Source organism: Diplotaxodon limnothrissa, linkage group LG11 (assembly GCF_057381915.1).
Source record: "Diplotaxodon limnothrissa isolate DT_005_m linkage group LG11, D_limnothrissa_male_GT1.1, whole genome shotgun sequence".
In the NCBI taxonomy this organism is placed as follows: domain Eukaryota; kingdom Metazoa; phylum Chordata; class Actinopteri; order Cichliformes; family Cichlidae; genus Diplotaxodon; species Diplotaxodon limnothrissa.
Window position 1 is genome coordinate 20,910,926 of NC_140606.1, and position 72,089 is coordinate 20,983,014.

General features: G+C 37.0%; 5 protein-coding genes across 6 annotated transcripts; all 5 read left to right on the forward strand.

Moving 5' to 3' along the window:
- The first annotated feature begins 3,362 nt into the window (after window positions 1-3,362).
- Window positions 3,363-11,388, forward strand: LOC146622668 (sialic acid-binding Ig-like lectin 16). The gene is made up of 9 exons (XM_085364894.1): window positions 3,363-3,411; window positions 3,772-4,176; window positions 4,406-4,726; window positions 4,874-5,131; window positions 6,402-6,659; window positions 7,071-7,352; window positions 9,951-10,235; window positions 10,406-10,511; window positions 11,289-11,388. The coding sequence occupies exons 1-9, from the start codon at window positions 3,363-3,365 to the stop codon at window positions 11,386-11,388; spliced, it is 2,064 nt and encodes a 687-aa protein (XP_085221020.1).
- A 5,585-nt stretch (window positions 11,389-16,973) lies between these two features.
- LOC146622669 (sialic acid-binding Ig-like lectin 10) lies at window positions 16,974-28,629 on the forward strand. 2 transcript variants are annotated; one of them, XM_085366338.1, is made up of 11 exons: window positions 16,974-17,364; window positions 17,590-17,910; window positions 18,027-18,293; window positions 18,871-19,097; window positions 25,388-25,430; window positions 25,973-26,230; window positions 26,394-26,651; window positions 26,744-27,028; window positions 27,237-27,342; window positions 27,442-27,511; window positions 28,330-28,629. In XM_085366338.1, exons 1-11 carry the CDS (start codon window positions 17,151-17,153, stop codon window positions 28,627-28,629), a joined length of 2,349 nt encoding a protein of 782 aa, XP_085222464.1. In that variant the 5' UTR covers window positions 16,974-17,150. The 2 variants fall into 2 exon arrangements, with proteins under 2 accessions (XP_085222464.1, XP_085222465.1); XM_085366339.1 differs by lacking the exons at window positions 18,871-19,097; window positions 25,388-25,430.
- A 3,430-nt stretch (window positions 28,630-32,059) lies between these two features.
- Window positions 32,060-38,629, forward strand: LOC146622670 (Schwann cell myelin protein-like). The gene is made up of 11 exons (XM_085364895.1): window positions 32,060-32,120; window positions 32,362-32,769; window positions 32,862-33,182; window positions 33,290-33,547; window positions 34,502-34,777; window positions 35,148-35,429; window positions 36,235-36,516; window positions 37,449-37,730; window positions 37,940-38,045; window positions 38,135-38,204; window positions 38,621-38,629. The coding sequence occupies exons 1-11, from the start codon at window positions 32,060-32,062 to the stop codon at window positions 38,627-38,629; spliced, it is 2,355 nt and encodes a 784-aa protein (XP_085221021.1).
- A 3,406-nt stretch (window positions 38,630-42,035) lies between these two features.
- Window positions 42,036-56,837, forward strand: LOC146622671 (sialic acid-binding Ig-like lectin 14). The gene is made up of 6 exons (XM_085364896.1): window positions 42,036-42,096; window positions 42,362-42,772; window positions 43,032-43,352; window positions 43,486-43,743; window positions 53,893-54,150; window positions 56,572-56,837. The coding sequence occupies exons 1-6, from the start codon at window positions 42,036-42,038 to the stop codon at window positions 56,835-56,837; spliced, it is 1,575 nt and encodes a 524-aa protein (XP_085221022.1).
- Window positions 56,838-63,759: 6,922 nt separating this feature from the next.
- LOC146622672 (sialic acid-binding Ig-like lectin 10) lies at window positions 63,760-71,744 on the forward strand. Its single transcript, XM_085366323.1, has 11 exons — window positions 63,760-63,822; window positions 64,242-64,339; window positions 64,617-65,024; window positions 65,284-65,604; window positions 65,738-65,995; window positions 68,416-68,673; window positions 69,257-69,541; window positions 69,635-69,916; window positions 70,047-70,152; window positions 70,244-70,313; window positions 71,362-71,744. Exons 2-11 carry the CDS (start codon window positions 64,288-64,290, stop codon window positions 71,728-71,730), a joined length of 2,409 nt encoding a protein of 802 aa, XP_085222449.1. The 5' UTR covers window positions 63,760-63,822; window positions 64,242-64,287; the 3' UTR covers window positions 71,731-71,744.
- The last annotated feature ends 345 nt before the right edge of the window (window positions 71,745-72,089 follow it).

A 72,089-nucleotide genomic window follows, 5' to 3' on the forward strand; every position in this document is an offset into this window, starting at 1 on the left:
CTAATGATTCAGTTTTCTTCATCTCAATCTGTCTGAAGGACCGAAAAAAGGTATTTTTAAAAAATTATTATTTGTATGACACAAACAACTTTATTGTAAATGTGCAAACAACTGAGGTTGCTGTTGATGCAAATAATGTTGCTGATCACGCGAAAATGATATTGCTGTATTATGACTCATTATGTATTATGAGTCACTTCCTCTATCTCTGTCTTTCTCTCTCTCTTTCTTTCTTGCAAAAAATTGTTACACAGTAAAAATTAACCAATGGTTAAATTAAGGATAGATTAAAATTATGCACCTCAAGTGAAGAGCTTTGCATGATACAGAGAGCACACCAGTGCCTTACACAATATTAAAGTAATATTGCAACACTTTCCAATAACAGTACAGATATTGCACAATATAAATAGAAACAAAAAACCCCCTAATACTTCCTATGCAGAAGTTTTTGCAGAGAATGGGAATAAAATGGAGAAATGCTAAGAGAGAAAGTTAATTTCTTTAAAATTATTTAAGTTCTTTAATGCACTTAACCTTTCTCAAGGAACTTTAAAAAAAATATCATTGTTAACTCTTTTAATATATGCAGATATGAGGCAGTAGGAAAGCCCTTGAATGGCATTCCAATTATGCTGTACATGTTTTGGGGGTGTTGGAATGATGTAATGATGCTTAATGACATGCACAGGTCATATTTTCTCTTTAATATTGTACAGTCTTTACAGTGTAAAGACAACAAAATTAAAAAAATGAATGGAATGTCTGGAATGTCAATTTCCCAAGATAATAATAAGATTTTCAGGGAATAAAAATTAGTCAGTGATGAGCATTTTGTGTTAAAATATACAGCATACACTGTGTGATATGAGATGAGAGATAACTTTATTGGGGAAAGAATAGTATTTGGTCACTTAAATTGACATCAAAACTGGCCTCCCTGTGACTCGCTGTGAGGTTGTTGATCCACATGAATTTCTCCAACCTAATCAGCAAAGATCAGATTATATGAAAGGTAAAGTGACATTATTGCGTCTGCCCGGTAATGACCCACAGGATGTCAAAATTCAGTATTCTTCCTGAATTCAAGAAATCTGGCTTTTCACCCCAAGCTACCCCCACACTTGTGGTCATAACATCAAAACTAACAGTGATAAGATGATGAAACCCACAGATTGTGTAGTTTAATAACTGTTTAAAATTTTCTGAAATTATACACTAGTATGAATCTAGAACAGCAATTAATACAATGTTGGATGCTGTCACAGCTTTTCATATCACTATTCAATGATCCAGCAAGAAAATAAAACTTTTATAGACATTTTCAAAGTAGAAATACTGAAATATATGATTTAATTATTTTTTTCTTTTGTCCTAGTTGCAGATTTTTATATAACTAAATTGCATATTTGTTTAGATTTTTACTGTCTTTTTCTGGTAAAATGAATTTAGTAATACAATGTTGGTCATTACTTAATGTGATCAAATGACATATATAAAATATAAGGGGGTAAAAAGTTGTTATAACGCTGTTTCTGTTTTCAGTAGATTTAAACTTTTCCTTCAAATTGGGCTACATGCTGACTAATAAGTGTACTAATTTTTTTTTTTCTGAATCAATCTATTTGGTGTCCTGGTGAAAAACGCCGGTGTGTTTATGAAACGGACCCAAACCGCAGACACAGGAGAAATGAACTGGTGTTTAAACAAAAAATGAACCTTTACTGCGGGTGATACAACAAACGGAAAACAAGGGAGAAAGAAAACTGAAACCTAAACTGGGAAAAACTATGACTATCTATGACACCTAAGACATGGGACAGGAAGACGGAACTGAACAGGAACATGCAAACATAGCGAGAAAAAGTCTAAACATGAACATGAACCTGGTAACAGGTAACAGGCGACTTAAAGAAACAGACGGGTAATGAGGGAAGTGGAAACACCTGGGGAAACACAGGTGACACAAATGAACATGTTGCCACAGGGGGAAGTAAAACAAAACACAGTGAACATGGAAACACTACAATCTTCAAAATAAAACAGAAAATATGGAGAGACGTAGACATGACACACGAGCTTGACAACGTGGACACAACACAGACATGAAACACATGACAGACTGGACAGGAAACATGACACATAACCAAGGAAACATGGATTAAAAAACAAAATCCAGAATAAAGCTCAGCTAAATCCTAACTAATAATAAGACAAGAACTTATTATCACCAACTTAACATGAGAAAATCAAAAATACAAAATAATCTGAAAACACTGGGTCACAGACCCCGCCCCTGACATTTGGTTGCTTAATGGAAGACAGCCCATCAATTATCCTACCACAGGATAGCACAACACACAGTAGATTGTATACACATGCTAAATATGGTGAATTAACTTAAGTGAATTTATTCTGTGAAAAAACTTTAAATGCTTTCTCACATTATCTTACTTACCGTCATTACCAACTTACGGGAGCAAGTACTGTATTTGTGTAGTATTTGTGAAGTGTGTATCAAGAAAAATGTTCATAAAAATGTTCCTTTAAGTTTTTGTTTGCTTTTCCCATAGTTTTTATATACTGTACATACTATATGTAAAAATGTATACTTCAGTGACATTGATTGACATCCTAAAAATAAAACATTTTGAAATATCACACAAGTAAAAAAAAAAAGTCCTTTCGCACACTCTAGTTACACTCTAGGGTTGAAATTATGAATGTCTGTGTTTTGCAATGATTGCCCTGTAAAAGTTTGGAAAGCCAGTCGGTCAAGTTCATTGGTGTGACGAGAAACTTCCTGAAATTGTGCTACAAAAAGAGGGAAAAAAACAGAAAAGAGAGAGGCGAGAAACAGAAACTTACATTTAAGTAGTCAGCGGACATCAGTGAGGAGAGAGAACAAGGCAAAACAGGTAAGAAAAAATTTAATGTGTTTTAAAATATCTTTTTAAATACAAAAAAGAAAATCTATTTTTTTTTTACATCAATAGCAGGTCTGGTAAAATAAAAATACCATTATGCATAGATTACATGGATGATGCTGCTCTGTTATATGGCAGGTGTTTTACATTTATTGTATAAGTGTCGCTGAAGCACTGTAAGAACATTTTTATTCATCAAGTAATGTTTCAGGATGGATGACACAAAGATTACTTTTTAAGGTAGTGGTGTAATCACAGGTGTGGGTAACATATAGACAAACAGGAGCAAATAACTGATCACGTTTAATCGATCTGAATTGTTGAATTTGATTTTTGTTTTGATTTTTGTTTTTATTCCTGCATGTTTACGGCATCATCTATATTAGTTATTCTAAGGAGAGAGAGACTGAATCTGTTGAGCATCGGGCATCAAGGATGTTTGTTCTCATCTGGGCAACTCTGCTTTTCAGCAGTGCTGAAACAGGTTTGTGTCTACTTTGTTATCAACCTGTAATTCAGCCAACATATATATTTCTTTCATAAATTTGCAAGTGAAACTGTTTTTCTAACATACAAATCATTATTTATTCTACCAAGACTTTATCATAAGTTAGTAGTGTTACTGTTATCTGTTGACCTTTATGCCATTTTATATAAATCTTTGTAACAAAACTTACTACAGGCTAAGAAATATGTAAAATTCTGATTGTTGCATATACTACACTCAAACAAGCAACATATGTAAAACAGGAAAGCTATTGAAGTATATTTATTAAAAATCATATTTATTGTTATAAACTAAATATTCTCTGTCACTATGTGTATCTCCCTGTTTGTGCCTCAGCCTGGGGACGACAACACTGTGTTGGAAGATACTGTGTGACTCTCAGTGAGCAAGAACTTACAGCAGAGGCTGGACTCTGTGTTGTGATCCCATGTTCTTTCACTACTGCTGATGAGTTTACACCCAAACATACAGTTTGGTACGAATGTGAAGCATCTCAACACAGCTGCAGCGATGCTGACATAATATTTCACAGCAACAAAAACACTGAGAAAAAAGCTCAGGCTGCGTTTGAAGGACGAGTCTCACGTTTGGAGCCTGATGTGACTCAAAAGAACTGCAGCATCATCATTAATGATCTGAAAGAGTCTGATTCAGGATCATATCAGCTCAGAGTTACTGGTGAACTGAATGGAAAACAAGATGGATTCACATTCATTCCTAGAGTAACTGTCTCTGTTAAAGGTATGAAAGCTATTCCAAGAAGAATAATGCTGATTTTAAATACTCAGTCTTGTGAAACCTCATATTTAGTATTTTTACAATCTTAAATGAAGTATTATTTAATTTCGGGAATTGGTTGATCCTCTGTGGAAATCTAATAGGAGCTGCAGTAGATCCAACTAGTGGCCAGCAAAATATTTCTTTCATCAAGGCTAAATTTGATTCCACTAATGCCCAATACTTCTATTAGGTCTTAATCAGAAGCCCACAGTAATGATTCCCACACTGACAGAGGGACAGCAGGCCACACTGACCTGCACTGCTCCTGGTCTCTGCTCTGGATCTGTTCCTCAAATCACCTGGACATGGAGAGGAGCAGGAGGGACTGAATCTTACATTACAGGAAATAGCACTGCGTTTAAGACTGAGGGTCTGACTCCTTTCACACAAAGACATGTGTCAACTTTGACCTTTAACCCTTCATCTGAAAACCACAACACCAATGTGACCTGTAAAGTACACTTCATTGGCAAAATAATGAAAGAAGAGACTTTGGGTTTGAGTGTGAACTGTAAGTACTTTTATAGTATTAAACTAGCTTTTTTTTTTTTTCCTGAAATCTGTTGAGTTGTGCAGTGTCAGCTGCATTCTTCTAGCAAGAAAGTCAGAAAGTTAGGGAAACTACATGATTGTGTAATTTATATGTTTTGTCTCATAGATATGAAAAAATTTCAAATTACTGGCATCACAACTGTTAAAGAGGGAGACAATCTGAATCTGACCTGCAGTGTTGAAAGTTTCCCTCCATCTCTGATTTTATGGTCTAAACTTGGTTCTGTCACAAACCTGCACAATGACACTGGATCAGCCAAACTTGCCATCCAGAATGTGACAACAGAAGATTCTGGACAGTACATCTGTACAGCAACACATCTGGACACAACTATGACTTCTTATGTCAATGTGACTGTGACTTGTAAGTAGGCATTATCGTTTTTTATTAATGTCTTGATGCATGCTCAATCATGCATTGGTCACTGAAGGAACAATGGGCTGGGAGGTCAGTTCCTTGATCAAAAATGCAAATTCTCATTAATTATCAAGGAACTGACCTCCCAGCCCATTGTTCCTTCAGTGGTGCTGGTTTCAGTCATTATGCAAATGTACTGTTTATAAAATTGGGGTAACCTGAAGTCAGCTGAGACTGAAGAAGTCACTTGGGTGAGTGATGAAACGTTTCTCCCACTGAAAACGCTACATCCAAATGAACAAAATCAACTTTGGGGAGTCTTTATTAATCTTGTATTTGACAGCCATTCTAAACTTCTTTTGACGTTCTACAGAAACCAATTTGCTGAATTTTGGCACTTTGCTCAGGGAATATATATAATGTCACACATGTAACACATCAACCTACCTTAGCAGCTTTTACTGCAGAACTGCATATTGTGTCTCATCACCATGATCTATGCAGTGTTAATTTCTCCCTCTTTAAAAGATTTAAATACACTCCACAGATAAAAGGAAACCTCAGATCATCGGGAATACAACAATCAGGGAGGGAGATGTTCTGAATTTGACCTGCAGTGTTGAAAGTTTCCCTCCATCTCTGGTCATGTGGTCTAAACCTACTTCTAACCCAAGCCGACACAATGAAACCTACACTGACGCGCACAATGACACTGGATCAGCTACACTTGTCATCCCAAATGTGACAGCAGAACAGTCTGGACAGTACATCTGTACAGCAACACATCTGGACACAACTATGACTTCTTATGTCAATGTGACTGTGACTTGTAAGTAGACATTACCAGTCTCATTAATCTCAAGATATATGAATATGATATAAAATGCCTTATTATGAGGCTGGATCACTACAGGCTACCATAACAGCTACATTCCATTTTAACATTAATTCTTAAAATGAATTAAACATCATGGAGTTGAAACATCATTCTTCCTTCTCTGGTGATTTGATGATTAGAGTGGTTCGCACTGGTGGGGGAAATAAAAGCAAAACATGCCAGCTAGTTAAATACCTGGACAACATTATATAAATATTAGAATCCCTGACTGTTCTGTGTGGACCAGGTTTCCATTTTTTCTTTTTTCTTTTTTTTTTTTTTTTGGGGGGGGGGGGGGGGGGGGGGGGGGTGTCTTTCTTTTTTTGGTTCATTGTTAATATTTTTTTTGAGTTGTTTTCTCTCACCTTATCCTGAATGAAATGCTGGTGTGCTCCACAGACACAAGAAGACCTTGGATCATTGGAAACACAACTGTGAAGGAGGGAGATGTTCTGAATCTGACCTGCAGTGTTGAAAGTGTCCCTCCATCCCTGGTTGTGTGGTCTAAACTTGGTTCCAACACAAACCTGCAGAGTGACACTGGATCAGCCAAACTTGCCGTCCTGAATGTGACAACAGAAGATTCTGGACAGTACATCTGTACAGCTAAATATATGAACACTACCCTTAAGGATAAATTCAACATAACAGTGATATGTAAGTACAAAACCTTATGTTTTTGGACAGAATATTTATAGTACTGTTCATTTTTTTTCTTCCTATCACGTAACTGAAATTGTGAATCACAAGGAGAACAACAAAGCAAACAATGCAGTCACTATGCAAATGTGCATCTTGTTTCTTTCAGTTTAATGAAGCACAACAATTGTTGCATGTGTATTTGAGAGCCATTCTAAATTTCCTTTGACATTCTACAGTAACTAATTGTATTTCAAGTGCAGCTAAAGTTTGGCACTTTGCTCAGTGAATATACATAATGTTACACATGTCAAACATTAACCTATTTTAGAAGCTTTCACTGCAAAACTGCAGTAGCAGTTTCTCATTACCATGATCTGTGGCAGTGTTAATGTCTCCCTCTTTAAAAGATTTAAATACACTCCACAGATAAAAGGAAACCTCAGATCATCGGGAATACAACAATCAGGGAGGGAGATGTTCTGAATTTGACCTGCAGTGTTGAAAGTTTCCCTCCATCTCTGGTCATGTGGTCTAAACCTACTTCTAACCCAAGCCGACACAATGGAACCTACACTGACGCGCACAATGACACTGGATCAGCTACACTTGTTATCGCAAATGTAACAACAAAACAGTCTGGACAGTACATCTGTACAGCAACACATCTGGACACAACTATGACTTCTTATGTCAATGTGACTGTGACTTGTAAGTAGACATTGCCAGTTTCATTAATCTCAAGATGTATGTATGTGATATAAAAAGATAATTGTTGAAAAAAAATAAAATAAAATGTCTTATTATGAGGCTGGATCACTACAGCTACAGTCCATTTTAATATTGATTCTTAAAAAAAAACAATACAAACATGGCAGCCAGTTAAATGCCTGCACAGCATCACAGAATTATTATTATTATTCTGTGTGATCAAAGAACATAAGAACTTTATTTTCTTCTGTTTTTGTTTGTTTGTTTGTCTGGTTGGTTCATCCTTAATAATTCTTTTAGTTGTTTTCTCTCTCCTTATCCTGAATAAAATGCTGGTGTGCTCCACAGATACAAGAAGACCTCAGATCATTGGAAACACAACTGTGAAGGAGGGAGATGTCCTGAATCTGACCTGCAGTGTTGAAAGTGTCCCTCCATCCCTGGTTGTGTGGTCTAAACTTGGTTCCAACACAAACCTGCACAATGACACTGGATCAGCTACATTTATCATCTCAAATGCAACAGCAGAACATTCTGGACAGTACATCTGTACAACTAACTATATGGACTATGCCCTGAAGGACAAAGTCAATGTAAAAGTGATTTGTAAGTACACAACTTTTTGCTATAAGACAGAACATTTATAATACAGCACAGTTATATTTCCCCCGATCTGGTAACTGAAATTGTGACTGCTAGCATAAAAAATACATAAAGAATAACATGCAGATGATGTGTACATGTGTTCTTTGTAGGTACAGAGTAACAAAAAACAAACAAATGAAAACACAATGCTATGAAATAACATGCAGAACACAAGGTATATTGTGGGGAAAACAACTTTGCAGAAAACCACAGCAAATGTTGCACATGTATTTGAGAGCCAGTTGAAACCGCAAGTGACATCTGCAAAAATCAAGATGTATCTTCAATGCTGCTGAAATCTGTTTCACTTTGCACTGTCCATGTAATATTATGCACGCAGTGTCAGATCAGTTTGTGAATAATATTATTAGTGCCAGTATCAAAAATCTTATTTCTTTTCTTTTCAAAATCTCATTACAAATTTTCACAGAAGGGTTATCTGCCAGTGTTCCTTTCATGGTGCTTATTTAAGTTACTGAAATGTGCTCTGCAGATAAAAGGAAACCTCAGATCATCGGGAATACAACAGTCAAGGAGGGAGATGTTCTGAATTTGACCTGCAGTGTTCAAAGTTTCCCTCCATCACTTATTATGTGGAAAAAACTTAATTCCACCACAATTCTTCAGAATAGAACTTACACTGTCCTAACCAGTGACACTGGATCAGCTACAGTTTTCATCCAGAATGTGACAACAGAACATTCTGGACAGTACATCTGTACAGCAACACATCTGGACACAACTATGACTTCTTACGTCAATGTGGCTGTAACTTGTAAGTAAACTTTACCAGTCTCCAGGTGTCTATAATGTATGTACACAATTGTTTTTACGTCATTGGTAGTCAGATATTTTGGTCTTTACATTTTACTAGCCATAATGACGTGAGGAAATATTTTTTTAAGGATGCAGTATAAATGGTTATCAAATTTCATTACATGAAGACAAAAACTGCTGGTTAAAGCAAAGGAAACATTAAAAACCAAAAAGTGTTGTGTTCTCACAGTGGTCCAACACATGTTGTGGTAACAGGCATTGATTCTGCAAGTCTCTTAAAATCTGCTTGAGGGATCAAATATAATTTTTCGTGTTATGATGATTTGGTGACTGTAGTGGGGAGCAGTACAGCAGTAATGGGTAAAACCCTGGAATACTGTTGTCACCCTCCATGTCTTAAATAAATAACTGAGTTGTGCTCCACAGATACAAGAAAACCTCAGATCACTGGGAACACAAGTATAAAGGAGGGAGACGATCTAAATCTGACCTGCAGTGTTGAAAGTTTCCCTCCATCTCTCATTATGTGGTCTAAATTGACTTCTGTCACAAACCTGCACAACGACACTGGATCAGCTACGCTTGTCATCCCTAATGGAACCGCAGAAGATTCTGGACAGTACATCTGTACAGCTAAATATATGAGTAACACTCTAAAAGAGGAAGTCCATGTAACAGTGATATGTATGTATACAACTTTTTGCTTTTACTATATGGTTAAATGTGTGATGCCATCTAAACATCTTTGCATATTGACTATTTAGGCAGATTCTCTTGTTGGTGATCACAAAAAAAAACATCTGTTATCCCACAGATAAAAGAAAACCTCAGATTATCGGGACTACAACTGTTAAGAAGGGAGATGTTCTGAATTTGACCTGCAGTGCTGAGAGTTTCCCTCCAGCTCTTATCATGTGGAAAAAACGTAGCTCCAACACAAACCTTCTGAGTGGAAATTACACTGACCTGCACAATGGCACTGGATCATCTACACTTGTCATTCATAATGTGACAGCTGAGTATTCTGGACAATATGTCTGCACAGCGAAATATCTGGACAAAGCCATCACTATACATGCCAGTGTGACTGTGACTTGTAAGTGGAACACAATGATCTTGAATCTGAAGTTTATGTACACCTTCCTTTGTTTTATGAGTCTAATCATGTGCTTACAGGGTTTTCAGAGACCCAGGATGGCTCTGGATGTGTGCTTCAGTCAGAGGTTTTGACCTGTGTGTGTATCAGTGAAGGGTTTCCTTTACCTACCATCAAATGGCCGCTCCTAAAGAACCACACTGAGTATTCTGTCATTACTATGGTCTCTAAACACACAGTCAACAGCACTGTCAGTGTAACTGTAAACAAACATAGCAACAGCACTGTGGAATGTGTGAGTAACAATGGAAATGGAGAGAATAGAGAAAACCTACTGATCCACCAAAACTTGCCTGAAAAACATGGTATGTGTTTTCCATCTAAACACCTTTCACTGCCACGTTCACTTTTTACGTACCACATTTTCTTAATGCAGCCTTGCTAATTAGGCTGTCATTTATAGTTTGTATTTGCTTTATCTAATTCAAAACAACCTGGACCATAATTTTTTATGTTGTTATTTTTTGGAGTGCAGAGCAATCGTCTAATTTAAGGCAGGGATACATGAAAGTCATCATTGGCATTTTGGCTGCAGTAGTTCTTTCAGCAATCGTTTGCTGTTTTACCAAAAATTGGTACAGGTAAAGCACTTGCTTTTATAATTATTATTAATATTAGTTAGCTGTTGTTTTTTTCTGTAGATAAATTTGAACATAAATGTACTTCTCTAAAAACACCCCTTTCTATAGAAAAAATCAGAAGACCTCAAAAAATTCAGATGAGACTTTGGAGATGGAGAAACATCAAGATGATAAACTGGTATTTATGTTCATTTGACTTTTTTTTGGTATGATTTTCTACACAAATGCTCAGAAAACTTAAGTGTCCATACTCTTACTATACATTCACATATAAAGTGGCCCATCCTGCTCCAAGTTTCTACAAAAGAAAAAGAAATTCGGTCTGAGTCAAAACACAATTAGTTGGATCCCTTTATCTTTCTACTGAGTCTAACGCAATTCAGAGAAGTAGGTTTTGTAGAATTGTCCTGAAACACAAACTGCACAATGACGTGTTAGAAAAGGAGTACGGTATCATGATGCAATTTTGAAGTAAGTCTGAGAAGCAATGACTCTGTTTAGGCATCAATGCCCTCTAAACACCAAACAGACAGAATACACAGACATTTAGTTGCACAAAAAGACACAAAAAGAAGTATGTTGGAATAAGAGTGACAAAAGTGACACAACACTATACACAATAAACACAATAATATGAATAAACAACATAGGTTATTAGTTTTGCCATAAACAGTTGATGAACAGGTCACTGATGTTTAAGCATGAATGTAACTTCTAAGTTGGTTAACTCAAAAATACTTGCAACATGCTGACAGTTAATTTTTCCCTGTTGAAAAGCAGCAGTGCCAGGAAAGCAGCAAAGAGGCAAGAGAGGACAAAGACGGAGTATGCTGAAATCAAAAAAGCAGTAAAAGCAGAACAGGTAGAAGATGCTTGAGAAGGAAAGGGAAATGTTGGAGGCCAAAGAAGAGAAGGAGATGGAGTTGGAGATGAAACATTGTCAACCAGAAAAAGAGGAAGGAGAAGATGAAGCTGTGTACTCCACTGTGAATGATCCCACTTATTCTACTGTCACTGTGTCTTTTTTCTTTAAATAACCCAAATAAAGTTCTCTGCAGGTAGTTAGACACTTCATTAAGTGTATATGTAAGATCCCAAGGACCACCTCAATGATCTGTGCCCTAAGATATAATGCGGTTTTCTTTTACATGTTTTATTTGACAAGAATAAATCTATACTTTAAATTTTCCATCTAGTCAGAAAAAATAACTTTGTAGGGCTAATATGATTCCTTTTTAGAAATGTTATTTAAGACTTAGCCCACAGTAAACATCGAGATTTTTTTTTAATATTACAAAATCTTGACATATATGTTGGTGACAATACAGTGTCCAGACAAAGACAATATACTTAAGATTGTGTCTTTATCCAAAAAAAAAAAAAGAAAAGAAAAAAAGAAAAATCAATTAAACATTCTAGAAAAGTGTGACCTATACTTTTTGTGGTTTGAGTTGATTTTTAATGGTCTCTGCTCATTTTCATTTATTATTCTTTGTTGTTTTGCTAACAAAATAAGACCTTTTTGCTTTCTTTGGCCATTCATTGTGCTCACCAGAAAGTGGCAGAGTAAACCCATTACCCATGTGAAATTATAAGTCAAGTAGATGTGTGGTCTGTTATCACTGGTGCTGCCTGGCTGCAGATTTTGTATTTTGCCTGGTCTTGTATGATGCATTAATAAAAGTGAGTATTTTATACATCTCTAATTCTGCCCAATGCTCTGAATGGTGTATCACAAGCAGGTTTCTATATCATAACATGAAATAGAGCTTTAATTTCAACCTTGAAAATTTCAGTATATTTTCATCATTGTTTAGACACTGGGTTAAAATAAAATTCCCACTCATGGTATCTACAATTGTGAAATATTAACACAACAAAAAAATTATCACACTGTAAAGCAAATCTTAGCATGATCTGATCAGATACAGTGTTTCAGATTTGTAATTAAGTTATAGAAATTGAATCATAATCAATAGCAGTACACTCACACACCAAAAATTAGGGCATTAGAGTACCTTACATTTTTGGCGATACTGGCGCTCTACTTACTTGGTCACACAACATGACAATGAGCAGTTGTTAAAATTGAAAAAATGTGATGCAAAAAGGAAGCAGAGAAACAATCACATTCAAAGCAAAAGTTGTGGCTTACAGCAAAAACCAAGATGTAATGAATGGTCACCATTTCACCTTCTTCACAGTTTCAACACCTCTCAGCAAGTAGAAAGTGTTCACCTATAATTTGGTGTCTTCCATACAAGCTATGGCTGAAGTTGTCAACCTCTGTGTTAAGGAATTTTTATTGTTTTATTTGATTATGCTTCAAATGTTATGTTATACATATTTCACCAGACACAGTTTTCTGTTGAAACAGCAAGCTGACCCTGTGACACTGACAAGAGATCAGTACAGAAATACACATCTGCAGAAGTTGACTCGCAGTATATTATTCTTAGAAATTGACTTGCAACACACATACTTTGTGACACACACACACACACACACACACACACACACACACACACACACACACAGACAGACAGCATCAGGACCTGCGTAACAGGAAATGTGATTATATTTGCATATTGACGATGTAACCTATAAAAATAAACGAATACTGCAGTTCGGTGTGATTTGCACTGAGCTTTTCACCCGTGCCGCACGTTGTCAATCTTAAGTGTCTCAGTGTTGTTTATTCACCTGACTGTTTGTTAACTGTAAATCTCTGACACTCTGTTAGCAACCAAAGTAACCACAGTGAAGTTATCAGAGCAGCAATATCTGTGAACAGTTTCACTTAGTGATGGAAATATCAACCATATCAGACAACATGACCCAGAGTCATGAAACTACAGTAAAGCAGGGGGAAAAGCCCCAAGAAGGAAAAGTGATGTTGTGTTACAGTTTTAAGGCAGAGGAGGGTGGGAATGGTAAAATGCAATAAAAAGCTCACTTCGGACTTCCCACTGCAAGCACTTACATGAAACCTTGTATTGGATGAATTTGCTCCCTTGCAAGAATAAACACTCCAGTTCTTGACTGTTGTTCATTTTTCTTAATTTGTATTCTGACATAGCACAATGTTGATAATTTGTTGAGCTGACCCTTTGAAATAAGATAATAGTGTAACTTATATGTTATTATGAAACTTTGCACTTTCCTTTCCTTTATTCATACTTTTCATTAGACAACACAGCAGTAGCTGAACATACAAAGATACACTGTCAATTTGAATTGGAATCTTATGGCAAATGGAGTGCTTCTCTTGACCACTGCTAATGTATTTATGTGTGTGAATGTCATCTTTATGTATTCCATCAATATTTTGTGTTTTAAAGGTTCTATAGTGGCTCCTTTGAAGACCCAGGCTTTCTTTTTCCTGCTCAAGAAACCCAAGGCCAAAGAGGGAACACAAGCATCTGTTGTAGCTGAAACAGAGTTTTATACCAGTTTGGAAAACTGAAACTGAGTTTAATCAAATTCAAATTAAATCAGATTTCTTTTTGGATTTTGAATCATTTGATTTTCGATGACAAGAAAAACACGTTTTTGGCTGTCAGATGTGCTTCAGAGATGAGTACCAGTTCACCCCGAGCACATCTGACAGACATGAAAGGGTCTTGAAAAGCCGTGAAGAATGTTATATTGTACCTGTAACATTTTTCAGCGTGTCCGGTTTGGCAGTGGTTTCATGCAGTTAGATTATGCAGGAGGATGAAGGAATTGACACTACTGACGTGCCCACCAAGCTCTCCTAACTTAAATCCAACAGAAAACCGTTGGGACATTACGTTTTGGTCCATCCAATGCCACCAAATTACACCTCACACCGTCCAGGAAATCAGAGATGCCCTGCTCCAGATTTGGGAGGACACCCCACAGCGTGATCTCATTAGGAGCATGCCCTGACATGGTCAGGCAAGCATACAAACATGTGAAGTCCATACAAACTACTAAGTACCATTTGAAGTTGCTCTAATGAAATTTTGTCAGATTAGCCTGTTGCATAATTTTTTCACTTTGATTTTTAGGTGTCTGTGAATTCAACCCTCTGTAAGTTAAAAAATTTCATTTCCATCAACTGATGTGGCATCCTTTCATTCCTAACACATTACCCTAGGATTACTACAGAAGCTCATACAGGACACTAGCCTGTAAAAATAATTTTCTTTCTATGGTCTCTGCAGATTGAGGGAGCCTTGTTGCATTCTGTTAAGACAGTTCTCACTTTCTAGAAGGTGTCATTCTCCCCCCCCCCCCTATCAAAGACATCAGATCATTTGTTAATCTGACAGACTGCCTAGTCTTAAAGAATCTGTCTCAACTTACTGAACTGGCCATAACCAGGAATCAGTAAATCCAGGTCTGAAGTTATTTGAACCATGCTTATAACACAGATGTGCTGAAGAATGTTTCCGTGCCCGAATGTTTTGGGTGTTAATGTCGCCTTCAGACATGAACATCTCTGTCTGATCTGTGGTAAATTAGTCAACCTTGTATAAATTTGGTTTTTGATAGTTCCATTCAGTTATTATTGTGTCTGGTTTACTTCCTAGTTAGCGTCCTGCCATTCCTCCCACACTGCCTTAGAAACCCATGATTCCTTCTGGAGTGTAAGTGGTGTAGTAGCACATCAACAGCAGTCAGGTTTTGGGATTCTCTTTGGAAAAAAAAAAAACTTATGGGAAACTCACCTGCCTGCTTGCTGTTTTTTGATTCATACGGTTTATGAGACATTTGAGTTTGCTAGACCTGAAAAATAAAAGACACTAAAAAAGAGGAAGAAAAAGAGAAAGACTGATGCAGAATATGGAGGTTCATAGAAGACTTGAAAATTTAAGTATTTGTTCACTGAAGTAAGAGTTAAAGCACCACACACCACACAATGTTGCAACTCAAATAGACTGCAAACGAGAGGTTTCCATAGAGACAGAAGGCACAACAGCGCCTTAGTAAGAATAGTAAAGATACCACAGAATATTAATAGATAAAGAAAAAAATCTAAATATGCAGAAGTCAAAGGAGCTTGCAAAGAAAATTTTGTGTGTGTGGGCTTCCGGTACGATGACCTGGATGACTGAGAACCTTCACAGACATAAATATGCAGAAGTGTTGCAGAGAGGCTGTATGTGGCTGAAAAATGGAAATGCTGTGAGAGTTTATTTTAAATCCTTTAAGCTGTTTAATGTCTTCAATGTGCCTCAAGAATCCTTTCTAATGTGACTTTTTAATTTTAATACATGCAGCCATTAACAAAGCTTGTTTATTGCTGTATGTGTTGTACTATGTTGAAGTGACGTAAAACTGAGCAAAATGTCTCATGAAAAACTGAATTAAGTACTTCTGCTGGTGTGTCAAATTCTTAAGTTAAGATACAGGTTTTTACCAAAAATAAATAATAATAATGAACATATATAAGATATTTAGTGCAACAGAACATGCTATATTTATGAAAGCCAGTTTGTAAAAATCAATAGTGTCTGCGAAGAATTTAGTTGCAAAATGAGGAAGAAATAGAGATGAGGAAGTGAAACCTGAGATTAAAAAGTCAGCAGAGATCATTGTGCAGAGAAGACTGATAAACAGCAAATACACTGAGGTAAAAAATGTGTAAAATATATTCAAAATATATTTAAAACTCTTAATGAACACTGTTTCCAATTGTCTTTCACTGTTGATAAAAGTAGGAGCTGACTCAGTGCTAGGAAATGAAAAAAAAAGGCTGGATGATTAAAGATCATTATGCATTCATTATGCACTGTGAAATAAGTGAGCATGTGACATCCTTTAGAGACATTTCTGGACATTTACTTCATATGCTGCATGTTTGTCTGTGCAGGGAGAAACTGAATGTGCCAAGGATCAAATCAAGATGTTGGTTCTGATCTGGTCAGCTGTACTTTTCTCTGTGACGGGCAGTGATGCTGACACAGGTTTGTATCCTCTTTACAATTTTATAATTCTGCATATAATAAATAATCTTCCAACATTTGAATGTAACACTGTTTTTTTGGACATACGTCCAGGTTATAAATATTTCTTCTTATCTGTTGACTCGTGGTGTCATTTAAAAAAAAGTTGTGCACACACAGCAAATGCTAATGCATATACTATTATATATTGTACATATGTTTATTAGTCTCAGATTTAGCCATTCTTATATTTTGCTTGTTTTACGTCATTGTATTTTTGCACAACTCTGCTGCTTGTGAAGGTCGCACACAAGAATTTCACTCGCATGTACTGTACCAGTGTACCTGCACATGTGATGTGACAATAAAAGTGATGTGATGTGATGTAATGTAAAAAACAAACAAACTTGCAAAGAGATTGCAAACAAAACATAAAGAAACAGCAAAGGCCAATGCAGTCTCAAGAAACAAATTCATCTTTGCTTGCCTAAAGCTAAAGTCTGTTTATTTTATCTCCTCCTTTACATTTGCAGGTGATTCAGAAATGAGAAATCCACAGTGTGACAGAGAATACTGCATCACTCTTAATGTGAGAAAGCTGACAGCAGAGGCTGGACTCTATGTTGTGATCCCGTGTTCTTTCAAGACTGCTGAAGGCTTTGAAACCCAACATATAGTGTGGTATAAATGTGAAGCATCAGAAGCAGGATGTGATCGCCCTGTCATGATATTTCACACCAACAAAAGCACTGATGTTCAACCTGAGTTTGAAGGACGAGTGTCACTTATCGAGCATGTCATTCAGAACAACTGCAGCATCATCATCAATAATCTCAAAGAGTCTGATTCTGGATCATATCACCTCAGAGTTATTGGTGAAGTGAATAGGAAGACAGATGCATTTACATTTATTCCTAAAGTTAATGTCTCTGTTAAAGGTATGAAAAGCTAGATCAAAAACAATCATGTAGGAAATTGAAATGTAGTTCAACATGCTTGTGTTTTATTGTATCTGTGAAACATTTTGCACATTTGCTGACCCTTGTATGCAGCTTATAAGAAGTGCAACAATTCCCGATAAACATCTACTTAAATTTCTGGAGTTTTTTTCCTCTTTTAATTCAAGTTCATTTGATTCCACTAATGTACTGTGTTCCCACCAGGTCTTAAACAAAAACCCACAGTAATGATTCCCACACTGACAGAGGGACAGCAGGCCACTCTGACCTGCACTGCTCCTGGTCTCTGCTCTGGATCTGTTCCTGAAATCACCTGGACATGGAGAGGAGCAGGAGGGACTGAATCTTACATTGCAAGGAACAGTACTGATTACAAGACAGAGAATCTGACAGCTTTCACACAGAGTCATGTCTCAACTTTGACCTTTAATGCTTTGGCTAAACACCACAACACCAGTATCACTTGCAAGATCAGCTTTACAGATAAAACAACTACAGAAGGGAGTTCAACTTTGACTGTGAACTGTGAGTATTTCTAAATCTAAATATTTCTATCTAAAATATTCAGAATGCTATTGAATGTTATAGTGCTTTTGAAGAAAAGTCAGGAAGTTATATGGAATGTGTCCTTTGTCACATAGACGTGAAGAAAATTAAAATCACTAAGGATACAAGTGTGAAGGAGGGTGAAGCTCTGAATCTGACCTGCAGTGTAGAAAGTTTTCCCCCATCTCTGATCATCTGGTCTAAACATAGTTCCAACACGAGCCTGCACAATGACACTGGATCAGCAACTCTCTCCATGCTGAATATGACAACGAAAGATTCTGGCCAGTACATCTGTACAGCTAAATATATGAACAATATAGTCAACAATACAGACACCAAAGTCAATGTAACAGTCATATGTAAGTACAAACCTTGTTTTTAATGTATTCATTATTATTATTATTGTTATTATTATTATTATAAATGTTATTATTAATATTAATGACAACTGAAAGATGAGTTTAGCATTAGAGCCCCAAGAAGGGTCCTTTTTTTTGTTGGGTCTGTGTTTCCACAGGCCCTGCTAGTTTAGAGACTTATTCATCATGAAGAACACAAGACAAAACAGAACATCTTCAACCGGTCTTTAACTTGCTAACAAGGGAAGCCTTGGTCTCATCACCTGTCTCTAGCCCAAATCCTTCAAAGAGCAGCTCTCCTCGCAGCTATTTATTGACATGACAGTTACAATACACATCACAGCACAAGCACCTCCCACCGTAACCCCCCCCAATGGTTCTAAGACAAGGCACTATGTGTGTGTGTGTGTGTGTGTGTTTGTGTGCGTGTGTGTGTGACTTCCTGATCACAACATCCTTGGTCATAAGGAGAGTAATCTCCCCCACACCCAATATATGGTTCAATTCCTGTATTGGTTCACCATGCACAACACAGTAAATTACTTTAGTAAATAAATTACTAAAATGTGTTTTACAGATAAAAGGAAGCCTCAGATCATTGGAAATACAACCGTTAAACTGGGAGATGTTCTGAATCTGACCTGCAGTGTCGAAAGCTTCCCTCCAGCTCTTATAGTCTGGAGAAGTACCAACACAAACCTTCTGACTAAAACTGATCTGCACAATGACACTGGATCAGCTACACTTGTCATTCAGAATGTGACAGCAGAACATTCTGGACAGTACATCTGTGCAACCAAACATCTGCACACAACTGTGACTTCATATGTCAACGTGACTGTGACATGTAAGTAGACGGCACTGATCTTAAATCTGAATGTCATCCTTACGCTAAAATCAATGCTTCACTTGTTTAATGATCCTAAACATGCGCTTACAGGGTTTTCAAAAATAGTGAATGGCTCTGGATGTGTGCTTCAGTCAGAGGTTTTGACCTGTGTGTGTATCAGTGAAGGGTTTCCTTTACCTACTGTCAAATGGCCATTTCTGAAGAACAGCACTGATTACTCTGTCTTTACCACTGTGTCAAACCACACAGTAAACAGCACAGTCAGTTTAACTGTGAAAAACAATGGCAGCACTACTTTAGAATGTGTCAGCAACAATGGAATGGGGGAAGCAGAAGAAAGTCTCACAATCCAAAAAAACTTGCCAGACAATAATAGTAAGTATTTCCAACCAAACATTTTTGAACACCAATTTAACCTCTTAGGACCACACTTGTTAATGCAATCTTTGTAAAAAGACAATCTTCAAACACACATTTGCAGTATGCATTTTAAGCAACATGGAACCAACTTTATTCCTTTTTAAATTCACTTCAATTCACAGTTTTTAGGCTGGAATACCTGAACGTCATCATTGTCTTGTTCACTGGGACAGTTCTTGCAACAATCATTTGCTTTTTAGCTAAAAATTGCTACAGGTAAGGCTACAGGTGTCTAATTATTATTAGGTTTTCTCTGTAGAGGAATTTGAACATGAATTTGTCTCTCTATCTTTTTCTTCAGAAAAAAACAGAACATTCAAAAATTGAGAACTTCAGATGAGATTTTGGAGATGGAGACACATCAAAATAAACTGGTATTAATTCATCAGACATTTTTTGATTTACTTGTCAAAATAGGAGTTTCTGCACAAATTTTGATGTCTTTGAAGCATCCATAGTTTACTTGTTTACATTTTACTGAAAGTTCCCACATAAAGGTTCTGCAAGAAAGTGGTTCAGATTAAGATTAGCCTTAATAACAAGATTATTTTGATTTTGTATACAGTGGTGTGAAAAAGTGGTTGCCCCAGTTTCCTATTTTATTTGTATGTTTGTCAGAGTTAAACATTTCAGATCATAAAATAACTTTAGATATTAGACAAAGAAAAAAAGTCAACACAAAAGGCAGTTTAGTTAGGCCGCTCCTAAGTCTTCAGTTTGTTTTTCCTAAGCCATTCAGAGGTGGACTTGCTGGTGTGTTTTGGATCACTGGCAAAATAGTTTTTTCCCCCTTTATGCTCATTTACTCAACACTGGTTTTCACCTTGGAACTCTCTCATGGATGCCATTTTTGCCCAGTCTCTTGTTTATGGTTGCATCACTGAACTTAACTGAGGCAAGTGAGGCCTGCAGTTCTTTGGATATTGTTCTGGGGTCTTTAATGACCTCTTGGATGAGTTTTCACAATTTAGTTTTTAGGGCAATTTGTCATGGTCCTGGGTCGTGCGACCCGGTGTTTTGTGTTTAGTCTATTTTGATGTTTATTGATTGTTTAGGTTCATTAAGGTAGTCCAGCCATTTGTATATATCACCCTTGCATTACGTCTCCCTTGCCCTTCGTGTGTTTATGTCTGTGCGTCTTGTACTGTCAAGTTCATGCTGTCAGTATTGTCACCTCCCCCTGTACTACGTCTCCCCGGTTCATGTCTCATGTTTCCTGTTTTACTTTGAAGGCCTGCATTCACTGTCAGTGTATTCAGTTTCACTCCTCCTGTCCTGTCGTTAAGTTCATGTGTGTCAGCTGCGTTTCCATGTGTGGCCACTTCCCCTGATCATCCCTCATGTGTATTTAGTCTCTGTGTTTCTTACAGTCTGTGTCGCGTCGTCTGTGTTCCCACCCTCCGTGTTTCCATGCCCGGTCTGTTGTATTCTAAGTCATAGCCTTACCTTAGTTCATTCCCAGTTTAGGTTTCTGTTTAGTTATTGCTTTTGTGCTGCCCTTATTCTTGTTTGTTTCTCTTGTGTTACCAGCCACAATAAAAGGCTCGCCTTCTGTTAAAGCTCACTTCCGTCTGCTCACTTGTGTACGCACCTGGGTCCATTACACGCATTCTCCACTCGGTCCGTCACAGCGGACCGTGACACAATTTTGGTCAGCCGGCCACTCCAGATCACCACTATTCCATGTTTTTGCCATTTGTGGATAATGCCTCTCACTGAGGTTTGCATGGATTCCCACAGATTTAGAAATGTCTTTATAACCTTTTCCAGACTGACACATCTCAATTACATTGTTTCTTAACTGTTGCTGAATTTCCCTGTATTGCAATATGAGGCCTACTCAACTTTGCCATGCAGGTCCTATTTACAGTAAGTAATTTCTTGATTGAAAATGGGTGTGGCAGTAATCAGGCCAGAAATTGAACTCAAAAGATGAGATACACCACCATAACTTTTTCATAAATGGCCATGTAGCTTTGGATTTTTTCCCTCTTAATAATGTATACTGTCATTTAGAAAATACATTTTGTGTTCAGTTGTGTTATCTTTGTCTAATATTTAAATTTGTTTGATTATCTGAAACATTTAATTGTAACAAACACTTTTTCACACCACTGTGTGCACTTTAAAGTGGATATGAAACACCACATGTATAGCTGAAACCTATGACCTTGTGGACCCCGAGTTGGATGATGAAATACGCAGCTTTGTCACTCACACGAGTAATGATGGGTCTCTGCTTGGATCGCAAAGGTTCAGACGTTTTTCCTCTTTGAAGAAACTCCTCAAGGCCCTTAGTTTGCTCATTCATATTGCAAAGGTCTTCAAGAGCAAAGATGAAGGTCCCTCTTGCAGTTCATGGCATCATTGCAAACAGTCTCGCACAGCAGAGGAACTGACAAAGGCTGAGATTGTCGTCATCAAAAGTGTGCAGAAGGAAATGTTTGAGGAGGAACTTGCCTGTATTGCTAATGGTAAAGACATACCAAAACACAGCTCTTTACAAAAACTCAGTCCCTACTGTGATGATGAAGGACTCTTGAGGATAGGTGGAAGGCTCAAACACGCCAACATCGACTACAAGGAGAAACATCCTCTCATTATTCCAGGTGGTAGCCATGTTGCCAAGTTGATAGTAGAACACCATCACCAGCGAGTAATGCATCAGGGACGGGTGTTCACAGAAGGTGCAGTCCGTACTGCTGGATATTGGATTACAGGAGCAAGGAGGCTAATCAAACAGATTATCCACAACTGTATCACCTGCAACAGACTAGCTTGTAACAAGAAGGCAGGTCCTTTAAGCCAGGCACTGTCACCAAGCATGGCGGCAGGCACCGAGCGTGTGCCTATGTCAGCAGGGTTAGAGCTCGTAGGGACATAGTGCCATTGTTTTGGTTCTGAAATCCTCCTGATTCGCTGCACCCTGTTGCCAACATATACATAGAACCTCTTCGTCTGGTTGCTTATATAGCCTAAAACCACACGACTGTCTGTGTAGAATTCAACTGCCTCAAGATTTAGGTCCATTTAGGTTGTGATGACTTCAGCAAGCTCTGCAGCTAAAACAGCAGCTCCCAATTCCAGTCTTGGAATTGTATGAGCAGATTGTGGGGCCAATTTTGCTTTCCCTAGAACGAAGCCCACCTGATGGTTCTGATTTTCGCCAGTGGTCTTTAGGAAAGCAACTGCTGCAATGGCTTTAGTGGAGGCATCTGAAAAGATGTGTAACTCTTTTCTGATTGCTGTTGACATCGTAGCAGAAGCGTAGGTCCTTGGAATATGTACATTCTTGAGATCGACAAGAGATTCTTTCCATGTATCCCACTCGGCCTCCCTTTCTCTAGGCAGTGGAGTGTCCCAGTCTAGGGCCTCACTTGAAAGTTCTCTCAGCAGCATCTTTCCCTGGATTGTAACCGGTGAAGCAAATCCTAAGGGATCAAAAAGACCATTGATTGTAGCTAAGACACCTCTCTTTGTAAAGGGCTTCACTGTCTCTGCTACTCGAAAGGTAAAGGCGTCTTTCTTTAGGTCCCATATCAGACCAAGGCTTCGCTGTGTAGGTGTCACATCAGTCTCCAGATTTAGCTCTTTAAGCCCCTTTGCACGGTCATCTGGAGAAAATGCATCAAGAACCTCAGAGCTGTTTGATGCTATTTTATGCAGGCGAAGGTTAGATGTGGCAAGCATTTCCTGTGCTCTCTTCATTAGATCAATAGCTTCACTGGCTGTGGGCCTTGACATAAGCGCATCATCAACGTAGAACTCCCTCTCAATGAAGCGTCGTGCATCTGATCCGAATTCCTCTTCACCATGAGCTGCTGCACATCGAAGGCCGTATATAGCTACGGATGGTGAGGGGCTGTTGCCAAACACGTGAACCTTCATTTGATACTCACAGATGTCATTGGCAGGATTGTTGTCTTCATGCCAGAGGAAGCGCAAATAGTTTCGATGGTCCTCTCTTACAATGAAACTGTGAAACATCTGTTCAATGTCAGCGGTTACTGCAACAGTTTCACGTCTGAACCTCAACAATACTCCCAATAAGCTATTATTGAGGTCAGGTCCAGAGAGGAGAACATCATTGAGAGAGACGCCATGGCACTTTGCACTTGAGTCAAACACAACCCTGATCTGATCCGGCTTCTGAGGATGGTACACCCCAAACGTAGGTAAGTACCAGCACTCCTTGTCCACCTCAAGTGGAGGAGCCAGTTCAGCATGGTCACGATCAAATATGTTCTGCATGAAAGCAAAGAAATGCCTCTTCATTTCAGGCCTTTTTTCAAGGGTGCGCTGAAGAGAGGATAAGCGTTTGACGGCCTGGTCGCGATTGTTGGGCAGCCTCTGATTTTGCTGCCTCAACCTCTTGCAGCAGGTCACTAAGCTCTCTCAGCTTAACAGGATCTTTGCTACTGACCTTTGGGAAGTTTGTAAGCCTGTCGAACAGTGTTTTTTCAATTATCTCTGGAGAGCCAAAACATTCCTCCAAACGCTCCCAGGCTTTGTCCAGTCCAACTTCAGGACGACAGACATGCACCGTCTTTATTCTTTTCACGTGCCGTGCTGAGTCGTGCCCTAGCCATTTAATAAGGAGGTCCAACTCTTCACTGGGGCTGAGTTTTAGTCCACTGATTGCATTCAGAAAGGAGGATTTCCACGCCCAGTAATTTTCAGGGCAGTCATCAAACTTTGTGAGACCAGCATTAATAAGATCTCTCCGTGCCAAGTACCTTGCTATATCACCCACCTGAGCACTGCCATCTGGTAGGAGTTGAGGTGTGACTCGATCAGGCGACCTTTCCCTTGTGCTCTCTGGTGGGTGCGGTGTTGAGTGGGGATAAATACCAGACTTTGGTTCCTGAGATAGCCCTGATGTTGGAATGGCTTTGTTTCTCATTTTGAACAAGTGAGATTCAACATATGGAGTACCAAAGCTTTGCCTGGGTTGAATCGTGGGCTTCAACTCATGAACAGTTGACTCTCTATGCTCTTCCTCTGGTTTAGCACTCTCGGTTGGCTGTAGATGCTGCTCCACATACTGCCGTGTCCTTTCAGCAGTCTCTTCAAAGGCTCGTTTCCTTTCAGTTTTGACAGACTCCTCTGCTGCAACCTCAAGGATGCTGGCTTCAGCCATAGCTGCTGCTACCTCCTTTTCATACTGTAAAGTGTTCAATTTGGCTTCTATGCGAGCCTTTTCAATCATCATTTCTGACTCTATTTTGGCATAATCGGCTCGTGCGCGAGCTGCCTCCAGTTTAGCACGAGCTGCAGCAGCGGCTCGACTGGCTGATGATCCACTCGATGCTATAGAGGCCACTGACCTGGTCTCTAGAGCCGACAGCTGCGTTATTTCTTTTGTGGCTTGTGTGTCCTCCATCCCACAATGCTGCTGTGTGGCAAGCGTAAGCAGTAGTAGAGATGAGACGTGCTGGCAGACGAAGTTGCTGTCTTTGATTATCTCTGCTCGCTGAGAAGCTGCTTTTTTACTGTTCTGTCCTTATTGTGCGTCCCTTTGCCCAACTTGACAGACAGCTAACGGTTTCAATGAACATTGGAGGCGGAAGTAAGTTTAAGGCTTTTTACTTCGTCAGTAGTTCAATGATTGACATCCTTTTCTTCCCGTAAAAAAGCAATAACTCTCCAAGGCAGAAACGTTTTAAAGAGCAACAACATATTCTGCAGGCTAACAAGCGACCAGCTTCCTGTTTCCTCTACCCACAGGAACACAGAAAAACCCCACCAAAATAAAAGCAGGTGAGAATTCCCATTATGACCAGCAGAGGGTGCTGAAGAGAAAGAACCTATGCATGCCATAACAATGAACAATACCCTGAAGAAGGATATCAATATCACAGTGATATGTAAGTACAAAACTTTGTGCTTTTAAGCAGAAGATTTTTAGCAGTGGTCATATTCGTTTCATCTGGTACCTGAAATGGTGCATTTAGATTAGTGTAATTCTTTTGAATAACTCTTACAGCCACACCTCATTAAATATGTGATATCATCTCAATATCTGTGTATATTGGCTTTGAAATGTTTAGACAGTGATACCACTGACGACTTGTACTTTTCAAAAATGTCATTTAAAATAATTTTGATAAGTTGAAGACGATGATGTAGAGTAAAAATTTGCTTAGAAAGAGGAACACTGTAGACTGCACTATACAGGGGAAGTAAGAGGAAATGTATTAAGAGCCTGTTGAAAACTATTATGATGTTGTACAGTGACCAAATTGTAATTTGCATTTTAATGACATTTGTGGCATTTTACACTTTGCATTAATTAAACTCGCGTTGTTATCATTCTTATCCTTCATTTTTCTGGTTGAATGATTACATGTCAGTGTAACTTGCCCTCTCCATAAATATAACACTGAAATCACTGAAATGTATTTTACAGATAACAGGGCTGCTCAGATCATTGGGAATACAACTGTTAAGGAGGGAGATGTTCTGAATCTGACCTGCAGTGTTGACAGTTTCCCTCCATCTCTGATTGTGTGGTCTAAACTTGGTTCTGACACAAACCTGCACAATGGCACTGGATCAGCTACAATTTTCATTCAAAATGTGAAACCGGATCATTCTGGACAGTACATCTGTACAGTTACATATATGAACAATACCCTAAAGGAAAACGTCACCATAACAGTAATATGTAAGTACCACACATTGTCACATTACTGGATAACATCACCAGTGATTTCATCAGCAGCCTTATCATCTTCCAGGTTAATTTTGCAGTTGAAGTCATGAAGAATGATTATGTGCCAGTGTTGTTTCCAAACTCCTTAAATAAACCACCTAAATATTCTCCACAGATAACAGGGCTGCTCAGATCATTGGGAATACAACTGTTAAGGAGGGAGATGTTCTGAATCTGACCTGCAGTGCTGAAAGTTTTCCTCCATCTGTGATTGTGTGGTCTAAACTTAGTTCTAACACAAAGCTGCACAATGACACTGGATCAGCTACACTTGTCATCCATAATGTAACATCAGAACATTCAGGGCAGTACATCTGTACAGTAAAACATCTGGACACAGCTGTGCCTTCATATGTTGATGTAACTGTGACTTGTAAGTAGATGGCATGTATTTTTAACCTGAAGTTCATTAACATTATAGCTTGCAGCGTGTCCTGTTTTATGATTCTGACTACATGTTTACAGGGCATACAAAGATACAGAATGGCTCAGGATGTGTGCTTCAGTCTGAGGGTTTGACCTGTGTGTGCATCAGTGAAGGCTTTCCTTTACCTAACATCACATGGCCTCTGTTGAATCACCACACTGAGTACTCTGTCATTACTAGTGTATCAAACCACACAGTCAACAGCACTGTCAGTCTCACTGTAAAAAACCATGGCAACAGCACTGTTGAATGTGTCAGCAACAATGGAAATGGAGAAGTAAGAGAGAACCTGCTGATCAATAACAACTTGTCCAAAAAAGATGGTAAGTTTTGTTTGGTTGTTGCTGTTGTTTTAAATTAAAACCCTTTCTGTAACACTTTTAACCACTTGACATTTTTACTACCATTTTTGGACCCATGTAATCTATGACCTATGTAATTAAGACAATCATTAGACTAGCCATTAGGTGTGCTGTATATAATTCAATATGTGAGTTAACAGGTTTTTCATGTTGTTTCCTTCGAGTGCAGAGCCGTCATCGGGTCTTAGGTGGCAATTTCTGGAAATTATCATTGCATTTTTGATTGGTGCAGTTCTTTCATCAGGTGTTTGCTTTTTGGCAAAAAAGTGCTACAGGTACAGAATTTATTTTTGTAGTTATTATTAATGTTTCCGTGTAGATGCAAATTAAGATTCATTTCAACATTGTTTCTGTAAATATGCCCTTTTCTACAGGAAAGAAATGACGAGTTCTGGACATTTGAATGACACTTTTGTGATGCTGACACGTCCAGATGACCCACTGGTATTTATGTTGATTCATCTTTTTTGATATAACTTAAAATAATAAAATGGGTTTCTGCACAAATATCTTGCATACATTTGGAAGAAGTCTTACTGCTGCTGGTAATCCACACTGGATTCCACTGGATAAAACTCATCATTTCAAGGCATAAAAATAAAAATCTTTCACATCTCTGTGTTACATAAAGGCAGATGTATATGCATAGTATGTAGATAGGAATCTCTCTCTCTCTCTCTCTCACACACACACACACACACACACACACTGAACCATCTCTTATATTAAAACAAACCACCCCACCAAACTAACCACTCACTGCACAGCGCTATCAGGTGAAACAATAATAAGTCAGCTCAGTCCATCAGGACTACACTAAACAACAACACACAAGACAGTGTCAAGCAAGACAGTGTCAGGAAAGTTGATTGTTTTCCAGAAATGAAAAGCCAATCCTTTAATGAACACTACATATTATACAACTTTAGATAGGTGCATCATTGAAAACATGGGCTGACAACAAGGCATAGCTGTAATGGTAGGCAGAGGCTTCCGAATAAAGTGACGCTGCCTTTATTCTGCTAGGCGACGTTTAACACTGCCTAGCAATTTACAGGTGCACCCCTTACACCAGCACAACGCAGGAAGGGACAGATGGAGAGAGAAACCAAACAAATAGGATAGCTTGACTTAGAATATGGCGCAGAACTCACACCCTTTGAAGCATGAAAGAATACACACTAGATAAATGGATAGTTTGCACAATGTTGGGCTGCCTGTAGCTGATAAATGACTGAAACAATTTACTTTGTACCTATCAGATATATGATGGTCAAGCATTACAAAACAACCAGACCCTGAACTCAAACAGTGGGACAAAAGAAGTGGAATATGCCACCATTGATTTTTCCCTGTTAAAAACAAAGCCAGCAAGGACGCAAGAAAGCACAAAGACGGAGTACGCTGAAATCAAGAGGATAATAAAAAAAGAACAAGTAGATGATGATGGAGACGACGGTAAAATGTTGGAGGGGGAGATGAAACACTGTGAACCAGAAAAGAAGGAAGGGGAAGATGAGGCAGTGTACTCCACTGTGAATGACATAATAGATGATAATTGAGGAATTCTTTTGTATAGTTGCTAAGGATAAATATTGATCTCTTCAGATGTAATTGGTGGATGGATGGATTTCCATTTTGTGTTTGAATTAATTTTTGAATTAAAATTTCCATTTTGTGTTTGAATTAAAATTTTCTCTATGTTGTAAACTTCACAAATATTAACAAATCAAATCTTACAGGGATGAAAATGTTACCTCTGAATATAATGCTCTGCAATAGTTTAATGATTACACATATTAGAAAAATGTCATGGTTAAGCAATTTTTAGATGTCTATACTTCTTTACTATAAAATCTTGCCCAATGACATTTAGCTGTAGTAGTAAATATAGTGGCTTAACTTTTTTTTTACTGTATTCTTGATGTATTTTGCAGATTTTTAACGGTTTAAGTTTCCATTTGGCAGATGGCCAACACTGACATTGTCTGGCCACATATATTTGAAAGTGTACAGCCAAAGTGTGACAAATGATCTTTGGAGTTTCCTTTTAGTGCTTTCACAAAATGCCATTTTAAACCATGTTTTTTGTACTTTGTATTCTTGCTGAAAAATGTACGTCTTTTTGCTTAGTAAATTTATTTTTTCCCTGTCTTGCATGAGATCATTTATTTTCTTTTTGAGTTTTTATCCGACACGTTCATCAAGTCAGAATGTTTATTTTGACCAAATCATTTGTTTTATACCAAACAATCTATTTCAAGCTAATGATATAACTAGCTTCAGTGGTTCTAATGCTAATGTCAAAAGTCCCCGAACACTCCTTAAGTACACAATAACAATGCACGTGTAAGGGTTCCTAAAAACAATATACAAAAGTCTTTATAGCTTAAAATTACAAGCAGTCTGCATGCTCACTTTCAACAAGCACACTACAGTTTACATATTATTTGGGGCTGTTTTTAAGTTGCTTGCTCAAACAACAGTTTTCTCATTCCAGCAGTCAAAATCAGGTTATGACAGTAATGATGAAATTCCCTTTTTTCAGTATGGTAACGTATTTCCCTACAAAACGAAGCGTGCAACATTTTCTTCAGGAAAGGCATATCAGTTCTAAGACATGGCCAACAAGTGCTTAAAGTGCAAAGAATATAAACAATTTTTGATTTTATGGCTACAAAATATCAACACTCTTTATATATTCATATACTATTTATTTTCATTTACTTGCCTCTAACAAGGTTTTGCATTCATCCTGAGCAGTATGCGCCATCTAGTGGCATCTTTGAGTAACATAAGTCAAGTACAACCAAACCCAGCATCTGTACTTAAAGACACAACAAAATTTTAAAAAACTCATCCTGCTTTTAACTCAAAATTATCTGTGATTTTTACATGATCATAACCTTAAATATTTTTTATAGTTTATGTTTTTAATTTATCCACACATATTATTAACCCTTAACACACTCTGTACACATGATTTTAACCCTTAGCGTTATATTCCTGGTGTGTCATGGTTGTTTTATACTTTACAGATAAGCGGACCACCTCTGCATCCTCACTAAGGGTGGCTCTTTTATGTTTGTTTCAGTTTTCAGCCCCTGAAGTTGCTGCTTAATCTTTGCTTATAGCTCCTTCTGCAGAGGTCCTCATTCCCATCTCCTCCAGATGTATTTTAGGAACTAGGAATTCCTCTAAGGCAACACACTGAGATAAATTTCCAAATTACAGGCAGAAGGATGGAGAAGAAAGAAATGGAAGCATAAAATGTGAGAGAAATGAGAAAAGCCCACACTCTCAATAACAGCCATCTCCAGATTTAAATGTCATGAAAATGTTATTCATGCTTTTGTTTTCTCTGCTACTGTAGATTACTTCAGCTCTTTTCAGCAGCACATTTTCTCATTGGTATTAGAAAATAGACCAACATACTGCAATCCTGGCTATTGACTTGGAATTGTCACTCATTCTTTTTAAAGCATGTGGTATCTCGGCTCCAAGTTAAAAGCACCACACGTGTTGACCCTATAGCAATCTTACATTCTCCCCTCACTTTTCTATTTTCTTATACAAGAACTCAAGAAAAAAGTTCAACTCAAAAAAAGAAAAGAAGGAAACTCTGGCCTTTCTGTTCCAGAAGGAGAGTTCATTTAAACCCTGAGTCAGTCACTGGGGTACTTTAGATCATCTGAAATTGTCCAACAATTCACATGCATTTCATCTGAGATTTTAGAAGCTGCCTTCTGGAAAAAGTACCAGAGCATCCGGGCCCTCACTACAGGACTACGGAAAAGTTTCTTCCCCCCAAGCTGTCAGACTGGAATGACACACACACACACACACACACACACACACACACACACACACACACACACACACACACACACACACACACACACACACACACACACACAATGTTACACCTCAAGCTTAACAAGAGGTTTCCATAGATACAGCGAGCACATCAGTGCCTTATATGGTGTTAAAATACACAGTACAGCTGTCACACAATACAAATACGTTACACAAAAAAAAAATGCTGAAGTATTTGCAGAGATGTTGTATGCAGCTGAAATGGGGAAATGCTGAGTGGCATTCTTTATTTTATTTTGGGCATTTTACTCCATTTAATCTACCATTTTAATACATGCAGTTTTTAGTTTTTGACAAAGCCCATTAATGGCAATATAGTTGTTCTATTTGTGGGTTACTCTGTTGAAGTCACAGAAAAAAAATAAAAAAAACAAAAAAAACACAATAATCACAATGATATGATTTTACTGGTATTTAAATTCCTCAAAGAACATTTTTCCTACTAAACACTAATTATTCAATCAATGAAATGAAACATATGTATATCATACATATGTGATATGTATGATACGTATGTGTGATGTAATAATAACTTTATCAAAGCCAGTCTGTAAAGTTCAGTGTTATGCTGATAAACATCTGGGAATCCTGTTGCAAAACGAAGGAAGAAATAGAAAAACGTGAGGAACAGAAACTTTGAATTAAAACGTCAGCACAGATCAGTTCGGACAGAAGAGAGAACAAGAACAAGACAAAAATAGGTAAAGATGGTTTTCAAGTTTATACTTTAAACTGCAGATGAACCATATTTTGTTATATTATTTAACCAATTTTTATCTTATTTATTTTATACTAAACTATTATTGATCTCACTGCTGTAATAACTATGAGTTAACTGTGTATAATACATTGATACAGATAACATAAAACTGTCCTGTTAAGTGCTTAACTATATAAAGATTAAGTCTTTGGAGCAGCCGTAGTCCTCGGTAAAGGATGTACACATCATAATTACAACATAAATAAGCATGTGACATAAGATGTGACTTTCATGAGATGTGTGACTGTAGCTGGAGTCTTTCATTTAATGTAATTTCCGAATGTTTATTTTTAGCATTAATACAAATTTGTCCAGTGGAGGAAGAGATTCAACGTGTCGAGCATCGGATATCAAGCATGTCTGTCCTCATCTTGGCAGCTCTGCTTTCCTCTGTGACATGTAGCAGTGCTGACATAAGTTTGTATCTTCTTCTAAGTAACCTCCTAATTCAGCTGATATTCAATAATCTTTTAACATTTGCATATAAAACTGTTTCATAACATGTATCCAGATTATAAATGATCTATTATCAACCAGAATTTATGATAATTTAGTATTATTACTGTCTCAAGTAGTAATGTATCAAGGATCAGACACGATCTTTTACTGTTTGAAACTAAAAACTGTCTATTTTTTTATATTTCCCTTGCATTAATAGGTGCCTCAGCCTGGGGACGACAACACTGTGTCAGTGGATACTGTGTCACTCTCAATGAGGGAGAAGTAACAGTAGAGGCTGGGCTCTGTGTTGTGATCCCGTGTTCTTATAGGACTGGTGATGGCTTTACACCTAAACATATAGCTTGGTATAAATGTGAAGTATCTGAACCAAGATGTGGTAATCCAATCATGATATTTCACACCAACAACAGCATTAAAGTTCAATCTGGGTTTAAAGCCCGAGTGTCCTTTTTGGAGCCTGATCTGAGCCAGAACAACTGCAGCATCTTCATTAATAAGCTAAAACAGTCTGATTCTGGATCATATCACCTCAGAGTTATTGGTGAACTGAATGGAAAACCTGATGGATTTTCATTCTCTCCAAGAGTGACTGTTTATGTAAAAGGTATAAAAATGTAGACTAAAACAAAAACATGCTTGAAGTCTTAAACACCCTAAATGTATAACCAAAAATCAAAAATGAATTGTTTCCATTAGGTTTTAAGCTGAAGCCCACAGTAATGATTCCCACACTGACTGAGGGACAGCAGGCCACACTCACCTGCACTGCTCCTGATCTCTGCTCTGGATCTGTTCCTGAAATCACCTGGACATGGAGAGGAGCAGGAGGGACTGAATCTTACATTACAGGAAACAGCACTGATTACAAGACTGAGAATCTGACTGATGCAACACAGAGTCCTGTCTCAACTTTGACCTTTAACCCATCAGCTAAACATCACAACACGAACGTCACCTGTAAGATCAGTTTTACAGGTGAAACAATTACAGAAGAGACTTCAACCTTGAATGTGAACTGTGAGTACTTTGCTACAAACATAAAATGTTGTGAACCTTGTTGAATTGTACAACTTTTGGGGAGAAAAATGTAAGGAAGTTATTTTTTTTGTCTTTTTGACTCATAGACTTGAAAGAAGTTAAAATACGTGGTGTTACAAGGGTGAAGGAGCATGAATCACTGAATCTGACCTGCAGTGTTGAAAGTTTCCCTCTATCTCTGATTAGGTGGTCCAGACTTAGTTCTGACACAAACCTGAAAAGTGATTCGAGATCAGCAACATTTATAATCCTAAATGCAACAACAAAACATGCTGGACAGTATGTTTGTACGGCTCAATATATGAACAATACTCTGAAGGAGAAAGTCACTGTAAGGGTGATGTGTAAGTTCACAATTTTGTGCTTTCAAAGAAAAAAACAATTTTTTTAAACGGTCTTCTGAAAAAGAGACAGGATTACTTTCATAAAGAACATTCCTGGAAAATGAATGTAGTTATAGAAATGGAAACATTGTAAATATTGTGTGTATATTCAAGAGAAAACCTCCAGTGAGATTCTACAATAATCAAATTGTCCTTTAAATGCTGATTGATAGAAAATAACTGTGCACATGTTAAAGACACTGTATCAGTTTAGTTTGTTGTTAACATTAGCATCTACAATTTAGTGCAGAAGCTCACTCATATTTTTGTGGTAAATGGTTATATGTTATTGTCTCCTTCCTTAAATAAACCAAGTAAATGTGCTGCACAGATTACAGGAAACCTCAGATCGCTGGGAGAACGGTCGTTAAAGAGGGAGATGTTCTGAATCTAACCTGCGGCATTGAAAGTTTTCCTCCAGCTCTTATTGTTTGGAAAACGTTGACTTCCAATATAAATCCTTACAATGGAACTAACAATGATCTGTACAATGACACTGGATCAGCTACACTTGTTATCCAGAATGTGGCAGCAGAACATTCTGGACAATATGTCTGTGCAGCAAAACATCTGGATACAGTTCTAACTGTAAATGTCAGCGTAACTGTGACTTGTAAGTAGACGGTAATAATCTTCTCAGATCTGCAGTTCACTAATACACATACGTTTATAAACCTGACAGGTAGTCAGCTTCGGTATTGTTTCTGATAGATGAAAGACCATTCTACCTCTTTTTGGTGTTTCAGTGACTATAGTGGAGAGCACTATTAGAGAAAAATAAAGCCAAAACAGAAAATTTCCCTCAGTGTGAAAAATATTGGATCCTATCACTGTATGGATCAAAGGTTATTTTTTAATGGTTTTTTTTAGTATTACATTCATTGTTTCATCCCACTTTACTTGTGTGTCCCACAGATAAAAGGAAACTTCAGATCACTGGCGATACAACTGTAGAAGAAGAAAATGTTCTGAATATGACCTGCAGTATTGAAAGTTTCCCTCCAGCTCTTATTGTGTGGAAAAAAATTAGTAGGAACACAAACCTTCATAGTGGAACTTACCTGTATAATGACACTGGATCAGCTACACTTACCATTCCAAATGTGACAGCACAGCATTCTGGACAGTACATCTGTACAGCAAAACATCTGAATACCACCGTGACTTCTTATGTTAGTGTAACTGTGACTTGTAAGTAGACAGTACTAACCTTCTAGTAAAGTTTAGAATTTCACATAATTGTATAAACATGATAGGTAGCCAAAAACCTTGATCTGTATTGTTACAGTAAGCCTGTTTTAAATGTCATGACATAAAGATAAAGGTGGGTAAGAAAATAGAAATACATTTTCAAAAATAAAACAGTAGTTATCAGGCCACAATGCACTGCCAGAGCAGCTACTGTACAATTTGGCATTGTTTCTCTGGAAAACTACTGGAGCAATGGAACAGTTTTTTGAAAGACATTCCCTCTTTTGGTGTTAAATTTATATTAAAATATTTTTGTTTTAGCCATTTCATCCTTTCTTTATTAAATAAATTACTAAAATGTGTTTCACAGATTCAAGGCAACCTCTGATCAATGGGAATAGAACTGTTAAAGAGGGAGATGTTCTGAATTTGACCTGCAGTGTGGACAGTATCCCTCCAGCTCTTATTGTGTGGAAAGATCCTATCTCCAACACAAACCTTCATATTGGAACTTACACTGATCTGTGCAATGACACTGGATCAGCTACACTTGTCATTCAGAATGTGACAGCAGAACATTCTGGACAGTACATCTGTTCAGCAAAACATCTGGACACAACTCTGATTTCTTACATCAATGTGACTGTGACTTGTAAGTAGACAGCACTAATATTTCACTATAATATATTGGAAAAGTAGCCATACTTTTATTTAAAGGTATAATAAAGTGTTCCAAAATTTAGAGTGTGATGTCCCTTCAACTTTTGAATTGTTAAAAGAGAAATAGAGGTGAATTGGTAAATTGAAAGAGAGATAACATAGATGATCTTATTATGACCCTTCATCAATACAAAATATCATATCATCAAAAGTCCACATTAATTAAAACACTTCCTAAAATGTTTAGACCAAATTATGACTACCTTACCAGCATATGTAAGTACTAAACACTACCCCAAGGAAACTTATTATCGATTGATTTGCCACTGTATTAAAAAATTGATTTTAATTGCATTAATGTTATTAATGACATTACTAACTATTATTCCCAAGGATATTCCCTCTTTTAGTGTTTTGATGTGAATAATACTGAGCAGTATGAGGAACAAGGAAACTTAAACCATGCCAACAAAAACATGCTGCCTATTTTACTTGAGAATGGTCAGACATCATCTTATCGAAAGATATTCCCACTTTCTGTGTTTAGGTATCTTGAATAATTATTTTGTTTCCCTCCATACTGTAAATAACGAGGACATTGGTGTCCCTCACTGCATCATCAAGGCAAAAATAAAGCCGAAACATGCTAGCCAAAATGCCCCCTACATGGAAAAAGTATTGTACAAAATCACTCTCTGTGTCAAAGGTTTTGTCATCCATTAGAATATTCCAATATTTTTGTTTTAGCCATTTCATCCTTCTTTATCTTAAATAAATTACTAAAATCTGCTCCACAGATTTAAGGCAACCTCTGATCATTGGGAATACAACTGTTAAAGAGGGAGATGTTCTGAATTTGACCTGCAGTGTGGAAAGTATCCCTCCAGCTCTTATTGTGTGGAAAAAACCTAGCTCCAACACAAACCTTCATATTGGAACTTACACTGATCTGCACAATAACACTGGATCAGCTACACTTGTCATCCAGAACGTGACAGCAGAAGATTCTGGACATTACATCTGTACAGCAAAACATCTGGACACAACTCTGACCTTATATGTTGATGTGACTGTGACTTGTAAGTAGACAGTACCAATCTTCTACTATATTTAGGTCAGCTGTGTTCTCACCTGTTTCCATTCATTGTCAATATGCAGTGTATTTAAGCCCTCAGTTTCCCTCAGTTTCTTGTCTCGTCATTGCCTATTCCTTATGTGTGTTGTCAGTTCAGTCCACTTAATCAGTTTAGTTCAACCTTCCATGTTCTGTTCATCCCATCTTTATAATAAACACCATGCCCATAGTCAGTCAGTATGTGTGTCCTGCATTTGGGTACTCTCTTTCCATTCCCAAACACCTGACTCTCAAGAAAACGTTCCATAGCACAGAGTGTGATTTGCCTTCAATGTTTGAATTCGAAAAAGAGAAATACAAGTGAATTGAAATCTAATTATGGATGAGATACCAATATTACTTCTATTCCCAAGGATATTCCCTCTTTTAGTGTTGGGATGTGAATCATGGAGAGCAGTATGAGGAACAAGGAAACTTAGTCTTTCATGATTCTTTAAAGGTTATCTTGAACAATTCTTTTTTTGCCCTCCATATTATAAATTGCTGAATTCTGTTCCACAGATAAAAGGAGACCACTGATAACTGGGAATACAACTCTTAATGAGGGAGATGTTCTGAATTTGACCTGCAGTGTTGAAAGTATCCCTTCAGCTCTTATTGGGTGGAAAAAAGTTAGTGACAACACAAATCTTCAGAGTGGAATTCACACTAATTTGCACAATGACACTGGATCAGCAACACTTTTCATCCCAAATGTGACAGCAAAAGATTCTGGACAGTACATCTGTGCTGCAAAACATCTGGACACAATTGTGACCGTAAATGTCAGAGTGACTGTGACTTGTAAGTAGACAGCACTAATCTTGAATCTGAAATTCATATTCATACCAAACTCACAATTTACTTTTTTTTATGATCTGGCATTTCTTTTTACAGGGCTATCAAATATTCAAAATGGTTCAGGATGTGTGCTTCAGTCACAGGTCTTGACCTGTGTGTGTATCATTGAAGGGTTTCCTTTACCTACCATCCAGTGGTTGCCCCTCAAGAACAACACTGAGTACTCTGTCTTTACTGCTGTGTCAAATGACACAGTCAACAGCACTGTCAGCCTAAATGTAGAAAAGCATGGCAACATCACTCTTGAATGTGTCAGCAACAATGGAAATGAAGAAGCTAAAGAAAAATTCACAATCCACAACAACTCTAAAAAATATGGTATGTTTTCAAATAAACAATTTTTGACCGCAACAATTATTTTTTTAGTAACACATAAGAAAACATTTAACTTGTGCAAAATATAATGAAGTAAAAATTTTTGACCGCAACAATTATTTTTTTAGTAACACATAAGAAAACATTTAACTTGTGCAAAATATAATGAAGTAAAAATGTGGTTTTTTTCCATGTTGTTCCTTTGAGTGCAGAGCAACCGTTAGATTTAAGCAAGGGATACCTAAAAGTCATCGTTGCCTTTTTGATTGGGACACTTCTTACAGCAGTTGTTTGCTTTTTGGCCAAAAAGTATTACAGGTACAGCATTTACTTTTCTAATTATTATTAGGTTTTCTCTGTAAATAAGGCTGAACATGAATTTGCTTCTTAAAAAATATAATTCTCAGAAAAAAACAGAAGAGCTCTGGAAACCTTCATGAGACTTTGGAGATGGACAGACGTCAAGATGATCCACAGGTAGTGATGTTCATGTGGCATTTTTTTTTTAATATAACTGGTATTATATGAGTTTTTGCTCACATGTCTAGAATGCTGAAGTGGCCATATTTACACTTTATTGATTAATATTTCATAATTGTTTTTGCACTACTAAAAGTCTGCAAAGTTGCAAAGATCCAAAGCTTTTGAAATTAAAAACATTAAAACCAATTAAAATAAACCAAAGTACTGCATGTGGATTATAGTGAAGTTTTAACTTTTTAAGCATTGAAAGAAGTTTCATTTAAACTGTAAAAAAGGTTTCTACAATTTGAAAGGAAATGGGCCATTTTCATTCCACAATGAACTGATTTCTTTTACATACCCACCATTTGTCTGTCCGCCAAGTTTAGTTCAAATTGAGAAAGTTAATTTGTGCATAATTTCACTAACAGATCAACTGAAAACATATGCGTTAGAAGAGAAATAACTGCTCATAATGCCAGTTATTTTGCAAGTGTTAAAGCCTGAAAACATTTTTATGAATTGTGTTGGGATTCAGTTTGAAATGTGTATGGTCAAACTATAACGTTTTGTTACCCATGCTCATAGAGTTATGACTACAGATACAGTACAATTAAGGTTGTGTGCCAACCAAACAAATTCACTAATCATAGCAGACTGGACTTGCAGACTAAGCAGGAAAAGAGATGCTTTATAACACTGAAACCTGCAGACTTATTCTGGTGAACCAAAATCTAATCATGAACCTATAAATGAGCAAAAATGCATCTTTAACAGCCATGATCAAAAACAACAAATACAAAAACTGCAAAGCATGACAGTAATTCAAGATTCAACGTTGCATCAAGTTGATTATCAGGCCAAAAAAAGTCACAACAATTTAATAACAAAAGAATGTAAAGATACCAGATAGAAATGAACAACTAATATTATTTACTTTCTATCTAACAGGTATATGATGGTTCCCTATTAGAAGAAAATCAGACTCTGATCTTAAACAGTGGACCAAAAGAAGTGGAGTATGCTGACACTAATTTATCCCTTTGAAAAGAAATAGTGCCAGGGAAGCATTAAGGAGGAAAGTGATAAATGATGCTCAAATTAAGAAAGTAGTACAAGAAGAAGGTGGAGATGATGGTGGAGAATAAGGTGAAAGAGGGGGAGGTGGTGGTACTGGAGATAAAAGACTGTTTTCCAGAAAAGGAAGACGGACATAAGGATAAGAATTTGTTTTAAATCTCCATCATGGTCAGGAAAAAGTGCTTGTGGCCAATATGGTTTTTCAGTTTCAAAGAATAAATAATCAAATGTTCCAGTGTCAGCTTGTCTCTCAAATTATCCGAAATAGCATGATATTTTAGAAAAATGTCACAGTTGATACAAATTTTAGATATGTCTTTATTATATTAAAATCTTCAGTTTAATCTTAGTCTTAAGTCTATGTGTTGTGGAATGATTTTTTCCTGTTTTATTGTTGAGATGGCAAATGCCCACCCTGAGATTGTCTTGTCAGAAACATTGAAAAGATATAATTAAAAGTGTGTACATTTATTTACAGTTGCCCTTTTTTACCATACAGCTACTTAATATTTTGTTCTCAGTAATGTATTTTTCCCAGTTACCAAACTTCATATCTAAGGTCATGTATTTTCTTTTCTCTGAAAACCTCCAGCTTGTAAGAAATTTCCTTATGTTATGTTGGCATGGGTATCCACCATATTGTTCCAGTGGCATTTAAAATTGAATGACATAAATTTAATTTATACAGAGCCAAATCACTGTTGCCTCAAGGCATTTAATATTGTAGGGTAAAAAATCCTAACATATAAAACTGAAAAAAACAAAACAAAAACAAAACAAAACAAAAAAAACAGTGAGATTTGACACTTTTGTTTGTAGTGAGTTTTTTTCTCCTCTACCCTTCACACCATTCACCAATAGGGGGCAGTGTAACCCAGCAGCGGTACATGACAAGTCAGATACTGTGGAGTTGTGATCCTGGTGCTGCTGCACCATGTCTGATGGTTTAGTCAAAGTCAGAACACCTATTCATGCTGTAGCAGTCTGAATTGTGTAACACAAGCAAATACAGGATCATATGTCATAGGTATGTAGTGGAGAGGAGGGCCCAAATGTAATCTCACAGATAGACTGAGTGAAACAAACAAGCCGTTTATTTAGGCTGATGACCAAAATACAAAAAAGGTGAAACACAAAATACAAAAGGGAACTGAAAACCTCTACTTACAGAAATAGCAGACTTACCAAAATAAAACAGGAAGTGAGATAACTGAAGGGGGAAAACAGTCACATGAAAAGACTAAGTGCACCGGGCTTGAGACAAAGAGGGGAATAAAACCAAGGCAGCTGCTAAGAGGGTAACTGCATTGAGTAAGAGGGACAAATACAAGAGTCAACACAAACATTAGGCAAGCCAGGAATTTATAATACTTAAATAAACTAAACTGGAAAACAGACCCAGGACCATGTCATTGCAATCAGTTTCTGATTTTATGCTTGTTTGCACTGCAGACTGTTTCAACATGCAGGTCTAAAAATCACGGGGGGGGGGGGGATAAAATAATTTAGCAGAAAGCAGGGACATGCAAACTGACTCTGACTGAAACCTAAAACTATATTTAAAAAAAAAGGCAAATAATTTCCAGAGAAATAATGAAAATCTGAACCGCTTGCTAAGAATTCAAAACCACAAACCCAAAGAGACATAACCGAACAGAGAATATTTAATAATAAACATGAATTCAAAGTTGAAAAACTTTTTCAGTTTGGGTTTTTTTTTGTAATTATGAGTTGATGATGACTATTTTATTATATAATATAGAGCATATATAGTGTTACAGGGGTGCACATAAGTGGTGCGCATTCGCTGTCAAAATAAAAGACGCGCACCAGATAAGAAGTTGCAACGTGCGTTTGCGTACATATAAAAGTCACTGTTTTTGTCTGCTGGGATTTTCACGGCATATTCTGCACCACATCTCTGTGCGTTCATCATTCGTTTGAAGCCAGTTCACCTCCTGCAACCACTTTTCCTAGAATACGCGCTTCTTTTGCGGTTCGGGCTCCTTCTGACATTTCTTTGGAGGTGGAGGAACACCAAAGTAATTGCTTAAAGGAGCTTGCTTCTTCGACATCTTTAAGAGTTCTAAACAAATGTCTGTCCTCAACCAGAAAATCCTATTTACGCAAACGCGCGTTCTTATCTGGTTCGCGTCTTTTATTGTGCGCACCTGCGGACCACTTATGTGCACATCAGATAACTTCATAAAAGTGAATGTGTCGTAATCCAGTTTGAATGTATCACACCCTTCCTGAAATCTTGCTGTAAATACGGAAGAAAGGAAAAGGAGAAGCTTGAAGATTAAAAGTCAGCAGACTTTCACTGTGGATAGAAGACTGAAGAAGAAATAGACAAAAGAGGTAAAAAAAAAAAAAACATTCATTTAATGTTTTTTTCAAAATATCTTTAAAACACTAAACAATATTGTATAAAGGTGTTGACTGTGCTGGTCAAAAAATGTGTTAGTTTGAGAATCCACTGTTCAGTACAGTAGTAACAGTTTTTATTGTATTAGTGCTTTTGTTGAGCTGTAAAAAATATTTTGCTTTGGTCATTTATCTTTTGAGAACAGATCTTTGTTTACCAGAAAAACTTTAGGGTAATGATGTAGGCATACATAACTACGGAATAACCAAGCATGCCACATCCTCTATTACAATGTGTGATGTAAGATGTTGAATTCCCTTAATATCTCTTTACTTCATTTGCTCCAATAAAGTTTCTCACTGGAGGGAGAGACTGCATGTGCTGAGAATCAAGTCAGGATGTTTGTTCTGATCTGGGCATCTTTCTTTTTGTGTAAAAGAGTCAGTAATGCTGAAACAGGTTTGATTCTTCTTGTTTCTAATCTTGTAATTCTGCTTTATCATTTTTGTTTTATACGGTTATATGTGCAGGTGTGTGTGTGTGTGTGTGTGTGTGTGTGTGTGTGTGTGTGTGTGAGTATTAAAAGTGTTTTTTTGAAATGCATTCAGATTATAAGTATTCATTATTGAAGTAGAATTCATCATAAATTAATCCAACGATTCAAATGAACCAAATATTCTTTTCCTCTTTTTTTTTTTTTTTTTTACCTCCTTTGTATTAACAGTCACATCACAACAATGCAGTGGACAATACTGCATCGCACTTAGTGAGACACTAACAGCAGAGGCTGGACTCTGTGTTGTGATCCCGTGTTCTTTCACTACTGGTTTTGGATTTACACCCAAACATATAGTTTGGTACAAATGTGAAGCATATTCAAGATGTGACTATGATCACGAAATAATATTTCACAGCAACAAAAACAATATCCGTGTTCAGTATGGCTTTGAAGGACGTGTGTCACTCTTAGAGCCTGATATAAGACAGAACAACTGCAGCATCATCATTAATGATCTCAAAGAGTCGGATTCTGGATTGTATCGGATCAGAGTTAATGGTGAACGGAAATGGAGAGAAGATGGATTTGCATCTATTGGATTTGCATCTATTCAAAAGACAACTGTCTCAGTTGAAGGTACAAACACTGCATCAAAAAAAGGATGTTGAGAATAAATATTGGTTTTTGTGCTACTTTATTTATTCATTTTTTGTCTCAAGTATAAAGTGATTTTGCACATTTATTTACCCCTGTGTGCTGTTAGAACGAAATACAACACTTTATGTTCCACATCTACCTGCTTAACATAATTTCCTATAATTTAAGCCAAAATATAAGTAGTTGATGAACTTCAGGCAGTTAACCAGATTATTCTTACGTTCTATGTTTCCACTAGGTCTTAGTCAGAAACCCAGAGTTAAGCTTCCCACACTGACTGAGGGACAGCAGGCCACACTGACCTGTGTTGCTCCTGGTCTCTGCTCTGGATCTGTTCCTGAAATCACCTGGACATGGAGAGGAGCAGGAGGGACTGAATCTTACATTACAGGAAGCAGCACTTCTTTCAGGACTAAAACTCTAACTGCTTTCACACAAAGACACATTTCAACTCTGACTTTCAACTCCTCTGCTGAACACCACAACACCAATGTCACCTGTAAAATCCGCTTCACTGGAGAAAAAACTACGGAGGAGGGTTCAACTTTAAAAGTAAACTGTGAGTATTTTCACTATATAACTTTGTATGCTGAATTCTTTTGAAAGCAGTTTGCTCTCTTAGTCAGATGGTCTTGCTGGAAAGAGAAAAAGAGAAGTTTTATTAATATGTCATTTTTATTTCTGTGTAACAGATGTTAAGGAAGTTAACATCACTGGGGGCACAAATGTGAAGGAGGGTGAAACTCTGAACCTGACCTGCAGTGTTGAAAGTTTTCCTCCATCTCTGATTATGTGGTCTAAACTTGGTTCTGATATAACCCTGCACAATGACACTGGATCAGCCACACTCTCTATAATTAATGCTACAACTGAACATTCTGGACAGTACGTCTGTACAGCAAAGCATATGAACAATATCCTGCAGGAAAACATCGATATAACAGTGATGTGTAAGTAAACTGCTTTTTTCAGTCAGGTGAAAATGGTGGATGGCTTTTTCTGTCCTGACACTTAACTGATCTTACACATTAATAAAGTACAAATAAGTAGTAATATTTATCTTGCCAACTAGCAAGGGCAACATTCATTTATAGAGTTGACAAATAGACATTTTTCACCTAGCCAAGCGTCCGTGTACCTACCTCTCAGATGTTTTGTTAACATGGAGCCAAACATCCTGATCAACTCGTTGTATGTGTCAGGGTTTCAGGTTTTCTTTTAATTTACCAGCAGGCTGTTTTCTTTTTTTTCTTTTCTTTTCTTTATATATATATATATATATATATATATATATATATATATATATATATATATACTAAGTATTTGAGATATTTTTCCTCCTTAATAAACCGAATGTGTGTCACAGATAAATGGAAACTTTAGCTCAATGGGAATATAAGTGTTAATGAGGGCAAAACACTGTCTCAGCTACACTTGTCATGCAGAATGTGACAGTACATCGTACCAATGTTGAATGTGAAGTTAATATTTCACTAAAAATCATATTTTACCTTGGTTATTACGTTGTTTATATTTCTGATCATGTCTTTTCAGAGTTTTCAAAGATCCAAACTGTGCAAATCAAAGGAAACATTTGCAATAAACAAAATATCACAACAACATTGTGCACACTACGCATCAGTCAGCGGTGCAGAGATATCTACAGTAGCTACACAACAGTATGAATTTAGAGCAGAGGTTGGCAACCTGCAGGGAGATGTTTAGCTTCTCAGCTGTGGCTCCAGGAAACATAATTTATATATATCAATATATAATCATATACATTTTTAATCAGAATCTGTCACGGTCCAGTATTTTGAGTTTATTATATTTTGGTTTAATTCTGCTTCATGGATTGTTTTCTTATTCTCGTAGTGATGATGATGATTATTTCTTGTTTCTGTTTATCCGTGCTTAAGGATTTGTTCTCAGTTATATCTCACGTTTAGTTTAGTTCAGGTTCCATGTGTCATTCTCTGTCTGTCTGTCTCTCAATGTAAAGTCTGCATGCTTGTTTAGTAATTCATGTTTCCTGTTTTATTGTGAAAGTCTTTGTCTTATGTTAGTGTGTGCAGCTTGGTTCCCCCGTCTCGTTAACCCTGATCTCTCCCAGCTGTGTCTCCCTCCTGTTGCCCATTCGCTGATTACCACCCTGTGTATATTAGCCCTGTGTTTTCCTGTGCTCAGTGTCGTGTCGTACCCTCAGACCCTGCCTGTGTGTTCCTGCTTGGTTTCATGGTTTGGTTTGGTTTGGTTTGGTTTGTGTTGTGTTTTTGTTTCATGCCAGCAATAAAAGCTGTGGTTTTAGTTACATTTCGTCTCGGAGTCCTGCATTTGGATCCACATTTCCGCCTGCCCGCACACAGCCCTGACAGAATCAGAATACTTTATTGATCCCTGGGGGAAATTATTTATTTATTATTTATTATATCTATCTGTGTGTGTTTGGTGTGTATGTGTGTTTGCATGTGTTCTCTTCTGTCTTAGAGCAGCTCGTGTGAAACACTGTGGTTCTTACAGTACAGTTCTTCCCTGGATTGTTGCTGGTGTATCTCTCACTTTGAATGCCTTCTGCATAACCTACATATGGTTCCTCTGGTATGTTTCTCCACATGTATGTTTATGTTTTTGTTTGACTCTTTGAATGCAGTCAAGACTTTTAGACAATAATGAGGTTCTGTTTCTTCTCATCAAAGGAATTCAAGAAAAAAGGTGAACCTACATCAGGAGGAGAGAACCTACATGTCACTGCAAAAAGCAGATGTGTCACCAGATTATGATGTTCTTGCACAACATATAAACTGAAAAGTCAGGCGTCAGATTTCCAGTCACAAGTTTCAGAAAGCTGTGCTGTTGTAATGGCAGTCTGTTATTGTTTTGTTATTTTTTACATTGCATTGTAGGGAATGTTTTACATGTAATAAACTACACTTTTTATTTCAACTTATACATAGAGTCCATTAAAATTGTAAACAAAGGAGTCTGAAAGGCAGAACAACAGAAGACCACTAAGATTTATAGCACACAAAACGGATGCTGATTGGCTCAGAGAAGGCCGGCATGATCATCCAATGATGTCAGCACTGAGTTTGACAGCATGACAAGGTAGAAATTATGAAAAGAAAAGACTAGCAGCCAAACATCCAGAAAGTCAGGCAGAGGAATAATTACAGAGATGAATATATCACCTGGAAAATGACACAAAAAAAGTTTACAACTCTACCTTGAACTTTTCCTAAGAAATCATCCACAGGTACAAATTAGAGGCAACAATCTTTTTAAATCAGGGGTCTCAAACTTGAGCTGTGGGCCACTGCTGGCACTCATTGGATTACCACTTAATGTTTAAGTAATACAAAAAACCCAAACAAACAAACGAGAAAACACCTGCCAAACCTTTTGAAAATGTGGTGTTTTGTTTGCTTTTCTAAAAAAAAAAAAAAAAGTTTTATTTAAAAAACATGAACAACAACTAGCATGAAAGCCTGGGTACCACCGTGAGGTAGCTGACAACAGAGTGAAGGGCTGAGCTTGTCTTAAATGTCATTCTGCTGATTGCCATTGATGGATCACTGGCTGCAGAAGACCACTGAGAAAGGCTGCAGCAGATGGCCGCCCCTCCCTGAGCCTGGTTCTGCCGGAGGTTTCTTCCTGTTAAAATGAGTTTTTCCTTCCCACTGTCGCCAAAGTGCTTGCTCATAGGGGGTCATATGATTGTTTGGGGTTTTGTCTCTGCATGTATTATTGTAGGGTCTACTATACAATATAAAGTGCCTTGAGGCGACTGTTGTTGTGATTTGGCGCTGTATAAATAAAATTGAATTGAACTGAATTGCTGGGAGAAGCAGGTGAGAAAATAGGGCTACACCCTCATAGATGGGCACAGGAAAACACAGTGCCCAAGTCAAAAAACACCAGACACTCAGTTTTCTCTTGTTCCTTCCTTACCATTGCTAACTAACATATTCAGTTTATTGCCAAGCAAACACCTGCAAATCAATGTCAGAGTTTCACCTCTGATACTGCTGGATAAACAGAAACTCACTCAGGAACGAGGTCACACAGAGCTCTGGTTTACACTCACCGCGAGGGAAGCAGTTGTCTCCAACCCACTTCAACTTGCTTCCCCCTGCAGGTTGCTTTTATTGTTTACACACATGAATATTCATAAAGCTTGTTGCTGTGTTAACTAAGACAAATTACTATATATGTTTACAAAGTGTGTTGTGCAAGCGTGGTTATACGATGTGAGTGCAGCCCTACCAGGATGTTGTTGTTACCTTGTCCCGCCAGGTGGCTTCCTTCATTGAGTTGAGTCTGTTCTTCTCAAGGCAGATTTTTCTCATTATGAAGGTCGTGCACATACTCATATGCGTGGGTTACATAGGGAGCAAACAAAAGCATTCTAGCTTTTTAAATGACAACCTACAACACATTAACCCTAACATTTATAGTCTTCTATTCTTACTACAGCTCATCATTTGTCAGCACTTCTCTTTACTTTTCTGTCCTCATAATTGTGCTTATTTTCATTTATGTTGTGTTTGCCTGGTAAGTTTGTATGTTTATTACATATAACTGATGTGTAATTTCTCTTTAACACCCTTTAAATTGAAAAGCTAGATTAAAAATGAGCACATAAAAAGTATATCGTTAAAGCTGTTTTTATTATCTTAATGGGGGTTTTTGCACATTTGTCAACCTCTGTGGGCAGCTAGAAAAATTGCATTTCTTTACAATGTTGTGAAACCTGTTGAACTTTACAGCTTTTTTGGACAAGTGTCAGGCAGTTATTCCTTAAGATATGTGCAAAAACAGACTCACAGAGTCTCACATTTAGAAGGGGTTTCTTCAGGGGGCGTATGTGATGTTTGATTTGGCAGATCTTTACACCGGATACCCTTGCTGACATAACCCTAAAGGGATGTGTGTTTTCTCTTTCAAAGCAAACACTGCTCCTGAACAAATTGCTTGTAGTACAGGCTATTCTTTTGTAAAAAATAAAAAATAAAAAATAAAAAAATCTGTGTAATTCAAATACATCAAAATCATCAGATTTATGTGGTCACAGAGCAAGGTCATGATAAAAAAAATAATGCTGATGGGAAATCAGAAATGGAAACAGTAACAGGGACTAGATTACAGTTGCAGTATTTTGTTGTCCTTAAGGGCTCATCCTGCTTCAAGGTTCTGTAATTTTAAAGAAAGAGGGCCACTTGTATCGTTCGGCGATCGTGGCTCAAGAGTTGGGAGTTTGCCTTGCAATCGGAAGGTTGCCGGTTCGAGCCCCGGCTTGGACAGTCTCGGTCGTTGTGTCCTTGGGCAAGACACTTCACCCCTTGCCTACTGGTGGTGGTCAGAGGGCCCGGTGGCGCCAGTGTCCGGCAGCCTCGCATCTGTCAGTGCGCCGCAGGGTGGCTGTGGCTACAATGTAGCTTGCCATCACCAGTGGGTGGATGACTGGATATGTAAAGCACTTTGGGGTCCTTAGGGACTAGTAAAGCGCTATATAAATACAGGCCATTTACCATTTGTATGTCAAAATTCATTTGCTCCTTTAATATGCACATAGCTGAAAGCAAGTTCATTGAAATTCAGTAAAAGAATTTTTGCATAATCTTCACAAAAGACAAACTTACTGAAAACAGATGAATTAGAAGAGGAATAAACAAGTAATGTTTAAAAGATTAAGGTCATTGTATATTAACCTGTGGACTGCTTAATACATGAACTGTGGCTCACATGTGTATGATTAAACTATAAGCTGTTAGAGAAGAAGTGCTGCAGCAATGTACATTTTTAAAAATCCATGTTTTTTTTTAAATACATTACAGCTTTTTAACTTATTTTAGTTATCCGAAATCTAATAATGAACCAGCAAATGAGCAAAATGCGGACACCTAAAATCGCTTTAAGTATTCCCTTTACATAAACAACAACACATCTTTCTTTCTTTCTTTTTATATTAGAATAGAATTTTAGTAATGCAGATTTTTACAAAATGCTAATGAATTTTAATTGGCACAAAAAAAATTCTGTTCTTTGAAGGGAATATGATTGAGTCTGTGATGCAACAACCCTGCCAGGAGGAGAGTTTCTTCCTAAAACACAGACACTAGTATACATTAAGTAGACATTTAGTATTTGTTTGATCAAAAAATAGTAATGATGAGAAAACTTATTCTAGAGGCTTCTTAGTAAAGCTGAATTGTTGTCAAAAAGTTGATACACAGATCCCTAATGTTGAAACATGAAAGAAGCAGCCATGTTGGTCAACTCATGGTAGTGCAAATCCATGCAATATTCATTTTATGTATAAACATTTCATAAAGTAGTGAAGGTAAGATTACAGATGAGGATGTCGCATTCAGTCATCATGACTTTAAGAAGAACATTTTGAAGGATTATTGTGATTCAAAGTTCAGTTCTTGTCCTTCTCAATTGGTCCACACTACCCTACAAGTATAGCACATTTAAAATACTTTTTAATGATATCTGCCCAGTTTAATTTATATTAACACATATTTATTGTGTAGTTCTCTTCACGACAACACAGACACAGGTTGGTTCTTTGAAACGGGCATTTATTACTTGGGCTTTCTCTCCTCCTTAGCTTCACCATCGCCAGTACGCAGTGAGAACTGGTCAAGAGTGAATAGTACAAACCAATTAGCAACTTTACAGTACAAGTATTAAGTCCAAACACAAATAAAAACATTTCTCAAATGACAAATACCTTGTTGACTGCTTGTCCTGAAAAGACGTCTTTAAATCCTTGTGTTGCTTTTCTTTAGCTTACCCCACAGACGGACAGCATTTGGGCAGAACGTCCGTTCTGTCTTCCTCAATTTATTAGAAAATGCTCAACATTCAACTTGTTTAAGGCACAGGTTAAAAACTAGTTATGGACAAATCAAGTGTGTGATCATGTATAAGTTGTGTAGTTTTAATGTTTTATTTGGGAATAGAAAAGTCTCGTGTGCTCTCGTTAAGGGTGTTGTCACGAAAAACTAGCTCTTACACTTTACACATGTACATTTCAAATAAAGACATTTTTAACACTAAATATATATTCGTGAAATTATGTAACCCATTATAAATCATTCACACACATCATGAACTCTACACAGAACGTTCTTTAACAGCATTTGCATATTATAATATGTTCTTTTTCTTTCTCTGCATATTTATCATTGCTAAGTAATGCAAAAGTAATGTAGCAAGTAATATAACAAATTACTTTTTCTGACAAGTAGTTAACTAATGTGCTGCATTACTTTTAATAAATGTAACAAGCAATGTGCAATAAATTACTTTTTGAGTAACAACCCCAACATTGAAGACACAGTATAAGAGGATACTGGGGAACAACAAACTCACACACTATCAAACAGAAGCCAAAATTAAAAAAAAAAAAAAAAAAAAAGCAACAGGAGCTAATCGACTAAGAAAGACCTGATACAAGTTGAAGATACAAATCTGCTTGAATATAAAGAACAACAGAATCAACTAGAAAATACACAATACTAAAAAACAAAATAACTATATACACTGTATATCTATCTGCACTGAACATATATATTTTAACTTTCACGTAGAGTCTTAAGCACATGGTGTATTAAGGTGGTACAGTAACAGGGCAGTTAATGTAAGGGGAGAGTTCTCCTGAATAGCTCACTCTCCAACTCCGGTAACTACACACTCAACATTTTTCATGCAGCACAGACAAAACAGTAACACTGTAGCAGAGATCTTGAACACGTCATGATAAAATATCATATGATATAATCACACACACACACACACACTGTAAACCTACAATAAAGTGTTTTTATATATGAGAATCACCATTTTATGCATGTAACCTATTGTATAAGATAAGATTGTGCCACTTGCTGTGTAAGATATAATAATTAGGATTAATGTGCGATGTTTGACCGTGTCATGACCTATTGTGATAAGAAAAAGCCAAAGGGTCCTGACTGGCCTCTGGACGATTCAGGACGAGTGGGAAAGTTACCCAGCAGCAGGGGGCGGGGATACTGGTCACTATATATTAGGGGACCAGATGACACCCCAGCACTTTCTTCCTGCTGCTTCTTTCTGTCCATCTCTGTGTTGCTCTGCTGTCTGTGCTTGAGGCTGTACTGCTTTGCTTGCTTTCTGCTATGTAATTCTCTTGTTAAATGTCTGTATGTATTTTTCCTGCTGTTCATGTGATTCAATGTATTAAACTCAGTTCCAAGAATTCTACTTTTTTCCAGAGCATCTTTTTGAGTGCTTGATTTTAATTGGATCTAAAAAAAAAAAAAAGTTGAATCTCCACATCGTTGGTGGGATAAGGTTATCAGGATAGCTTCAAAATCTGCGACCACAGCGTGTCTGATTAGGTAGAGGATCAATAGGGCGCCCATAAAACAGGGGGACACTCCCATAGGGTTTAAAATCTGGGACTCTCCACCATTTGCTCTTAGAACTGGATAGTCTTCTCGGATGAGAAGTGAAACGTCTTCAAAAAGCTAAAGAAGTCGAGACGCCTTTCTTTCCAAGCTCCTTAGACTAGAATGCCCTGGATGACTGAGAACCTTCACAGACAAAATAAACAGAAGGCAAATCAAAAGAAAACATAAACCCAAAACCATTAAAATAGTTATTGTTATGTAAGTATTGAAGACATAAACAATCACACTAGCAACCAAACCAAACCAATGAAACCAAAATCTAAGGAACATAACCAAACAGAGAGTATTTCATGAATTTAACATTCAAAAAATACTTCTGTCGATGTCCGAGACTCTCACATATCCTGCCTCTTTCTCTTTTTCTCTTGCACCTGTTTTTGTATTCATTGTATCTAACAAACCTAGAAATAAACCTACTTAACTTGTCCCAGTGCTCAGCAACAACCTATCTTTATAAAGTTTCAGTCATGGAGCATCTTTTTGTTGTTTTTAAAAAGGTTTGTTTTTTTCATTACTTGATGAGTTTTTTTATTAGAGCATATATAGTGCGATATAAAATAATAACTTCATAAAAGTGGGTCTGCCCTAATTCAATTTGAACATGTACTCACACTTCCTGAAATCCTGTTGTAAAAAGAAGGAAGAAAGAAAAAAGAGAAGTGAGGAAGAGAAACTTCAAGGATAAAGGTCAGCTGAGATCACGGTGGAGAGAGGAGTGGTGAAAGACCAGAGAAAAGAGGTAAAAAAACAAACATTTAATGTTTTTTGTGGAAAATATATTTTAAAACCCTAAATGAGCCGCAGGATTATATAAAAGTGTGAACTGTGCTGGTCAAAAAACTTGCTAGACGGAAGCCACTTCTTGAATTCATGAAATGATACAGATGACCTAAAGTTACATGGAATACGACAGAGAACATGCAGTTCTAACAGTTTGTTTTGTAATAGTGCTTTTGTTTACCTTTTGAATCTTTTGAGAACAGATCTTTGTGTGTGTTTACCATAAAAACTTTAGGGTAGTGGTGTTGGCACAGTCGGTAAAACTGGTACATAACTATGGAATAACCAAGCATGCAACATCCTGTATTGCGATGTGTGACGTAAAATGTTGCATTTCCTTTGTTCTAATCTCTCTTTACTTCATTTGCTGCAATAAAGTTTGTCTCTGGAGGGAGAGACTGAACGTGCCGAGAATCAAGTCAGGATGTTTGTTCTGATCTGGGCGACTATCCTTTTGTGTGTGTGTGCTGAAACAGGTTTGAGTCTTCTTCTTTATATTCTTCTAATTCTGCTTTATTAGTGTTTTGTTTTATGCGGTTATGTGTGTGTGCGTGTGTGTGTGTGTGTGTATGTGTGTGTAGAGTAAAAGTGTTTTTTTTTACATGCAATCAAATTATAAGTATAAATTCATGTAACAGAATTTAAAGTTCACATAAATCAGTAAGATCACTGTCACCTGACTTGTGCATTATACAACTATTCAGATGAACCAAATATTATTTTCCTCTTTTTTTACCTCCTTTGTATTAACAGGCACATCACAACAATGCATTGGAGAATACTGCATCACACTTAGTGAGAAACTAACAGCAGAGGCTGGACTCTGTGTTGTGATCCCGTGTTCTTTCACTACTGCTGTTGGATTTACACCCAAACATATAGTTTGGTACAAATGTGAAGCATATTCAAGATGTGACTATGATCATCAAATAATATTTCACAGCAAAGACAATATCCACGTTCAGTATGGCTTTGAAGGACGTGTGTCACTCTTAGAGCCTGATATAAGACAGAACAACTGCAGCATCATCATTAATGATCTCAAAGAGTCGGATTCTGGATTGTATCGGATCAGAGTTAATGGTGAACTGAATCGGAGAGAAAATGGATTTGCATCTATTCAAAAGACAACTGTCTCAGTTGAAGGTACAAACACTGCATCAAAAAAACGATGTTGAGAATAAATATTGGTTTTTGTGCTACTTTATTTATTAATTTTTGTCTCAAGTATGAAGGTATTTTCCCCATTATTTACCCCTGTGTGCTGTTAGAACGAAATACAACACTTTATGTTCCACATCTACCTGTTTAACATAATTTCCTATAATTTAAGCCAAAATATAAGTAGTTGATGAACTTCAGGCAGTTAACCAGATTATTCTTACGTTCTATGTTTCCACTAGGTCTTAGTCAGAAACCCAGAGTTAAGATTCCCACACTGACAGAGGGACAGCAGGCCACACTGACCTGTGTTGCTCCTGGTCTCTGCTCTGGATCTGTTCCTGAAATCACCTGGACATGGAGTGGAGCAGGAGGGACTGAATCTTACATTACAGGAAGCAGCACTTCTTTCAGGACTAAAACTCTAACTGCTTTCACACAAAGACACATTTCAACTCTGACTTTCAACTCCTCTGCTGAACACCACAACACCAATGTCACCTGTAAAATCCTCTTCACTGGGGAAAAAATTACGGAGGAGGGTTCAACTTTAAAAGTAAACCGTGAGTATTTTTACTATATAACTTTGTATGCTGAATTCTTTGGAAAGCAGTGTGCTCTCTTGGTCCACTGGTCTTGCTGGAAAGAGAAAAAGAGAAGTTTCATTATTGTGTAATTTGTATTTTTGTGTAACAGATGTTAAGGAAGTTAACATCACTGGGGGCACAAACGTGAAGGAGGGTGAAACTCTGAACCTGATCTGCAGTGTTGAAAGTTTTCCTCCATCTCTGATTATGTGGTCTAAACTTGGTTCTGATATAACCCTGCACAATGACACTGGATCAGCCACACTCTCCATAATTAATGCTACAACTGAACATTCTGGACAGTACGTCTGTACAGCAAAACATATGAACAATATCCTGCAGGAAAACATCAATATAACAGTGATATGTAAGTAAATAACTTTGTGCTTTTAGACAGAGCTTTTTTTTTTCACTTAGTCATCTGAAAATATGAGTTCAGAGAAATTAAACAACTGTAGTCAGACACTTTTAAATATGAAGCTGTCCCACATCTATGTATTAAAGAGCCATTGGAACCCATTTCTTATATTTTAAAATAATAGGCACATTGTGCTTTGGATATAATGCTTAGCATTGCTGTCATGAGCTTCCAGCATCTATCTTAATGTCTTTCTTCATTGCTTATAACTTCCTGTCACAGACAGCAACACTGACATCTGCTAATGGTGGATGGCTTTGTCTGTCCTAACACTTAACTGACCTTGCACATTAATAGAGTACAAATAATAGGTTAAACTGGCCATTATTTCTGAAGCCAACTAGCAAGGACAACAACATTTATTATAGTCGACAAACAGAGATTTGTCACCTAGCTCACCATCTGTGTACCTACTTCCCAGATGTTTTGTTAACATGGAGCCAAATATCCCAATCAACTCGTTGTATGTGTCAGGGTTTCAGGTTTTCTTTTTATTTACCACCAGGCTGTTTTGTTCAATGTTGGGCAAGTTACTTTGAAAAAGTAATTAATTATAGTTACTAGTTACTTCTTCAAAAAAGTAACTGAGTTACAATATTCTAAAAGTAATTAATTACTTGAAAAGTAACTATTGCATTACTTTAAAAAAAAACATTTAACCCTCAGGGGCCAGGGTATAATTGGCCATTTTTAACTACTTTTGATTTTCCCTCCACATTTTACCTTTAAAAACGATTTACTTTGCCTTGTTTGGTATCTTCCTTTTCAGCACAACCTCACGTGTCTGAATTTACAGTCATGTTTTCATTTTTACATACTGTATTAACACAATTGATCTAAAATCAGACAAATAACATAAAATCAGAGTAGAAAAAGTTATATTTTTACTGTAACAACCACAAACATGTTTAATGAATCATATTTCATAACTTTAAATGCAAATATAAATTGTCAGTTTTAAAATCATATGCACAAGTTTTGCAAACAACAAAGTTATTTGCATCCATTTACCTTTTACCTTGATTTTTTAAATAACCATTTCAAACTATTTACAGAACAATCATCTGTTCTGCATTCAATAAGATGCCACACAAATTATTTGTGCCACTCCAAAAATAATTTCTGTCCACTATAAAGGAGAACATCACAGCCTGATACCTGCAGGTCTGACAGCAGCAGGTGTATCACTCCTGTTTCTACCTGGAGACAGCAGTCTCCTCATTGTTCTGACACACAACACAAAACTATCCACAACACTACACACTAACTACACAAGACAACACATTAACTACACACCCCAAACACGCTAAACGTCACAAATCTCTCACATCTCAAAACTCCCTCTCTCTCTTTTTCTGCTCTCTCTCTCTATCTCTCTCTCTCTCTCTATCACTCCTAAAACTTCCCCTGTTTTGTTTTTTGCTCATGAGCAGAATGTGCTTGCTAGCACTGTCCTTAGACAGTAAACGTGACGAAACTATTGAGGAAAAAAACACACGTATATATTGTTTATCATGACTCTGGTTTTACGTGGCCTATCAACACAGTTTAAAAACTGGTATATATCACCTTGTTGCTTTGTCTTTAAGTGGTCGTGTGATTGGCTTACCACGACTACTTAATTCTTCCTCAGTCAAACAGCAGCACTCATGCCATTGTTTTGCCCCCTTAGCTCCAGGTGTTGTGCTAGAAAGTGATCATGAATGCCATCCGCGGGAGCGCACGCAGCTGTTTAAAGCTGTAGTGCACAGATTACTTACATAATCAGCTACTTCCGTGCAACTGAAATAAGGTGCGGTAAGCTGAACACAGCTTCAACTGTCTGTTTGTTGAAAAATAGTAACGGACCGCATTTTCTTGTTAGTAACTGTAATGGCGTTGTAATGATAGGAATAGTAATTAGTCAGATTACTCGTTACTGAAAAAAGTAATGCCATTACTTGTAACGCCGTTGTTCCCATTACTGGTTTTCTTTTCTTTTAAAAAAAAAAAAACTACAATAATTCTTTGTGCTTTTTTACCTCCTTAATAAACCAAAACTGTGCCACAGATAAAAGGAAACTCGAGATAACTGGGAATATAACTGTTAATGAGGGAAGCACAGACCTTCACAATGAAAATTACACTGACCTGCACAACACTGCATCAGCTACACTTGTCATCTAGAATGTGATAAGACTATTGTGGACTGTACATTTTTACATCTGTACAGCAAAACATTTGAAGACAAATTTGGCTTTACCAGTTTGAATGATTTTATGATGGTGGTTAGGATCACCATGGGGAACAACTAATCTATGTCTTACTTTTTCCCTATTTATTTCAATTAGATTCTTCCTTCTAAAAAAACTACTGTAATGTGCCCCACAGATATAAGGACACCTCAAATCATTGGGAATACAATCATAAAGGAGGGAGATGTTCTGAATCTGACCTGCAGTGTTGAAAGTTTTCCTCCATCTCTGATTATGTGGTCTAAACTTGGTTCTGATATAACCCTTCACAATGACACTGGATCAGCCACACTCTACATAATTAATGGTACAACTGGACATTCTGGACAGTACGTCTGTACAGCAAAGCATATGAACAATACCCTGCAAGAAAACATCAACATAACAGTGATGTGTGAGTAAGCAATTTTATCCTTCAGACAGAGCTTTTTTCACTCAGGTAAATAAAAATATTGTATTCAGACACTTTTAAATATGTCAAGCTGCCTCAACATGTATGTATTAAAGAGCAATTGGAAACCATTTCTTATTATTTAAAATAACTTAACTGAAAGTTGTGGCACATTGTGCTCTGGGTGTAATTATTTATTTATTATTTATTATATCTATCTGTGTGTGTTTGGGTGTGTATGTGTGTTTGCATGTGTTCTCTTCTGTCTTAGAGCAGCTCGTGTGAAACACTGTGGTTCTTACAGTACAGTTCTTCCCTGGATTGTTGCTGGTGTATCTCTCACTTTGAATGCCTTCTGCATAACCTACATATGGTTCCTCTGGTATGTTTCTCCACATGTATGTTTATGTTTTTGTTTGACTCTTTGAATGCAGTCAAGACTTTTAGACAATAATGAGGTTCTGTTTCTTCTCATCAAAGGAATTCAAGAAAAAAGGTGAACCTACATCAGGAGGAGAGAACCTACATGTCACTGCAAAAAGCAGATGTGTCACCAGATTATGATGTTCTTGCACAACATATAAACTGAAAAGTCAGGCGTCAGATTTCCAGTCACAAGTTTCAGAAAGCTGTGCTGTTGTAATGGCAGTCTGTTATTGTTTTGTTATTTTTTACATTGCATTGTAGGGAATGTTTTACATGTAATAAACTACACTTTTTATTTCAACTTATACATAGAGTCCATTAAAATTGTAAACAAAGGAGTCTGAAAGGCAGAACAACAGAAGACCACTAAGATTTATAGCACACAAAACGGATGCTGATTGGCTCAGAGAAGGCCGGCATGATCATCCAATGATGTCAGCACTGAGTTTGACAGCATGACAAGGTAGAAATTATGAAAAGAAAAGACTAGCAGCCAAACATCCAGAAAGTCAGGCAGAGGAATAATTACAGAGATGAATATATCACCTGGAAAATGACACAAAAAAAGTTTATAACTCTACCTTGAACTTTTCCTAAGAAATCATCCACAGGTACAAATTAGAGGCAACAATCTTTTTAAATCAGGGGTCTCAAACTTGAGCTGTGGGCCACTGCTGGCACTCATTGGATTACCACTTAATGTTTAAGTAATACAAAAAACCCAAACAAACAAACGAGAAAACACCTGCCAAACCTTTTGAAAATGTGGTGTTTTGTTTGCTTTTCTAAAAAAAAAAAAAAAAGTTTTATTTAAAAAACATGAACAACAACTAGCATGAAAGCCTGGGTACCACCGTGAGGTAGCTGACAACAGAGTGAAGGGCTGAGCTTGTCTTAAATGTCATTCTGCTGATTGCCATTGATGGATCACTGGCTGCAGAAGACCACTGAGAAAGGCTGCAGCAGATGGCCGCCCCTCCCTGAGCCTGGTTCTGCCGGAGGTTTCTTCCTGTTAAAATGAGTTTTTCCTTCCCACTGTCGCCAAAGTGCTTGCTCATAGGGGGTCATATGATTGTTTGGGGTTTTGTCTCTGCATGTATTATTGTAGGGTCTACTATACAATATAAAGTGCCTTGAGGCGACTGTTGTTGTGATTTGGCGCTGTATAAATAAAATTGAATTGAACTGAATTGCTGGGAGAAGCAGGTGAGAAAATAGGGCTACACCCTCATAGATGGGCACAGGAAAACACAGTGCCCAAGTCAAAAAACACCAGACACTCAGTTTTCTCTTGTTCCTTCCTTACCATTGCTAACTAACATATTCAGTGTATTGCCAAGCAAACACCTGCAAATCAATGTCAGAGTTTCACCTCTGATACTGCTGGATAAACAGAAACTCACTCAGGAACGAGGTCACACAGAGCTCTGGTTTACACTCACCGCGAGGGAAGCAGTTGTCTCCAACCCACTTCAACTTGCTTCCCCCTGCAGGTTGCTTTTATTGTTTACACACATGAATATTCATAAAGCTTGTTGCTGTGTTAACTAAGACAAATTACTATATATGTTTACAAAGTGTGTTGTGCAAGCGTGGTTATACGATGTGAGTGCAGCCCTACCAGGATGTTGTTGTTACCTTGTCCCGCCAGGTGGCTTCCTTCATTGAGTTGAGTCTGTTCTTCTCAAGGCAGATTTTTCTCATTATGAAGGTCGTGCACATACTCATATGCGTGGGTTACATAGGGAGCAAACAAAAGCATTCTAGCTTTTTAAATGACAACCTACAACACATTAACCCTAACATTTATAGTCTTCTATTCTTACTACAGCTCATCATTTGTCAGCACTTCTCTTTACTTTTCTGTCCTCATAATTGTGCTTATTTTCATTTATGTTGTGTTTGCCTGGTAAGTTTGTATGTTTATTACATATAACTGATGTGTAATTTCTCTTTAACACCCTTTAAATTGAAAAGCTAGATTAAAAATGAGCACATAAAAAGTATATCGTTAAAGCTGTTTTTATTATCTTAATGGGGGTTTTTGCACATTTGTCAACCTCTGTGGGCAGCTAGAAAAATTGCATTTCTTTACAATGTTGTGAAACCTGTTGAACTTTACAGCTTTTTTGGACAAGTGTCAGGCAGTTATTCCTTAAGATATGTGCAAAAACAGACTCACAGAGTCTCACATTTAGAAGGGGTTTCTTCAGGGGGCGTATGTGATGTTTGATTTGGCAGATCTTTACACCGGATACCCTTGCTGACATAACCCTAAAGGGATGTGTGTTTTCTCTTTCAAAGCAAACACTGCTCCTGAACAAATTGCTTGTAGTACAGGCTATTCTTTTGTAAAAAATAAAAAATAAAAAATAAAAAAATCTGTGTAATTCAAATACATCAAAATCATCAGATTTATGTGGTCACAGAGCAAGGTCATGATAAAAAAAATAATGCTGATGGGAAATCAGAAATGGAAACAGTAACAGGGACTAGATTACAGTTGCAGTATTTTGTTGTCCTTAAGGGCTCATCCTGCTTCAAGGTTCTGTAATTTTAAAGAAAGAGGGCCACTTGTATCGTTCGGCGATCGTGGCTCAAGAGTTGGGAGTTTGCCTTGCAATCGGAAGGTTGCCGGTTCGAGCCCCGGCTTGGACAGTCTCGGTCGTTGTGTCCTTGGGCAAGACACTTCACCCCTTGCCTACTGGTGGTGGTCAGAGGGCCCGGTGGCGCCAGTGTCCGGCAGCCTCGCATCTGTCAGTGCGCCGCAGGGTGGCTGTGGCTACAATGTAGCTTGCCATCACCAGTGGGTGGATGACTGGATATGTAAAGCACTTTGGGGTCCTTAGGGACTAGTAAAGCGCTATATAAATACAGGCCATTTACCATTTGTATGTCAAAATTCATTTGCTCCTTTAATATGCACATAGCTGAAAGCAAGTTCATTGAAATTCAGTAAAAGAATTTTTGCATAATCTTCACAAAAGACAAACTTACTGAAAACAGATGAATTAGAAGAGGAATAAACAAGTAATGTTTAAAAGATTAAGGTCATTGTATATTAACCTGTGGACTGCTTAATACATGAACTGTGGCTCACATGTGTATGATTAAACTATAAGCTGTTAGAGAAGAAGTGCTGCAGCAATGTACATTTTTAAAAATCCATGTTTTTTTTAAATACATTACAGCTTTTTAACTTATTTTAGTTATCCGAAATCTAATAATGAACCAGCAAATGAGCAAAATGCGGACACCTAAAATCGCTTTAAGTATTCCCTTTACATAAACAACAACACATCTTTCTTTCTTTCTTTTTATATTAGAATAGAATTTTAGTAATGCAGATTTTTACAAAATGCTAATGAATTTTAATTGGCACAAAAAAAATTCTGTTCTTTGAAGGGAATATGATTGAGTCTGTGATGCAACAACCCTGCCAGGAGGAGAGTTTCTTCCTAAAACACAGACACTAGTATACATTAAGTAGACATTTAGTATTTGTTTGATCAAAAAATAGTAATGATGAGAAAACTTATTCTAGAGGCTTCTTAGTAAAGCTGAATTGTTGTCAAAAAGTTGATACACAGATCCCTAATGTTGAAACATGAAAGAAGCAGCCATGTTGGTCAACTCATGGTAGTGCAAATCCATGCAATATTCATTTTATGTATAAACATTTCATAAAGTAGTGAAGGTAAGATTACAGATGAGGATGTCGCATTCAGTCATCATGACTTTAAGAAGAACATTTTGAAGGATTATTGTGATTCAAAGTTCAGTTCTTGTCCTTCTCAATTGGTCCACACTACCCTACAAGTATAGCACATTTAAAATACTTTTTAATGATATCTGCCCAGTTTAATTTATATTAACACATATTTATTGTGTAGTTCTCTTCACGACAACACAGACACAGGTTGGTTCTTTGAAACGGGCATTTATTACTTGGGCTTTCTCTCCTCCTTAGCTTCACCATCGCCAGTACGCAGTGAGAACTGGTCAAGAGTGAATAGTACAAACCAATTAGCAACTTTACAGTACAAGTATTAAGTCCAAACACAAATAAAAACATTTCTCAAATGACAAATACCTTGTTGACTGCTTGTCCTGAAAAGACGTCTTTAAATCCTTGTGTTGCTTTTCTTTCAATAAACCTTTAGCTTACCCCACAGACGGACAGCATTTGGGCAGAACGTCCGTTCTGTCTTCCTCAATTTATTAGAAAATGCTCAACATTCAACTTGTTTAAGGCACAGGTTAAAAACTAGTTATGGACAAATCAAGTGTGTGATCATGTATAAGTTGTGTAGTTTTAATGTTTTATTTGGGAATAGAAAAGTCTCGTGTGCTCTCGTTAAGGGTGTTGTCACGAAAAACTAGCTCTTACACTTTACACATGTACATTTCAAATAAAGACATTTTTAACACTAAATATATATTCGTGAAATTATGTAACCCATTATAAATCATTCACACACATCATGAACTCTACACAGAACGTTCTTTAACAGCATTTGCATATTATAATATGTTCTTTTTCTTTCTCTGCATATTTATCATTGCTAAGTAATGCAAAAGTAATGTAGCAAGTAATATAACAAATTACTTTTTCTGACAAGTAGTTAACTAATGTGCTGCATTACTTTTAATAAATGTAACAAGCAATGTGCAATAAATTACTTTTTGAGTAACAACCCCAACATTGAAGACACAGTATAAGAGGATACTGGGGAACAACAAACTCACACACTATCAAACAGAAGCCAAAATTTAAAAAAAAAAAAAAAAAAAAGCAACAGGAGCTAATCGACTAAGAAAGACCTGATACAAGTTGAAGATACAAATCTGCTTGAATATAAAGAACAACAGAATCAACTAGAAAATACACAATACTAAAAAACAAAATAACTATATACACTGTATATCTATCTGCACTGAACATATATATTTTAACTTTCACGTAGAGTCTTAAGCACATGGTGTATTAAGGTGGTACAGTAACAGGGCAGTTAATGTAAGGGGAGAGTTCTCCTGAATAGCTCACTCTCCAACTCCGGTAACTACACACTCAACATTTTTCATGCAGCACAGACAAAACAGTAACACTGTAGCAGAGATCTTGAACACGTCATGATAAAATATCATATGATATAATCACACACACACACACACACTGTAAACCTACAATAAAGTGTTTTTATATATGAGAATCACCATTTTATGCATGTAACCTATTGTATAAGATAAGATTGTGCCACTTGCTGTGTAAGATATAATAATTAGGATTAATGTGCGATGTTTGACCGTGTCATGACCTATTGTGATAAGAAAAAGCCAAAGGGTCCTGACTGGCCTCTGGACGATTCAGGACGAGTGGGAAAGTTACCCAGCAGCAGGGGGCGGGGATACTGGTCACTATATATTAGGGGACCAGATGACACCCCAGCACTTTCTTCCTGCTGCTTCTTTCTGTCCATCTCTGTGTTGCTCTGCTGTCTGTGCTTGAGGCTGTACTGCTTTGCTTGCTTTCTGCTATGTAATTCTCTTGTTAAATGTCTGTATGTATTTTTCCTGCTGTTCATGTGATTCAATGTATTAAACTCAGTTCCAAGAATTCTACTTTTTTCCAGAGCATCTTTTTGAGTGCTTGATTTTAATTGGATCTAAAAAAAAAAAAAAGTTGAATCTCCACATCGTTGGTGGGATAAGGTTATCAGGATAGCTTCAAAATCTGCGACCACAGCGTGTCTGATTAGGTAGAGGATCAATAGGGCGCCCATAAAACAGGGGGACACTCCCATAGGGTTTAAAATCTGGGACTCTCCACCATTTGCTCTTAGAACTGGATAGTCTTCTCGGATGAGAAGTGAAACGTCTTCAAAAAGCTAAAGAAGTCGAGACGCCTTTCTTTCCAAGCTCCTTAGACTAGAATGCCCTGGATGACTGAGAACCTTCACAGACAAAATAAACAGAAGGCAAATCAAAAGAAAACATAAACCCAAAACCATTAAAATAGTTATTGTTATGTAAGTATTGAAGACATAAACAATCACACTAGCAACCAAACCAAACCAATGAAACCAAAATCTAAGGAACATAACCAAACAGAGAGTATTTCATGAATTTAACATTCAAAAAATACTTCTGTCGATGTCCGAGACTCTCACATATCCTGCCTCTTTCTCTTTTTCTCTTGCACCTGTTTTTGTATTCATTGTATCTAACAAACCTAGAAATAAACCTACTTAACTTGTCCCAGTGCTCAGCAACAACCTATCTTTATAAAGTTTCAGTCATGGAGCATCTTTTTGTTGTTTTTAAAAAGGTTTGTTTTTTTCATTACTTGATGAGTTTTTTTATTAGAGCATATATAGTGCGATATAAAATAATAACTTCATAAAAGTGGGTCTGCCCTAATTCAATTTGAACATGTACTCACACTTCCTGAAATCCTGTTGTAAAAAGAAGGAAGAAAGAAAAAAGAGAAGTGAGGAAGAGAAACTTCAAGGATAAAGGTCAGCTGAGATCACGGTGGAGAGAGGAGTGGTGAAAGACCAGAGAAAAGAGGTAAAAAAACAAACATTTAATGTTTTTTGTGGAAAATATATTTTAAAACCCTAAATGAGCCGCAGGATTATATAAAAGTGTGAACTGTGCTGGTCAAAAAACTTGCTAGACGGAAGCCACTTCTTGAATTCATGAAATGATACAGATGACCTAAAGTTACATGGAATACGACAGAGAACATGCAGTTCTAACAGTTTGTTTTGTAATAGTGCTTTTGTTTACCTTTTGAATCTTTTGAGAACAGATCTTTGTGTGTGTTTACCATAAAAACTTTAGGGTAGTGGTGTTGGCACAGTCGGTAAAACTGGTACATAACTATGGAATAACCAAGCATGCAACATCCTGTATTGCGATGTGTGACGTAAAATGTTGCATTTCCTTTGTTCTAATCTCTCTTTACTTCATTTGCTGCAATAAAGTTTGTCTCTGGAGGGAGAGACTGAACGTGCCGAGAATCAAGTCAGGATGTTTGTTCTGATCTGGGCGACTATCCTTTTGTGTGTGTGTGCTGAAACAGGTTTGAGTCTTCTTCTTTATATTCTTCTAATTCTGCTTTATTAGTGTTTTGTTTTATGCGGTTATGTGTGTGTGCGTGTGTGTGTGTGTGTGTATGTGTGTGTAGAGTAAAAGTGTTTTTTTTTACATGCAATCAAATTATAAGTATAAATTCATGTAACAGAATTTAAAGTTCACATAAATCAGTAAGATCACTGTCACCTGACTTGTGCATTATACAACTATTCAGATGAACCAAATATTCTTTTCCTCTTTTTTTACCTCCTTTGTATTAACAGGCACATCACAACAATGCATTGGAGAATACTGCATCACACTTAGTGAGAAACTAACAGCAGAGGCTGGACTCTGTGTTGTGATCCCGTGTTCTTTCACTACTGCTGTTGGATTTACACCCAAACATATAGTTTGGTACAAATGTGAAGCATATTCAAGATGTGACTATGATCATCAAATAATATTTCACAGCAAAGACAATATCCACGTTCAGTATGGCTTTAAAGGACGTGTGTCACTCTTAGAGCCTGATATAAGACAGAACAACTGCAGCATCATCATTAATGATCTCAAAGAGTCGGATTCTGGATTGTATCGGATCAGAGTTAATGGTGAACTGAATCGGAGAGAAGATGGATTTGCATCTATTGGATTTGCATCTATTCAAAAGACAACTGTCTCAGTTGAAGGTACAAACACTGCATCAAAAAAAGGATGTTGAGAATAAATATTGGTTTTTGTGCTACTTTATTTATTCATTTTTTGTCTCAAGTATAAAGTGATTTTGCACATTTATTTACCCCTGTGTGCTGTTAGAATGAAATACAACACTTTATGTTCCACATCTACCTGTTTAACATAATTTCCTATAATTTAAGCCAAAATATAAGTAGTTGATGAACTTCAGGCAGTTAACCAGATTATTCTTACGTTCTATGTTTCCACTAGGTCTTAGTCAGAAACCCAGAGTTAAGATTCCCACACTGACTGAGGGACAGCAGGCCGCACTGACCTGTGTTGCTCCTGGTCTCTGCTCTGGATCTGTTCCTGAAATCACCTGGACATGGAGTGGAGCAGGAGGGACTGAATCTTACATTACAGGAAGCAGCACTTCTTTCAGGACTAAAACTCTAACTGCTTTCACACAAAGACACATTTCAACTCTGACTTTCAACTCCTCTGCTGAACACCACAACACCAATGTCACCTGTAAAATCCGCTTCGCTGGGGAAAAAATTACGGAGGAGGGTTCAACTTTAAAAGTAAACCGTGAGTATTTTTACTATATAACTTTGTATGCTGAATTCTTTTGAAAGCAGTGTGCTCTCTTGGTCAACTGGTCTTGCTGGAAAGAGAAAAAGAGAAGTTTCATTATTGTGTAATTTGTATTTTTGTGTAACAGATGTTAAGGAAGTTAACATCACTGGGGGCACAAACGTGAAGGAGGGTGAAACTCTGAACCTGATCTGCAGTGTTGAAAGTTTTCCTCCATCTCTGATTATGTGGTCTAAACTTGGTTCTGATATAACCCTGCACAATGACACTGGATCAGCCACACTCTCCATAATTAATGCTACAACTGAACATTCTGGACAGTACGTCTGTACAGCAAAACATATGAACAATATCCTGCAGGAAAACATCAATATAACAGTGATATGTAAGTAAATAACTTTGTGCTTTTAGACAGAGCTTTTTTTTTTTCACTTAGTCATCTGAAAATATGAGTTCAGAGAAATTAAACAACTGTAGTCAGACACTTTTAAATATGAAGCTGTCCCACATCTATGTATTAAAGAGCCATTGGAACCCATTTCTTATATTTTAAAATAATAGGCACATTGTGCTTTGGATATAATGCTTAGCATTGCTGTCATGAGCTTCCAGCATCTATCTTAATGTCTTTCTTCATTGCTTATAACTTCCTGTCACAGACAGCAACACTGACATCTGCTAATGGTGGATGGCTTTGTCTGTCCTAACACTTAACTGACCTTGCACATTAATAGAGTACAAATAATAGGTTAAACTGGCCATTATTTCTGAAGCCAACTAGCAAGGACAACAACATTTATTATAGTCGACAAACAGAGATTTGTCACCTAGCTCACCATCTGTGTACCTACTTCCCAGATGTTTTGTTAACATGGAGCCAAATATCCCAATCAACTCGTTGTATGTGTCAGGGTTTCAGGTTTTCTTTTTATTTACCACCAGGCTGTTTTGTTCAATGTTGGGCAAGTTACTTTGAAAAAGTAATTAATTATAGTTACTAGTTACTTCTTCAAAAAAGTAACTGAGTTACAATATTCTAAAAGTAATTAATTACTTGAAAAGTAACTATTGCATTACTTTAAAAAAAAACATTTAACCCTCAGGGGCCAGGGTATAATTGGGCATTTTTAACTACTTTTGATTTTCCCTCCACATTTTACCTTTAAAAACGATTTACTTTGCCTTGTTTGGTATCTTCCTTTTCAGCACAACCTCACGTGTCTGAATTTACAGTCATGTTTTCATTTTTACATACTGTATTAACACAATTGATCTAAAATCAGACAAATAACATAAAATCAGAGTAGAAAAAGTTATATTTTTACTGTAACAACCACAAACATGTTTAATGAATCATATTTCATAACTTTAAATGCAAATATAAATTGTCAGTTTTAAAATCATATGCACAAGTTTTGCAAACAACAAAGTTATTTGCATCCATTTACCTTTTACCTTGATTTTTTAAATAACCATTTCAAACTATTTACAGAACAATCATCTGTTCTGCATTCAATAAGATGCCACACAAATTATTTGTGCCACTCCAAATATTTCTGTCCACTATAAAGGAGAACATCACAGCCTGATACCTGCAGGTCTGACAGCAGCAGGTGTATCACTCCTGTTTCTACCTGGAGACAGCAATCGCCTCATTGTTCTGACACACAACACAAAACTATCCACAACACTACACACTAACTACACAAGAAAACACATTAACTACACACCCCAAACACGCTAAACGTCACAAATCTCTCACATCTCAAAACTCCCTCTCTCTCTTTTTCTGCTCTCTCTCTCTCTATCTCTCTCTCTCTCTCTATCACTCCTAAAACTTCCCCTGTTTTGTTTTTTGCTCATGAGCAGAATGTGCTTGCTAGCACTGTCCTTAGACAGTAAACGTGACGAAACTATTGAGGAAAAAAACACACGTATATATTGTTTATCATGACTCTGGTTTTACGTGGCCTATCAACACAGTTTAAAAACTGGTATATATCACCTTGTTGTTTTGTCTTTAAGTGGTCGTGTGATTGGCTTACCACGACTACTTAATTCTTCCTCAGTCAAACAGCAGCACTCATGCCATTGTTTTGCCCCCTTAGCTCCAGGTGTTGTGCTAGAAAGTGATCATGAATGCCATCCACGGGAGTGCACGCAGCTGTTTAAAGCTGTAGTGCACAGATTACTTACATAATCAGCTACTTCCGTGCAACTGAAATAAGGTGCGGTAAGCTGAACACAGCTTCAACTGTCTGTTTGTTGAAAAATAGTAACGGACCGCATTTTCTTGTTAGTAACTGTAATGGCGTTGTAATGATAGGAATAGTAATTAGTCAGATTACTCGTTACTGAAAAAAGTAACGCCGTTACTTGTAACGCCGTTGTTCCCATTACTGGTTTTCTTTTCTTTTAAAAAAAAAAAACTACAATAATTCTTTGTGCTTTTTTACCTCCTTAATAAACCAAAACTGTGCCACAGATAAAAGGAAACTCGAGATAACTGGGAATATAACTGTTAATGAGGGAAGCACAGACCTTCACAATGAAAATTACACTGACCTGCACAACACTGCATCAGCTACACTTGTCATCTAGAATGTGATAAGACTATTGTGGACTGTACATTTTTACATCTGTACAGCAAAACATTTGAAGACAAATTTGGCTTTACCAGTTTGAATGATTTTATGATGGTGGTTAGGATCACCATGGGGAACAACTAATCTATGTCTTACTTTTTCCCTATTTATTTCAATTAGATTCTTCCTTCTAAAAAAACTACTGTAATGTGCCCCACAGATATAAGGACACCTCAAATCATTGGGAATACAATCATAAAGGAGGGAGATGTTCTGAATCTGACCTGCAGTGTTGAAAGTTTTCCTCCATCTCTGATTATGTGGTCTAAACTTGGTTCTGATATAACCCTTCACAATGACACTGGATCAGCCACACTCTACATAATTAATGGTACAACTGGACATTCTGGACAGTACGTCTGTACAGCAAAGCATATGAACAATACCCTGCAAGAAAACATCAACATAACAGTGATGTGTGAGTAAGCAATTTTATCCTTCAGACAGAGCTTTTTTCACTCAGGTAAATAAAAATATTGTATTCAGACACTTTTAAATATGTCAAGCTGCCTCAACATGTATGTATTAAAGAGCAATTGGAAACCATTTCTTATTATTTAAAATAACTTAACTGAAAGTTGTGGCACATTGTGCTCTGGGTGTAATGCTTAGCATTGCTGTCAACAGTATCTGGCATCTATGTTAATGTCTATGTTCCTTGCTTACAACTTCCTGTCAAAGACAGCAACACTGACATTTGCTAGTGGTGGATGGCTTTGTCAGTCCTGACACTTAACTGACAGCACAGACCTTTACAATGAAACTGATTTGCACAATGACACTGGATCAGCTTGTCATCCCAAATGTGATAAGAATACACTGAACTGTATATCTATACATCTGTACAGCAAAATATCTGGAGACAAATTTGACTTTACCTTTTTGAAGAGTTTTATGATGGTTGTTACCACAGGGGACAACTAAGCTGATTATTATTTTTTCCCATTTTATTTCAATTATTTTCTTCATTCTGAAAAAAACTACTGCAATGTGCTCCACAGATATAAGGACACCTCAAATCACTGGGAATACAATCATAAAGGAGGGAGATGTTCTGAATCTGACCTGCAGTGTTGAAAGTTTTCCTCCAGCCCTTATCATGTGGAGAGACCTTAGCTCTAAAACAAACAGCAAAGATACTGGAGCTTACACTGACCTGCAAAATGACAGTGGCTCAGCTACACTTGTCATCCAGAATGTCACAGCAGAAGATTCGGGATATTACACCTGCACAGCAACACATCCAGACACAACTGTAACATCATCTGTCAGTGTGATTGTGTCTTGTAAGTAGATAGTACGGTTGTTTGGTGTGAAGTTCATATTTACACTTAAAATCATACCTCACCTTGTTTATATTTCTGGTCATGTGTTTTCAGGGTTTTCAAAGATCCAGGATGTCTCTGAATGTGTGCTTCAAGCAGAGGTTTTGACCTGTGTGTGTATCAGTGAAGGGTTTCCTTTACCTACCATCAAATGGCCGCTCCTTGGAAACCACAAAGAGTACGCTATCAAAACGACTGTGTCAAATCACACAGTCAACAGCACTGTCAGTCTAAAGGTAAAAAACTATGGCAACAGCACTGTTGAATGTGTGAGCAACAATGAAAAGGGAGAAGCAAAAAAAAATCTAATGATCCGAAGTGTCTCTGATACAGTGGGTATGTATTCTAATTTTCATAAGTGAGACCTTTGCATTTATAAAAACATTAGAAAATCAATTAATTGGACTGTATATAATTGAAAGCATCTTTGAAATTACCTTTTTCATGTTGTTCCATTTGAGTAAAGCTGACTCATCGGTTTTGAACGTGGGATATTTAGAAATCATCATTGCCTTTTTGATTGGAGTAGTTCTTTCTGCAGTTGTTTGCTGTTTGATTAAAAAATGTTCAAGGTACGACACTTGTTTTTATTATATTTTCGTTTTTTTTTTTAAATAGATGTATTTACACTTGACTTTAATAATGTAAAACCCTTTTATTCAGAAAAAAAACAAAGAATTCTGGAAATTTGGATGAGACTTTGGAGATGGTAACAAGTCAAGACGATCCACAGGTATTTATGTTCATTTAGCTTTTTTTTTTTTTTTTTTTTTTTTTTTACATAATTATAAAGTATTTAATTGTGCACAAATATCCTCATTACTGAAATATACATATTTAGTCTTTTGGTTTTCTATATAGTTTTAACGTACTAAAAGATCTGCAAGGATAAACAAGTACTGGAGGTAGGTTACTGTGTATTCATGATGCCTTTGAACTACGTCCAACCTCTATCAGTCTAATTCATCAGCATTTGCTTAAGGAAAATATATGCAATAAAAGAGGACAGAGAAAAAGAAAACTCATCTTTTTTTTTAGATAGATATAATTTATTTCGAACATGCAAATATAATCAAATTATATTTGATTATATTTGCTTCAAAGTTTTGCAATTTAAAAAAACAGGGACAGATCAGTACCAAAAATTAATTGGTTCTTTTCATAAGCCCACCCTTTATTTCTCCACCTAGTTTCATGTTAGCCAAAAGGGTAAGTTTTGCATAATCCTCCTAAATCACTGAAAACAGATAAATCAACATAATCCCAGTTATTCTCATTAAGATTATTTCATGAAAACACTGTGGACTATAACATAGGAAAGCTGAACCACATATAGGTCCATAATTTGTTGGATAAAGACAGAATTTCTGTAGTTTTGCCTCTGTACACAGCCACATCAGATTTTTAATCAAACAATCAATGTAATAGACTTTCATCTTTAATTAGGAGTTTTACCAAAAAAAAAAATGCATAAATTGAAGTTTCTGTTAGATAGTATGTCTTATAGTACAGTCAGCACCATGATTTCTGTCTTTCTTGCTGCTATTTCAAACACCACAACTTAAACTTAATGGAAAAATGTAAGGAATGTGTAAGCATTGTGAAAAAGTAATTTAGGTTTGAATCAACCTGATTTTCAACCCACAGAAGAAAGAACTGCATGACATGATTTTGACATTAGTATTGCAGTATTGCAGATTACCCAGATAGACACAATCTAATGTGCAATACTGGGTTTTTGGAGGCTGGTAATTGACTTGTATCATTTACGTTGTACCTAGCACATATATGATGGTCAAGAAACACAAGACAATCAGTCCAACCCACAAGAAGAAGTTGAAGATGAAAGTGTGGCAGCAGAGAAAGACGTGCCTGAAATCAGCGGTGCTCTGCAAGAAGTGGAGTATGCAGACATTGATTTTTCCCTATTGAAAAGAAACAGCAAGTCAGAGAGAAAGCAAGAAAGCACAAAGACGGAGTATGCTGAAATTAAGAAAGCAATAAAAGCCAAACAGGAAGATAAAATGGTGAAGGGCGAGGAGGAGGAGATGATGACAGAGATGGACCTGAAACAGTCTGAACTAGAAAAGGAGAAAGAGGAAGACGAGCCAGTGTACTCCACTGTGAATGATGTAATCGACAAAATTTGAGTTTCATTGTGGGTTTCCCTCGGATGAATGTTCTTTGATCTGGTGGTTTTGTGTATGAATAATTCCACTTTGAACCATTTTTCTCACACTGTCATCTCCACACCTCTGCGTCTTAAAGTTGCGTCTCTGCAAAATAAGAACTGGAACTTGGACATAATTTCCTAATCCCTCTGTTATTTTGCTGTCATGTTTTTGGTTTAATAACTTTTTCAGGTAACATTTTAAATGTTTTATTATGCAAGGGTAAGTGTGCTTCTTTGGACTGAACACATTTGCCTAACATGTAAAAGGTCCCCAGTCAGGACCAAGAGAAGACAGCAGGCACAAACCAAGCCTCAGGGCATCACAGCTAGTGTACT

Coding starts and splice junctions, on each gene's coding strand:
- LOC146622668 (XM_085364894.1), top strand. CDS start 3,363: ATGTTTGTTCTCATCTGGGCAACTCTGCTTTTCAGCAGTGCTGAAACA. Junction 3,412..3,771: donor TTTCAGCAGTGCTGAAACAG/GTTTGTGTCTAC, acceptor TTTGTGCCTCAG/CCTGGGGACGACAACACTGT. Junction 4,727..4,873: donor TTTGGGTTTGAGTGTGAACT/GTAAGTACTTTT, acceptor TTTGTCTCATAG/ATATGAAAAAATTTCAAATT.
- LOC146622669 (XM_085366338.1), top strand. CDS start 17,151: ATGATATTTCACACCAACAAAAGCACTGATGTTCAACCTGAGTTTGAA. Junction 17,365..17,589: donor AGTTAATGTCTCTGTTAAAG/GTATGAAAAGCT, acceptor TGTTCCCACCAG/GTCTTAAACAAAAACCCACA. Junction 17,911..18,026: donor TTCAACTTTGACTGTGAACT/GTGAGTATTTCT, acceptor TTTGTCACATAG/ACGTGAAGAAAATTAAAATC.
- LOC146622670 (XM_085364895.1), top strand. CDS start 32,060: ATGTCTGTCCTCATCTTGGCAGCTCTGCTTTCCTCTGTGACATGTAGC. Junction 32,121..32,361: donor ATGTAGCAGTGCTGACATAA/GTTTGTATCTTC, acceptor TTGCATTAATAG/GTGCCTCAGCCTGGGGACGA. Junction 37,731..37,939: donor CAACAACTCTAAAAAATATG/GTATGTTTTCAA, acceptor CTTTGAGTGCAG/AGCAACCGTTAGATTTAAGC.
- LOC146622671 (XM_085364896.1), top strand. CDS start 42,036: ATGTTTGTTCTGATCTGGGCATCTTTCTTTTTGTGTAAAAGAGTCAGT. Junction 42,773..43,031: donor GACAACTGTCTCAGTTGAAG/GTACAAACACTG, acceptor TGTTTCCACTAG/GTCTTAGTCAGAAACCCAGA. Junction 54,151..56,571: donor CATCAATATAACAGTGATAT/GTAAGTAAATAA, acceptor TGTGCCCCACAG/ATATAAGGACACCTCAAATC.
- LOC146622672 (XM_085366323.1), top strand. CDS start 64,288: ATGTTTGTTCTGATCTGGGCGACTATCCTTTTGTGTGTGTGTGCTGAA. Junction 69,542..69,634: donor TGTCAGTGTGATTGTGTCTT/GTAAGTAGATAG, acceptor ATGTGTTTTCAG/GGTTTTCAAAGATCCAGGAT. Junction 69,917..70,046: donor AAGTGTCTCTGATACAGTGG/GTATGTATTCTA, acceptor ATTTGAGTAAAG/CTGACTCATCGGTTTTGAAC.